The sequence below is a fragment of the Onychomys torridus genome, chromosome 10 (assembly GCF_903995425.1).
Source record: "Onychomys torridus chromosome 10, mOncTor1.1, whole genome shotgun sequence".
Lineage (NCBI taxonomy): Eukaryota > Metazoa > Chordata > Mammalia > Rodentia > Cricetidae > Onychomys > Onychomys torridus.
In genome coordinates, this window is record NC_050452.1 from 70,420,643 (window position 1) to 70,492,731 (window position 72,089).

At 42.1% G+C, this 72,089-nt stretch overlaps 1 protein-coding gene and 1 pseudogene across 1 annotated transcript; both read left to right on the top strand.

Moving 5' to 3' along the window:
• The window catches only part of LOC118592210, a 23,614-nt pseudogene extending 7,837 nt beyond the window's left edge, over positions 1–15,777 (top strand).
• A 6,131-nt stretch (positions 15,778–21,908) lies between these two features.
• Rnf212 (ring finger protein 212) lies at positions 21,909–57,520 on the top strand. The gene is made up of 12 exons (XM_036201021.1): positions 21,909–22,133; positions 26,807–26,868; positions 35,765–35,839; positions 39,024–39,080; positions 40,305–40,363; positions 45,199–45,251; positions 45,360–45,411; positions 46,517–46,559; positions 48,222–48,285; positions 54,709–54,781; positions 56,663–56,826; positions 57,193–57,520. The coding sequence occupies exons 1-12, from the start codon at positions 22,025–22,027 to the stop codon at positions 57,303–57,305; spliced, it is 924 nt and encodes a 307-aa protein (XP_036056914.1). The 5' UTR covers positions 21,909–22,024; the 3' UTR covers positions 57,306–57,520.
• Positions 57,521–72,089: the final 14,569 nt, after the last annotated feature.

Genomic DNA, 72,089 nt, shown 5'->3' on the forward strand with positions numbered 1-72,089 from the left:
TTGCCACATGTTTCATGGCTTTACCTGTGTGCCATTACATGCTGCTCCCTGGATGGCAGACTAGCCTCTCCTGACTCAGCCTTTCTCTTCCCAGAATTCTCCTTGTCTGTTTATCCTGCCTATACTTCCTGCCTGGCTACTGGCCAATCAGCATTTTATTAAACCAGTGTACAAAAGCATTATCCCACAGCAATTATCTGAGATGATTTTGGTTAGAAACAAGCAAGTTAGAACAAAAGAACTCAGAATGTTGTCTTTTGGAGTAATGTTGAAGATATTAGGACTTTAGATGGCAACAGTCATAGAAAGCTGCACACAGAGCTTAGTCAGCTACTCTTGTAGGACTAGGACTATGGGAGTTTTGAAAGTAACAAAGACAGTGGAGATTGAGATCATAGGATTTCAGTGAGAAATAGACTCCATGAAAAATTTAGCTAGGTATTTTTATAATATTTTTGTCCCCATTCATTCTTATTTTCTCCATTCCCTGAGAATTGAGTAAAGCAGAATTAAAAGGTAATGAGCCGCAGGGAGGTGGTGGCGCACGCCTTTAATCCCAGCACTTGGGAGGCAGAGCCAGGTGGATCTCTGTGAGGCCAGCCTGGTCTGCAGAGCGAGATCCAGGAAAAGGCGCAAAGCTACACAGAGAAACAATGTCTCGGAAAAAAAAAACAAACAAAAAAGGTAATTAGCCAGTTTCTTGGACAAAGTAATGATTCTGTTGAATGTTTATTACTGATGATTCAATCAGGTCTACCGTGTAAAAGAAAGAAGTGGTGCAGAAAGAAATAAAAAGTCAGTTTCTTAGAGAAAAACAGCATTAGGTAGTTTCAAATGGGAGTCCTATGGTGAAGCAAAGGCAGGAAATTTCAGTAAGTTTAGCACCATTTAAGAGAAGGCCCTTCTTGGCATGTGAAGCCTAGGAAGGTACCCTAAGTGTAAGACTCCATCCATCTAAGCCTTCAATTTATGGAAGGAATAGGCAACTTGATTTCTTTTCTTTTCTTTTTTTTTTTTTTTAAAGATTTATTTATTTATTATGTATACAGTATTCTGTCTGCATGTGTCCCTTCAGGCCAGAAGAGGGCACCAGACCTCATTATAGATGATTGTGAGCCACCATGTGGTTGCTGGGAATTGAACTCAGGACCTCTGGAAGAGCAACCAGTGCTCTTAACCTCTGAGCCATCTCTCCAGCCCACAACTTGATTTCTAATCCTCAAAATCAACTTCATACAGAACCTGCTGCAACTCTGGTCCAAGTGTGATAGGGTCCATCACAATTTATAAGGCAAATTTGGGGGGGATTAACCCACATTGTACTGGTCCTGGAAACAAGAAAAATGCACAATTTATAGGTCATAGATTCTTCCTCTGTGGTTACAGTTCAGCACTGTTGCATCCATCTATGTTTGGCAGAGTCAGAACCCCAATGAGGAGACTGTGAGAGTTCATTACATGAAGCTGTGAAGAAGAAGCCAGTGTTGTATGTTGAGATGATAGGATATTGAGATACCCAAGCTATGAAACGTCTGCCATGGAGAGCTACATGCAGAGTATGGAAGTAGCAAAGGAGAGACACATGAAAATTTTCAGGGATAGAGTTAAGCCCTTTGAGAATGAAGCCCCACCTGTCTGAGACAGAGCTACAGGATTTGTTGTTTACCTTGCTGAGTTTTAGTCTTGCCTTGGTCCAATCTTTTCTCACTGTGTCCACATTTCTTTCTTTTTTAAAATTTATTCTCTCATTCATTACATCCTGATTGAGTTTCCCCTCCCTCTACTCCTCCAAGTCCTTTACTGCTCCCCTCTTCACCAGATCCACTCCTCCTTCATTTGCATTCAGAATAGAACAGATATCCCAGGGATGTCAACAAAACCCTCCATAACAAGTTACAATAAGACTGGGCACAAATTCTCACATTAAGGCTGGATGAAGTAACCTAGTAGGAGAAAAATGCTTCCATGATCAGGCAAAAGAGTCAGAGATAACCCACACACACACACACACACACACATACACACTCCCACTGTTAGGAGTCCCACAAAAACATCAAGCTACACAACCATAACATATGCAGAGAGCCTGGTGCAGACCCCTCTAGGCTGTTATGCTGTTTCTGTCTCAGCCACTATGATGAGCCTTGCTTAGTTGATTCTGTGGGCTCTGTTCTCCTGTGTCCTTCGTTAAGTTAGGAAAATTTCAACTATCAATTTTTTTGAAAATATTTTTCTTTAAGCTGAGATTATTCTCCTTCTCTTCCTATTATTCTTAGGTTTGGTCTTTTCATAGTGTTCCAGATTTCCTGGATGTTCTCTTTCAGGAAATTTTTAGATTTAACTTTTTCTTTGATTGGCATATCCATTTCTTCTACATATCTTCAAAGCCTGAAATTCTCCGTTCCATTTCTTGCATTCTTTTTGTCAAGCTTGCGTCTGTAGGTCCTGTTCAATTACCTAAATTTTAATTTCCAGAATTCCTTCAGTTTGCATTTTTTAATTGCTGCTATTTACATTTTCAAGTCTTGTACAGATTCATTCATTTCCTCCACTTTTTTTTTTTCTTTAAGGGATTTATTCACTTTCTCCAATATTTAATTTATCCTTTCCCTACTTCCTTTAAAGGATTCATTCACTTCCTCTTTAAGGACCGCTATCGTCTTTATAAAGGTGGTCTTAATGTCTCTTAATTGTGCTTCCACTGTGTTGGAATATTCAGGGCTTGCTGTCGTAGGACAGCTGGGATCTGGTGGTGACATTGCTCTGGCTGTTTTGATTGTATTCTTATGCTGGTGTCCAGGTATCTGGGTTTCAGGTGATTGTGGATCTAGGTGCCAATTTCTCAGCTTGTCTTTGTTGGATGGATGTTTTGTTCCTTGGTTTCTATTTGCTCTCTGGTCTTCTGGTCTATGTGGCCTGTGATTGAACATGGGTTCTCACCCCAAGTTGGGGGACTGGAAATCTTATAGTACATGTGGCCTTTGTTCTAGCAGGTAGTATCTGCCCAATTTGGGGGCTGAAAAGGGGGAAGAGGGGAGGAAGTTTGGGGATAGTGTTGAGGAGGCAATGAGAAAATGTGGGAGGTCTGTGGGCAGGTGGCCTACATGGACTTCTGGCAGATGGTGTGTTGGGTTTGAGCAAGGGGTCTCCACCAAAGTTGGAGTCCACAACACAGAGATGAGGAGGGAAGTGGAATTGGGAGTAGTGTTGGGAGGTTATTGAAAGAATGAAGGAGGTCCACATGTGAACAGCCTATATGGATATCTGATGGCTGGCATGGCCTCTGGTCCAGTAGGGAGTCTTTGCCTCAGTTTGCCTACCTGTTCTTCTGGCTGGTGTGGCCTGCACTTGAGCAGAGACTATCTATCTATTTGATTTGGGGGTATGAACATAGCTTTGGTGTAGGGTTGGTGGGAGGATTATGTCTGTGGGGATGTAGGAAAAGTGGAAGTTTCATAGGCTAGTGGCTTACCTTCCTGTTCCTCTGACTGGTGTGATATTCACATGAGCAGGGGTTGTCTGCCTGAGTTGGGGGCTAGAACACAGTCCTATATCTCTTTTTCTGGATGGGAATATATCCTGTGCCATACTGTTTTGGAAATCCTTAATTTGTTTCTTGATTTTATAAGATGTGACAGTCAAGACATTATCTTGAGTGTCAGAAGAGACTTTGGACATTTGTGCTATTTGGGCTGCTACAGATTATGAGGATCATTGAAGTTAGACTAAATGCATTTTCATTTTTCTTTATATTTATTCTTCACTCATACAATACATCTGACTACAGCCTCCCCTTCCTCCATTCCTTCCAGTTCCCCCCTCAAACCTCCATTTCCCCAGATTCACTGCTACTGTTTCACTTCACAAAAGAGCAGGGCTCCCAGGAATATCTGCCAACACATCATAACAAGGTGCAAACCCTCATATCAAGACTGGACAAGGTAACCCAATAGGAGGAAAAGTGTCTCAAGAGCAGCCAAAAGAGTCAGAGACATCTTAACTCCTATACTTAGAAGTCCCTCAAACACCCCAGGCTAAACAACCGTAGCATGTATGCAGAGGACCTGGCACAGAGCCATGTAGGCTCCATGATTGCCACTTCAGTTTCTCTGAGCCTCTGTGAGCCCTGCTTAGTTGATTCTATGGGCTATAGTCTCCTGGTTTCCTCAACTCCTCTGGCTCCTACAATCCTCACCCCCTCCTTCCACAGGATTCCCAGAGCTCAAGCTAAATGTTTGTATAGAGATCTCTGCATGTGCTCCCATTAGCTGTTGAAAGAAGCCTCTCTAATGACAATTGGGCTAGGCACCAATACATGATTATAGCAGAAAATTGTTACAAATCATTTCATTGACTTTTTTTCTTGGTTAGATGTATTTGGTTCTACCCTGCTTCTCTGAGCCATCCAAGTTCTGGTTCCTGGCTGTCCAGGCAGTGTCAGGCACGGGCTTTCTCTCACAGCGTGGGCTTCATGTTAGACCAGTCATTGGTTGGCTACTACAGAAACTCTGAGCCACCCTTGCCCCAGCACATCTTTCGGGCAGGACAAGTATGAGTTGAATGTTTTGTGGCTTGGTGTCCCAGTCCCATCACTGGGAGCCTTATGTGGTTACAGAAGATGGCTGGTTCAGCCTCCATATTCTTGATTATTAGGAGTCCTCACTAGCGTCACCCTTATAGGTTCTAGCAAGTTTGCACTGCACTGTTTTCATATCCCCTGCTAAAAGTTCCCTATACCAGTCACCCCTCCCTGTATTCTCCCCCTCTGTCCCTTCCTTACCCATCTAATCCCTCTTTTTCCCATCCTCACCTGCCATCAGTACATTCACAAAATCTGTTCCTCTTCCCAGGGAGAGCCATGCATCTCCCCTAGAGATAGTCTTGTTACTTAGCCCCTCTGCATCTGTGGATTGTACTGTGATTACTGTGATTGTTCTTTACTTAATTGCTAATATCCACTTATAAGTGAGTATATTCCATGTTTGTCTATGTGCTTAAGGTTGCCTTACTCAGGATAATAAAGAACTTAGGAAACTAGACAACAACAAACCAAATAATCCAATTATAATGGGGTACACCTCTAAACAGAATTCTCAGTAGAGGAATCTAAAATGGCTGAGAAACACTTGAAGAATGTTCAACATCCTTAGCCATCATGGTTATCAAAACTACTTTGAGATTTCATCTTACACCTGTCAGAATGATTAAGATCAATAATACAAGTGACACCTAATATGTCAAGGACATGGAACAAAGGGATTCATTTCTTTTGCAAGTGCAAACTTGTACAGCCACTGTGGAAATCAATATGCAACGGTCAGAAAATTGGGAGTCAATCTACTTCAAGACCCAGCTATACCACTCCTGGGCATATACCCAAAAGATGCTCCTCCATCCTACCAAAAGAATACTTGTTCAGCTATGTTCATAGGAGTTTTATTCATAATAGCCAGAAACTGCTATGACTGAGAGACTGTGTTGATTGATGATTGATGTGGGAAGGATCCTCCACTGAGGGTGGCAATATTCCTAAGAAAGTGGGCCTGGGCCTAAACAAGGGAGCAATCTGAGCATGAGACAGTGACTAGGCAAGAGAGAAAGCCAGGAAACAATCTTTGCCCATGGATTTTTGCCTTCAGTTGCTAGATTGAGTTTCTGTCCTAAGTTCCCAAAATGGTGGACTGTAACCTAACAGAATTAGCCAAATAATCCTGTTCTTTACTTGAGAATCTTTTGGTTAATGGATTTAATCATAGCAACAGAGAAAAGGTTAGAACAAAAATGGGACACCAAAAGTGATTTTATTGCTAGGTAGAACCTGGGAATGTTGACTTTTGGAAGAATGTGGAAAGTATCAAGACTTTAGGTGGCAAAAACCATAGAAAGTTGTACACAGAACTTAATTGGCTGTTCTTGTAGGACCAGGAAGATGAGGATATTGAGAATAATAGCAGAAAGTGGAGATTGAAATCATAGGATTTCAGTTAGAAATAGACTCCATAAAAATTGAGCTAGAGGTCATTTGTGTGATACTTTGGCTCCAAAATCTTTCTTGTTCTGCCTATGCCCTGGAAATTTAGTAAGGCAAAATTAAAAAATATTGGGAAATTTTTTAAAATGGAATATTGAATCTGTTAGGTGGTTATTACTGATGATTCATTCAGGTCTACAGTGGAAAAAAAAACAAGTGGGACAGAAATAAATGAAAACTAAAAAGTAGTTTCAGATGGCAGTCAAATGCTAAAATAGGCAGAAAATTTCAAGGAGTTTATCATTATTATTGAGAAAACCCTTGTGCTGGAATTGAAGGCTAGCAAGATGCCCAAAGGGTAAGACTCCATCCAGCTAAACCCTCAATTTATGGAAGGAGTAAGCAAAGTGATTTCTAGCCCCAGGAAGCAACTTCATACAAAACCTGCTGTACCTGTGCTCCAAGTGTGTTAGTGTCCATCCCAATTAAGAAGTCAAGCTTTGCAGGATCACCCATCATGTGCTGGTCCTGGAAACAAGAAAGAATCAAAATTTAAAGTCATAGATTCTTAGTCTGTGGTTACAGTTCAGCATTGTTGCAGGCGTCTGTGTTTGATGGAGTCAGAAACCCAGTGAGGAGACTGAAAGTACATTGCATAAAGCTGTAGTGATGCAGCCAGTTTGTTGTTGTTGTTGTTGTTGTTTCTCTTTACTCTTTGGGGGGGGCAACCCAGGTCCCAAATAAATCACACATGTAAGCTTATTCTATCTTAGAAATGCCCAGCCTTAGCTTAGCTTGTTTCTAGCCAGCTTTTCTCAACTTAAATTATCCCATCTATCTTTTGCTTCTGGGCTTTATCTTTTTCTATTCTGTATACCTATCTTCTTACTCTGTGGCTTACTGTGTAGCTGGGTGGCTAGCCCCTGGTGTATTCTCCTTTTATTACTCCTCCTTCCTTTTTTCCCTCCCAGATTTCTCCTCCCATTTATTCTCTCAGCTCTGCCAATCCTTTCCTGTCAAGCTATTGGCCATTCAGCTCTTTATCAGACCAATTAGGAATTTTACAGAGGCAAGGTATCACAGCTTCATAGAGTCAAACAAATGCAACATAAAAGAATGCAACACATCTTTGCATCATTAAAACAAATCTTCCATGGTGGCATATACAAATATAACACATCTTAAAATAATATTCCACATTTTCCCCTTTTTGTCTAAATAAAATAAAAGGTTTTAACTTTAACATAATAAAACTATATGCAACAAAACAGTTATCAAGTAAGAATTACATTTACAATATTTAGACCGTTTGTATTTAGTAAATTCAGAGAAAATACTCCATCATCCATCCCATCTTAGTGGCTCTAAAATTTAATACCTAATTTGCTTTCTATCATAACTATGGAAAACAGAAACTCTAATTATTTGGTCTTTAATTCCATCAAAGAGCCCAGAAGGAATTAATATTACCTAACAACAGAGACATCTGACTGGACAGTCACCCAAATTTCCCCTACAATATTTGGACATCCATCTTCAGCCTACATGCCTTGAGAATCTGGCAGACTTTTCAGAGAAGTGGGAAGTTTGTAGGACGGTCCTGCCTTGTACTGACAAAGTTTCTCAGTCATTTTCCTCTGTGTCCTACAGAATATTTTGACAGACTCTTCAGTGAAACAGGAACTTCAAAGGACTGTCTTGCCTTGTTTTGGCAAAGTTCAGTAGTCAGTTTCCTGTGGGTCCTGCATGTCCAGTCTGCACAGCACACTGTCAAGAAGTCAAGGCAAAAGCAGTTTCTTGCCCAATTGGCTAGTCTTGCCACAATGAAAGCAAACTCCCATGGAGTTTCTTCAATGCCCATCATCCTTTTATGAAGTAAATTGGTACTGCCAGGAGCAGATGTGTCTCATTGTCATGAAAAAAACCTTATGTTAACAAAACATTTTAAATGCCACATTTATAAGTGTTTGAAGTGTTTGAAGACCATTTATCTGTCTAAAATATACCTATTTAACCTTGAAAAGCACTTAATGTGACTACAAGTTTGATTATTATAAATTAACTACTAATCTCATTTCTTAATTATACATTGCATTTGTAAATGAGGTGTAAAGCACAATACCCCAAACAAGAGTACACACATAGCCGGGTGGTGGCAGCGCACACCTTTAATCCCAGCACTCGGGAGGCAGAGCCAGGTGGATCTTTGTGAGTTCGAGGCCAGCCTGGTCTCCAAAGCGAGTTCCAGGAAAGGCGCAAAGCTACACAGAGAAACCCTGTCTCGAAAAACCAAAAGAAAAGAAGTACACACACATATAGAGTGTAACAAAAAATAACTTTAATTTTTTTGTCAATATACCAAAATCCATGCCAATTTAAAATATCTGAGATTAATAGTTGTTGGTTTTTTTTAATCCTATATTCCCCTAAGTAGTAACACACATCCATAACTCACCAAATAACCAAAAGCCTTCTACACCCCTCTTGGGAATGTGGGCATCATGTTCTCCAAACTGCTTCCTGTAGTCTATAGGTGAAGGCACCTTTAGGGTTGCAGAGAGAACATTTGAGATAATGGCCAAGTCCTGGGAAGTCAGGTGATAATCTTTGTTGGTAGATATCACCTGTCAATATTCAGGAGGTGTCCCCTGATAAAATCTGATCCATCTCATTCCTGAAGGGAATCCATAGCCTTTCATCTCCTATGGGAATAAAAGCAAAAACTCTTCTCCAAAGCATTTTTTATTTCCATTTGACACATATATTTTTTTACTTCCATTTTAAAGTTAAGATAGCCTTAAGTGTCTAGTTTTGCAGTCCAGTTTACAATCCCATGTCTGCAAGCAGTTGTTCTTTGCTCATCAACATTCAAAAAATTCAAAATCAACACAATAATATATAGGATCTAGACTCCCTGTGTATTTCCCATGTTTACATGACTTCTCTCTTCTGTATTATTTTTACTGTCTCTTTAAAGCCTACTGTTTTTAATCCATTTATTTCTTTCTATGAGTGTTGTCTATACCCATTTTCTTTTCTCTCGTTGTAAAACATTGGAACCTGGTCGGATTTTTGTTGTTGTTGTTGTTGTTGTTGTTGTTGTTTTCATCTGATCCTCTTTTACTGCATATCACTTAGTCTTTTTTGAGTACATGAGAAAACTTTTAAACTGCTAAGCAATTTCTGGTTCCTCTGCCTGTGGCTTTGGTGACTGGCTCTGTCTGCTTCTCAGGTTGTGAAAGCCAAGCCTAAAGCTTGCAGCCCAATAGGAGGTGCATGACTGAAAACTGTGTTCAACCTTCCTAGCTGTAGAATGCAGATACTTGCACTGCCATGGGCATTTTTTACTTTTTTTTTTCTTTAATTTATTTATTTATTATGTATACAGCATGTATGACCAGAAGAGGGCACCGGATCTCAACACAGATGGCTGTGAGCCACCATGTGGTTGCTGGGAATTGAACTCAGGACCTCTGGAAGAGCAGTTAGTGCTCTCAACCTCTGAGCCATCTCTCCAACCTGGAAGAAACTCTTAAAGGAGCCGTGAAAGTCAAGGCTCACGTTGGTATGCCAGGATGTTGTTGGCTGGTATTATTCTTGCTCTTAGCTCTTTTGTTCTTTATTCCTTTTTTTTGGGGGGTGGGGCACCACACAGCTACCAAATCAATCACACAGAGTTTTAATATTACTTAAAATGTCTGACCTTACCTTGGCTTCTTTCTAGCCAGCATAACTTAAATTATTCCATGTATCTCTTGCCTCTGGGCTTTTATCTTTCTCTGTTCTGTATACCGATCATTAATTCTTACACCATGGCTTGCTGGGTGATTGGCTCCCAGTGTCCACTTCTTGCTTCTCCTTTTTTGTTCCTCCCAGATTCCTCCTCCCATTTATTCTCTCTCTCTCTGACATCCCCACCTATCCTTTCCTGCCAAACTATTTGCTTTTCAGCTCTTTGTTAGACCAATCAGGTATTTTAGACAAGCAAAGTATCACAGCTTCACAGAGTTAAACAAATGCAACATAAAAGAATGCAACACATCTTTGCATCATTAAAACAAATCTTCCACAGCATAAGCAAATATAATACATCTTAAAATAATATTCTATAACAGCCTGGGTTGCATTTTGAGACCACAAGATGTTGAGATACCTAACCTATGAGATATCTTCCAGGGAGAGCTACCTGCATATAGGAAGTCAAAGTAACTGAAGGGAGAGATGTATGAGAAGTTTCGGGGATAGGGCCATCTAAGCCCGTTAAAATTGAAGTTCCATGAATCTGAGACAGAGCTGCAGGATTTGATGTTTGTGCTGCTGTGCTTCAGTCTTACCTTGGTCCAATCTTCTCCCACTATGTCTCTATTTCTGTTTTGGAATGTGAATGGTATTTTGTACCATTGTATGTTTGAAAGATATAACTTGTTTTCTGATTTTACAAGATACCATGGTTAAGAGATTGTCTTGGGTGTCAGAAGAGACTTTGGACATTTGAACAGTATAGGGGTTGATGCAGACTATGAGGATCATTGAAGTGACTAAATGCATTTTCTTCATAGATGACCATGAGCCTATAGTGACCTGGATCAGAATGTAGTTGAATAAAATACCTCCCAGATAGGATGATGTATTTGAATATGTGTTTCTCCTTGGTGACTTTCTATCAATTGTTTTTGGAACCTTTAGTAGAAGGAGCCTTCCTTGATGAAATTCCTCACTGGGGATGTGATATGAGTCTCTATAGACTCAGCCCACTTCCTATCCTTTGGGTCTACTGTGTTGTGTTTGAAACTAATCAGCCAGCTTCCTTCTTCTCCTGTCATTCCTTCACCACCATTATAGACTCTATCCCTAAATCATATAAGATTCAGTAGAAGCAATTGATATTCATTGCTAAGCCTGTTTGCTACCCTTCTGGTTTTTTTTAAATTTGTTTGTTTTTTAAAACAGGGTTTGTCTGTGTAGCTCTGGCTGTCCTGAACATAGCTCTATATACCAGGCTGGCCTCAGACTCAGAGATTCCCCTTGACTCTGGCTCACAAGTGCTAGGATTAAAGGTGGGCCAACATTCTTGGCTTTTTTGTTTTTGTATTATTGTGTGATGGGCCTAGAATGTAGGTTTTTGTCCATGTCAAGTATATGCTATTGTACTGAGCTTTACTCATAACTTAAAATTTAAAATTTGGCAGAGGGTATCATTCTGTTTCCCAGGATGACATGTATTCATGGCATTAATACTGCCTGAGCCTTCTGAGTCATTGTATTGCAGGTACATCACCTTCTTCCTGCCTGTTATGTTTGTTTTGAATTTTTTAATGAAAATGAGTACTTTACTTGTATGCGTGGATATGTACCACATGGTTACCTGGTCCTCACAGTGATCAAAAAATTGTCTCAGAAACCCTGAACTTGGAATAATGGATAGTTGTGATTCCCCCAAGTAAGTACTGGCAATTGACCCCACTTATATGTGAGACCAGCAAGAGCTCTTTACTACTGAGCCATCTCTTCTGCCCTGTGTTATGATCAACATTTTTATTGCTAATGCTTTCATCTGTACATTTGTAACTGTTTCATCATGCAGTGCCTTTTAGTAAAATATTATTGATGTTACAGTTTAAATTGAGGCACTTCAGGTTTGTGGAAGGTGAATACAGAAGTGGAGTGAATGTGTAACTCTTTATAAGAACTCTAGTTAAAAAAAAAAAACCTCTAAGTTCTATCTTTTTTGTTTGTTTGACTGATTTTTGCACAGGAGACAGGGTCTTAATAGGTACCTCTGGTGTCCTGTAACTGATTACATAGACTAGGCTGGCATTCAACTCTGAGACAGATACACCCACCTCTGACTTCTGAGTGCAGGGGTTAAAGGTATGAACCAATACACCCAGCTTCTCCATCTTATTTTTCTTTTTTGCAGTTAGTAATTATTCATATAATTTCTCTCATGTGTACTCTGTATTGTTGACCTGTTTATTTGTCTATGTTTAATAGGCATTTTCTCTTGCAAGTTGATATTTCATTCACAGGGTACAGGAATGACGTGAACCTCCTATTCAGTTTCCTTCTAAAATGACATGGTGATTACATTATAATGTCTATGTCATGGAATAAGTGTGAGGAACACCAGAATTATATGACTGTACTATCAAAGAAGTATACATTTACAATGTTGTCAGTATCATGCTTTCTGTTGTATACATGTCTGGGATATTTTAGAATGCAGTGACCTATGATGATGTGCATGTCAACTTCACTTGGGAAGAGTGGACTTTGCTGGATCCTTCCCAGAAGAATCTCTACAAAGATGTGATGCTGGAGACCTACTGGAACCTCACTACTATAGGTAAGATTGAATTTTCCTTCCAAGTTTTAAAATAAGGAGACAATTATTCCTTGTTTTTTATGTTCTTCTGTAATTTGGTTAAGAAGAGTGAGGTGAATAAATCAGGCATGGTTCTAAGGTACCCTGAAGACAGTAACTTAAATTTTGCAGTTTTCAATAGCATAACCTACATTTTCTGGTACTATATTTTAGGATACAGTTGGGAAGACCATAATATTGAAGAACATTGTCAAAGTTCTAGAAGACATGAAAGGTAATTTTCATGTGCAAGCTCATATCAATGTGCCTCTGAAGAAATTTTAATGTGTCCTGGAAGTTTTAAGCAAAAGCAACAGTATAAATGAGCACAGCTTAATGTGCATTGTGCATTGATAATTATTAAATTCTCATAAAACCATATACCTCAATTTCAGGTAGGTGAATTGCATTTGCAAGGCATTATTTTAAGACAGAAGACAAGGAAACTATGCCTTAACAGATATCACCATTTGAATCATAACACCATGGGAGCTAGGCTGTAGAACTGCCAGTCTACTTAGTTTCATACCACTCATATTACAGAAGCTATACATGTTGAAGAGGTGATGAGTATATCTCCAAAACCTTCTAATAAGCAAATAGTCCATAGAAAAGCTAGTGTAATTCATGTACTTGTTGTGACTGTGCTAAGTTTAGTGAGAGAGGCAGTTAGAGTCAAGAGTCAAGGGAAAGTTGTTGTGGAGAAACCTTAATACCTACATCACATTTCTAGAGGAACAGAAAGTCAAACTGTAAATTCAATGTAGAAACCTTTTTATTCACTATTTTCCCTTTACTAGGTATATGATATGTCACTCTGGATAAAAGCCATATGAGCATAGGGATATGGAAAAATTTAACATACCTCTCTCTAAGAACAATTAGAAAATGTATAACAGTCCCCACTTTGAGTATACATGTTGAATTTGATTCAAATATACAAGTAATTGGTTTTCCAGTTTCATTGTTAATACATCAACAAACTCACACTGCAAAAAAGCCCTATGAATACTAGGACTATGTAAACACTTTTGTTTGTCCTAGTTCACTTTGCAAATGTAGTATGACTCACATTATAGGAAAGTTTATGAATACAATAAGGGTGGTAAAGCTCTGAGTTTTTCCAATTCTCTTCAAATATGTGAAAAATTTCATACAGAAAAAAGATTCTGTAAATGTAAACCATGAAATAAAGGATCTTACCATCACAGGTATCTTCAAAGATACAAAACAACCCTTAGTGAAGGGTAACAACATGAGTGTAAACACAATAATAAAACCTTCAGATCTGATTCCTTTTTACAATTGAACCAAATAGTGAAATTAATTCAGTTATAAAGATTCTACAGTGTATTGAATGTGGTAATGCTTTCACATGTGCCAATTATCCTTGCAGGCATGAAAGAAGTAGTAGTGGAGAGAAGCCTTCTGTATATACTCAATGTGTTAAAGCCTTTGCATTTGACAGTCATCTTCAAAGGCATGAAAAAACACATACTGGAGAGAAACCCTATGAATGTAATCAATGTGGTAAAGCCTTTGCACATAAAAGGAATCTCGGCATACATAAAAAAATACATACTGGAGAGAAACCCTATGCATGTAATCAATGTGGTAAAGCCTTTGCACAACACAATCAACTTCGAATACATAAAAGAACACATACTGGAGAGAAACCCTATGTATGTAATCAGTGTGGTAAAGCCTTCGCTTATTATGTTAATCTTCAAGTGCATGAAAGAACACATACTGGAGAAAAACCCTATGAATGTAATCAATGTGGCAAAGCCTTTGCACATAACAGGAATCTCAGAATACATAAAAGAACACATACTGGAGAGAAACCCTATGAATGTAATCAATGTGGTAAAGCCTTTGCACAACACAGTCAACTTCATATACATAAAAGAACACATTCTGGAATGAAACCCTATGAATGTAATCAGTGTGGTAAAGCCTTTGCTCATCAAGCTAATCTTCAAGTGCATAAAAGAACACATACTGGAGAGAAACCCTATGAATGTAATCAATGTGGTAAAGCCTTTGTACAACACAATCAACTTCAAGTGCATAAAAGAACACATACTGGAGAGAAACCCTATGGATGTAACCAATGTGGTAAAGCCTTTGTTCATCATAGTACTCTTCAAAGGCATAGAATAACACATACTGGAGAGAAACCCTATGAATGTAGTCAATGTGGTAAAGCCTTTGCACATAACAAGAATCTCAGAGTACATAAAAGAACACATACTGGAGAGAAGCCCTATGAATGTAATCAGTGTGGCAAAGCCTTTGCACAGCACTGTACTCTTCAAATGCATAAAAGAATACATACTGGAGAGAAACCCTATGAATGTAATCAGTGTGGTAAAGCCTTTATATGTCACAGTCATCTTCAAAGGCATGAAAGAACACATACTGGAGAAAAACCCTACGAATGTAATCAGTGTGGTAAAGCCTTTGCACAACACTGTACTCTTCAAATGCATAAAAGAACACATACTGGAGACAAACCCTATGTATGTAATCAGTGTGGTAAAGCCTTTGCATGTATTAGTAGTCTTCGAAATCATGAGAAAATGACATTTTGCAGAGAAACCCTGTAAATGTAGTCAGTGTGGTAAAGTTCTGCAGTTTATACAGGAGTAAAGTTTTTTTGTGTGACATCATTCTGTTAAAGCCATACGTATTACAATAGTCTTTGAGTACCTGAAAAAAAAAACATGAAAGCTTCTTATTATTTGGGAAAATTTTTATCCAACACACTTGCATTCAGTTACACAACAGTATTTTGTAGAAAAGAAAATTGATGTCAACAATCTGTTCAAACATTATTATATCCATTTTTATATTATTTGTACCTGCAAACTTACAGAAAAATGAATTTATGAAGCCCTACATGTAGGGTAAAAGGGCCAGCCAAAGAAACACACTCTGACCCTGAAACCAGAGCCAAAGAAGAATACTTTGTCCCTGAAACCAGAGACAAAAGGTTAAAAAAGGCCAGTGAATGAAACACTTTGGCTCTGAAAACAGAGACAAAGACACACACTCTACCCCTGACCAACTGAGCACGAAACCAACCAATCCCTGAGCAGGAATTCTGGATCTAGGCATCCAAACCCCCCATAAACCTAAGCTGAAACAACCCTACTGGACCTGACAACCAGCCAGTCACCAGAACCCTTGGCCATTCAGACTGAAAGGCAATAAAGGAAACAGAAAATAAAGGAACAAAAGATCCATCCAACAGAGACATCACAAGAAGCAACACCTGTACGTATAATTATCCCAAACCGAGATGGGTAAATGACAGTGTAAGAATACATTCAACAACACAGAAGGCAATATGGCATCACTGGAATCTAGTGGTCCTACCACCCCAACACAGATGAAGTAGAAGAAAAAAAACTGTAAAAATAACTTTATGAAGATGATAGAGGCCCTTAAAGAGGAAATGAAAAATTCCCTTAAAGAAATTGAGGAAACAATAAAGAAAAAAATTGGAAGAAATAAATCCCTTAAAGAAAACCAAGAAGAAGCAATCTAACAGGTGATGGAAACAGTTCAAGACCTGAAAATTGAAATAGAAGCAATGAAGAAGACACAAACTGAGGGAATGCTGGAAATGGAAAATCTGAGTAAACAAACAGGAGCTACAGATGCAAGCATAACCAACAGAATACAAGAGATTTCCAGAGAATCTCAGGACTGGAGGATATCAATAGAAGAAACAGATTCATCAGTCAAAGAAAATACTAAAGCCAAAAGAGTCATAATACAAAATGTCCAGGAAATCTGGGAAACCATGAAAAGATCAAACATAAGAATAATAGGGATAGAAGAATACCAGCTTGAAGGCATAGAAAATATATTCAACAAAAATCCTAGAAGACAACTTCCCAACCTAAAGAAGGAAATGCCTATGAAGATACAAGAAGCTTTCAAAGCACCAAATAGACTAGACCCACCAAAAAAGTCCTCTTGCTACATAATATTCAAACCACTAAACATACAGAATAAAGAAAAAGTATTAAGAGCAGTAAAGGAAAAAAGGCCAAGTGATTTGTCACCTGACTTGTCAATGGAGACTCTGAAAGCCAGACGGTCCTAGACAGATGTTGGATGGATGTCAACCCAGACTACTAGACCAAGCAAAACTTTCAATCACCATATATGGAGTAAACAAGATATTCCATGACAAAACCAGATTTAAACAACACCTAACCACAAATCCAGCCCTACAGAAAGCACTAGAAGGAAAACCACAATCTAAGGAAGTTAGATGCACCCAGGACAACACAGGCAATAAATAATCCCTCAGCAGCAAACCACCAATAATAATATAATAATAACAAGAATTAAAAATCACTGGTCATTAATATCCCTTAATGGACTCAATTTGCCTATAAGAAGACACAGGCTAATGGGATGGATATGAAAACAGGATCCATCCTTCTGTTGCATATAAGAAACACCTCAACTTCAAAGACAGACACTATCTCAGAGCAAAAGGTTGGTAAAATACTTTACCATCAAATGTACCGAAGAAACAAGCTGGTATAGCTATCCTAATATCTAACAAAATAGACTATAAACTAAACTCTATCAAAAAATATTGGGAAGGACATTACATATTCATCACAGGAAAAATCTATCAAGATAAAGTCTCAATTTTGAACAGTTAGGCCCCAAATACAAGGGCACCCACAAAACCACACACACTAGTAGTGGGAGACTTGAACATCCTATTGCTAGACAGAAACTTAACAGAGAAATAAGGGATCTAACAGATGTTATGACTCAAATGGACTTAATAGATATCTACAGAACATTCCACTCTAACACAAAAGAATATACTTAATTCTTAGCACCTCATGGAACTTTCTTTAAAATTGACCACATACTAGGTCACAAAGCAAATCTCAACAGATACAAATAAATTGGAATAACCTGTATTTTATCAGACCACCATGGCTTAAAGTTAGATTTCAACAACAACAAAAATTACTTAACAGAATCACCAATGGGTCAAGGAAGAAATAAAGAAATTAAAGACTTCCTAGAATTCAATGAAACTTTACAACATACCCAAATTTATGGGACACTATGAAAGCAGTGCTAAGAGGAAACTTCATAGCACTAAATGCCTACATAAAGATGCTGGGGAAATCTCACACCAGTGACTTAACAGCACACCTGAAACCTCTACAACAAAAGGAAGCAAGCCTACCCAAGAGGAGTAAATGGCAGGAGATAATCAAGCTGAGGGCTGAAATCAATAAAATAGAAATAAAGAACAATACAGAGGATCAATGAGACAAAGAGTTGGTTCCTTGAGAACACCAACAAGACAAACCCTTATCCAAACTAACCAAAAAGCAGAGAGAGAACGTTCAAATTAACAAAATGAGAAATGAAAAGGGAGACATAACAGCAGACAATGGGGAAATTCAGAGAATCATCAGGTCATTTTTCAAAAACTTGTACTACACAAAATTGGAAAATCTGAAAGAAATGGACAATTTTCTTTTTCTTCTTTTTTTGTTTTTTTGAGACAAGGTTTCTCTGTAGCTTTGGAGCCTGTCCTGGACTAGCTCTGTAGACCAGGCTGGCCTCGAATTCACAGAGATCCACCTGCCTCTGCCTCCCGAGTACTGGGATTGCAGGCATGTGCCACCACAGCCTGGTATTGGCATAAAAACTGACACATGGACCAACAGAATCAAACTGAAGACCCTGACATTAATCCACACACCTATGAATATCTGATTTTTTGACAAAGAAGCCAAAACTGGACAATTGAATAAAGAAAGCATTTCAACAAATGGTGCTTGAATAACTGAATGTCAACATGTAGAAGATTGCAAATAGATCCATATTCATCATCATGCACATAACTCAAGTCAAAATGTATCAAAGACCTCAAAATAAATCCAGTTACACTGAACCTGATGAAAGAGAAAGTAGGAAGTAGTCTTGAACACATTGGCACAAGAGACCACTTCCTAAATATAACACCAGTATCACAGATACTGAGAGCAACAATTAATAAATAGGACCTCTTGAAACTGAGAAGCTTCTGTAAGGCAAAGAACACAGTAAATAAGACAAAATGACAGCATACAGAATGGGAAAAGCTCTTCATCAACCCCACATCTGACAGAGGGCTGATCTCCAAAATTTATAAAGAATTTAATAAACTAGACATTAAAATACCAAACAATACAATTTAAAAATGGGCTACAAAGCTAAACAGAGAATTCTCAACAGAAGAATCTCAAATGGCTGAAAGATATTTAAGGAATCACTCAGCATCTTTAGTCATCAGGGAAATGCAAATCAAAATGACTCTGAGATACCATCTAAGATACCTGTCAGAATGGCTAAGATCAAAAACACTGAAGAGAGGATGTGGAGCAAGGAGAACACACTCCTCCACTGTTGGTGGGAGTGCAACCTTGTATAACCACTTTGGACATCAGTATGGCAGTTTCTCAAAAATTCATACTCGATCTACCTCAAGACCCAATGATAACACTCCTGGGCATATCAGTGTTCAATCATAGCACAAGGACATTGGCTCATCTATGTTCACAGTGTCAATATTCTTAATAGCTAGAACTTGGAACAACCTAGATGTCCCTCAACCAAAGAATGAATAAAAAAAAAATGTGGTACATATACATAGTGGAGTATTACTCAGCTGTAAAAAACAATGGCATCATGAAATTTGCAGGCAAATGGATGGAACTAGAAAGTATTCTGAATGAGGTAACCCAGACTCAGAAAGACAAACATGGTATGTTCTCACTCATAAGTGAATACTAGATGTAAAGCAAAAGATAACCAGACTACACTCACAGCTCCAGAGAAGCTAGGAAATGTGAACCCTAAGAGGGACAACAGATGAGACCTCCATGAAGCCTTCATCCAGTAACTGATGGAAGCAGATGTAGAGATCCATAGCCAGGCACCAGGCCAAGCTCCAGTGGAAGAAAGGGAAGAGGGAGTATATGAGCGAGGGGGGTCAAGATCATGATGAGGATATCTAAAGAGACAACTGAACCAAGTTCATATGAACTCACAAACTTTAGACCCACAGGTGTGGAACCTACATGGGACCAGTCTAGGCCCTCTGCATACCAGAGACGGTTGTGTAGCTTGGTCTGTTTGAGAGGCCCCTGGCAGTGGGATCAGGCTCTATCCCTCGTGTATGAACTGGCTTTCTAGAGCCCATTACTTATCATGGGATGCCTTGCTCAGCCTTGACGAAGTGGGGAGGGGCTTGGTCCTGCCTCAACTGTATGTACCAGGCTTTGCTGACTTCCCACTGGAACCCTTACCCTTTTAGAGGAGGGGATGGGGGGTGGGCTGGGGAGGTGAAGGCTGGGGGCAATGGAAGAAGTGACGAGAGGCGGATCTGCAGTTAGTATGTAAAATGAATTTAAAAAATTCTTTAAAAAAAGAAAAATATATTACTTTAAGTAATACTTGTTTTGCCTGATGGTAAAAAATGTATAAAGTAAATAGATCATGTAAATTGCTGTCTTGCACTTGATTAAATAATAAGTTACAGCTTAGAAAATAATAAACTTTTTATATTAACTTGATAATATTAAATACTAAGAACACATACAGAAACTTTTCCCTCAAAAATCACACACAAAGCACCTTAGCAAACTAATGCTATTTGTTTCTTTTCTAAATAGGACTGTGTGAAATATTTCTGTATGACCAGTGAAGATGCATATTGAAATGTTTTATGGTGGGCTTTTGCACAAATATTAATCTTTTCTCAATTGGAATTTTTCAAATGACATACTGTAAAGATTCTTCATAGCTAAGAAGCCTGTTTAAAATATAAGTGAAAGCAAATAATTTGCACAATGTTTGAATCAATAAACCAAAATATATGCATATATGTGTCTTATTTTATGCTTTAAAAGACATCAAAGGTTGAAGTTAATATTACAGAATGGCATTCCTGGTAAAATATTACTTTAATAATGTAACAAAATAAACACATCATTTTATTTTAAGCTTCATATAAATCAGCAACAACCAATGAGCTACAGATGCCATTTTAAGTTATCTGGTCAGAACTTAAAAAGGATTTTACAAAAGGGTACAATTTTAACCCTTATGGTATATGTTTAACCTAACATCAAAATACTATCAGGGCATGTGGCATGGGCCTCAAATGCTAGTTCCTAAGGAGGCTGAAACAGGAGGATCCCTAGAGCCCCCAAGTAGAGATCAGCCTGACAGGAGCCTGTCTCACTCACTGTTCTGTTGTTGTGAAGAGACACTATGAACAAGGCACTCCTATGAAAGAGCATTTAATTAGTATTTTCCTTATAGTTTCAGGGGTTTAGTATATTGACCAATGGGAACCATGGTGGCATGCAGGCAGGTGCTGGAGCAGTAGCTATGAGCTACATCCTGACCAATAGTTCAAGGAGAGATCAATAGAGCAGAGAGAGAAAGACACCAGGCGTGGCATGGGCTTTTGAAACCTCAAAGCCCATCTCTAGTAACACACTATCCCCAACAAGGCCACACCTCCTAATCATTATAATCCTTTCAAATAGTGCCTCTCCCTGGTGACTAAGTATTCAAATATATGAGCCTATGGAAGCCATTCTTATTCAAACCACCACAGGGACCTTATCTCACACACATGACAGTATAACACAAAGAAACAAAAATACTTTTAATTTTAATGTACACTCAATGCCAAACGATATTTTATATCTTTTTATTCATACTGAGTTTGTAAACCTGGGTTCTATATTAGGCTATCAGGGTAATTTCAACCAGCCATATTTTAAGAGCTTGATGAAACAAAAACAGTTCTGCACAGATCACATGCATCTTTTTTCATCTTTTTCCTAATTCCTTGAAAGACAGTAAACTTTTCTCCATACGTGTAAATAGCCCAGGGACTTTCTCATGCCGCTTCTACCAATCCTTGCAGACTTATGAAATGGGAAGCAAAGGTATCCAGAATTATGTAAGAAACACAACTATTAAAGAATTTTTAATTTTGAAATAATTTTTAATATCGTCAGAATTAGCCCCTTCCACTGTCTTTTGTTTCGAAGATAAAATGCTCTTCCTTGAATTAAGCCCTTTCTTGTGTACGTGTTGGTGGCAAGCAGGGGTTCCTGTCCTGCCCTGATAGACTTCTGTCGATGGCCCCAGCGCAATCTCTCAACCATTGTTCCCTCAGTACTTCCGGCCCTGCTAGGCTGTCCCTCAGTACTTCCGGCCCTGCTAGGACACTATGTTCTCTGGTTTCAGTGGTTCCGCGTTTTCCCTCGCCTTCATTATGGCAAGTACAGATGTCCCTGGGCCTATCTCTACCCTGAGGCCCGACCCACCCAAGTCTCCCTTGATGTCCCGTTTCACCAACTTCCTCGTGAGGTACCAGAAATCACTGTCCTGGCCCACACTGCCAGGCTTCCCTCCGTCACCAAGAAGGCGGCCTTTCCTTGCCTCCGTGCTCTTGGTACTGGCTTCCTCGGGAAACCCGGGATCGGCTCCAAGGTTGGTTCCGTATCTGCGCGGGCAGTCACGCCCTAACACGCATGCGCTGAAATTAGCGCAGGCGCAGAGCTGTCTTTCCAGAAGTGCGTCCCGGCCTGGCCGGCCTCGCGAGGGACTCACGTGGCCCTGCGGCCATGGCCAGCTGGGTGTTCTGTAATCGCTGTTTCCAGCCGCCGCACAGGAAGTCGTCCTTCAGCCTGACCAGCTGCGGGCACGTGTACTGCGACGCTTGCCTCCGCAAAGGTCCGCGTGCTCGCGCGGGCAGAGGAACCGGGCGAAGGAGGGTCGCTGGCCGTGGGTCACAGCGTGGGTTTCCTCCCGCGGGCGGGGCAGAGGCGAGAGACCTCTATGGGCCTGCAGGACTGCAGGACCACCGAACCCCCGCTGGGATGCGGAGCTGGAACTGCAGAAAGCCAGCCGCTGCATACCTGGAAGCTGGTTTGCAGTGGCCAGTTGGTCAGATGTGAATGTGTTTGTTGTTGAAGTGCAGCTTCTGCGGCGGGAGGGTGGGGAGTGAGAGGGTGGAGGGGTGCAGAAGCAGTGGGTTTTCACAAAGTGACCGACATGTTTAACTTGGCAAGTAAAGGAACAGTACACCACCAATCCACGGAAGATTCTCGGAAACTTCGGGTTCATTTTGTTTCCCAGCCTTACCTTAATTGTCTAGGAATTTACACACAGTTTTTTGTGTGAGCATTGTACATATAGGTGTCACAGTCATGGAACTCTGCTGTGTGGTCACACTCCAAATTATTCATTAGTTGAACTAACATAGTGGTTTCCAGATGTGTAAGTGGCAGATGATGCTACTGTGAAAATTCTGGCTCGTGTATTTGTAGGTACATGTATGCAACCAGGGGTAGAATTCCTGGTTTTCTGGTTTATGCTCTAAGAGGGAGCCTGGTGTGAAAAGTAGTCTGTAATGAGAGGAATTCAGTAGAAACTGTGCAGTGAGACTTGTGAGAAGCAATGTGATGAACAAGATGTAGCCCTGGGATCAGGAGAAATGGGTTTGGGGGATGCTAAGCAGATTCAACAGACTTAATTCAAGAAAGTAAGGAGCTGAACCCTTGCTGGTGGATACTGGACAGGGAACAAACAGCAGAATGGAGGGCAAAGCTGGTAAGCTCACCTTAGAACAGTGGTTCTCAGCCTTCCCAATGCTGCGATCCTTTAATACAGCTGAAGTTGTGGTAACCCCTCCCCTCAACCGTAAAATAATTATGTTCATTGCTACTTCATAACTAATTTTGCTACTGTTATGAATCGTAATGTAAATATGTTTTCCAATGGTCTTAGGCGACCCCTGTGAAAGGGGCCTTTGACCCACAGGTTGAGAACTGCTGCTTTAGACCCTATCTTGTGGGAGCTGGCTAGGGAGGAGACAGGAGGCAGTCCTGGTTGGGAATCTGGAATTCATAAGAGGCAGGAATGTTAATGGTTAGTCAGTAACATGGAAGTAAGTGCCAAAGGATAAGGCAGGTGGAAAATACTACCACCTTGGGAAGTATAGTTTATAGGTGGTAAGTAGAAACAGAAGAAAGATGTTAGGTAAAGAAGAAAGTAGAGGTGTGTAGATGTCCTAGATTTTCCCCTGAAGTCAAAGAATCAGTGTTTGAAAATATCTACTGGGTCAGTGGTAGAAGTCACCAATGATTTGAAATAAAGTTAAAACAATTTAGCACATAACCTAAAGACATTTATGTGCCTTCATGATGTTGCAAATTACAAGGCCCCACACAACACTGGTGTGGGTTATTAGTTTAGGGTCTTGGATGTGGGCACATCAAGGTATTTCTGGCTCTTGAATCATGAAGCCTACATAGGTTCCAATACCCAAAGTTGGAGGAAAAGGAGAGGGGCTTCTGGACAGAGTCTTAACTTAGCTAGTTCTAGTGATTCATGTTCATACACTCTTGTTAAAATCAGATATTCCTCCCAGACGTTTTCAGGTAATATAATTTTTTAATTTTTTTACTTATTTTTATATGTATGTGTGTTTTGCCTACATGTATGTCTGTGCACCATGTTTGTGCCTGGTATCTGCAAGGTCATTGACTCTTCTAGAACGGGAGTTAGAGACGTTTGTGAGACACCATGTGCGAGAATTGAGCTTAGGTCCTTTAGAAGACCAGCTAGTGTTAGTAACTGCTGAGTCATCTATCCAGCCCTTGATGGAAATTTTGCACGCACACACACTGTGGGGTGAATATCAAAGGACTATAGGTGTTGTTTCTCTCCACCATGTGGATTACACTTTGTAGCAAGTGTTTTTACTCAAGTTGAACTAGTTTGTTGGCCATGGTATTTCAGATTTTTAAAACACATGATATAGTATATATACTATTTAGTAAACTGCTTTTATTGCTCACTAGGGCACAGATTGCCTTCATTGTTAAAATTAGTCTGTTTGAGTCAGGCAGTGATGGAGCATGCCTTTAATCTCAACACTCAGGAGGCAGAGACAAGTGGATCTCTGAGTTCTAGATCAGACTGGTTTACAGAGAGAGTTCTAGGATAGCCACGGCTACACATGTCGAGAAATCATATCTTGAAAAAAACAAAACACACACACACACACACACACACACACACACACACGCTAGTCTGGGTTTTGTTTTGGTTTTGTTTGTTTTGGTTTTTGGTTTTTTTGAGACAGAGTTTCTTTGTGTAGCTTTGCACCTTTCCTGGAACTCACTTGGTAGCCCAGGCTGGCCTCGAACTCACAGAGATCCGCCTGGCTCTGCCTCCCGAGTGCTGGGATTAAAGGCGTGCGCCACCCCCCCCCAGCATTTGTTTTATTTTTAAGGTTGTAAATATCCTCAGTTACTATACTATAAGTTATTCCCTACCAAAAGACATTTATGTTTTATGTCATTTGACTATTAAAACAGTTTTCCACTTAGGGGTAGAACTGCTAACACATGGATGTGCACATTAAAGTAGGCCAAATTGCTGTCCAGAGAGGCAGTGCCCATCTAGATTCCCGCTTTGATGTGCCCAGCTCACTTGTGTGTTTTTCCTGAGTGGCCAAAGTTTCCTTATACACTTACTGGCTCTTTTTGCTGATTGCTCATTCAGGTCCTATAACAGCCTTTTAGTGTAATATTTATTTTTAGTTGACAGTATATATTAAATATCAGCCACTTTGTCAGTGAGCTGCAAGGGATTTCCTCTGTGCCCCTCTCAATCCCCCTTCCCCAGCACAAGGCTTGTGAGTCTGTTCTGTAAACACTTACAGTGCCGCGCCTACAAGAGAGCGTAATAGAACACAAAGAGAGAGAATAGAAACACATGGAAAGTGGATGCTAGGGGTGGGGAAAGGTGACTTGAAGGCCTTTATAAGAAGAGAGGAGGGGCTGGTAAAGATATATCAGCAGTTAACCATACTTGCTGTAAAGCCTGATTATTTGAGTTCAATCAGTAGAACATACTGTAGGAGATAAGTGACTCTTGGAAATTGCCCTCTGACCTTGATGTGCTTGCATTTGCTCACCCTCAACACCCCCTACTGTGTGTGGGGTGTGTGTGAGAGACAGAGACAGAGACAGAGAGACAGAGAGAGAATATACAATTATCTCAACACAGGGAGTTTAATTATAAGAAATTCCGTGGCAAGTCTGCATTTTTACATAGGGTACTAAGGAGGTCCAGGACTTGGTAGCCACAGAGATGCTGATAAGTGGCCCAGAGTATGTCTGTGAGAATGGATGAAATAACAAGGCTGGTGTTGAGAGCTAGCCATGGAGTTCAGATTCAAGCCAAGATAGAGGTCAGTTTTATAGAGAAGAGGATAGTGAAGTATGGACAGAATCCCCCTAGGTGGTCAGCAAAGAACTAGAGCGTGAGCTGGTGAATTAGTTACATGCTTAGTAAACAGGTGTATAAACCTTTTGTGCTTCAGCTGAGACTGGTTCTTAGGTAGCAGGAACACAGTGGTGATGTAATGGTGACCTTGAGAGGTATTATAGAGGCTTAAAGGAGTTATTTTCATTTTAAATTGTTAAAATTTTTATATTAAAATCACTAAACCAGCCGGGTGGTGGCGGCACACACCTTTAATCCCAGCACTCGGGAGGCAGAGCCAGGCGGATCTTTGCGAGTTCGAGTTCAAGGCCAGCCTGAGCTACCGAATGAGTTCCAGGAAAGGCACAAAGCTACACAGAGAAACCCTGTCTCAAAAAACCAAAAAAAAAAAAAAATCACTAAACCAGGTGGCAGTGTTTGCCTTGTTCTAGTTAAGAGGTAGAAGCAACAGGATTGGAGGTTCAAAGCCTGTTTGGGCAACTTAGCAAGACCCAGTCTCAAAAAGTTTTGGGTTTTTTGTTTTGTTTTGTTTTGTTTTGTTTTGTTTTGTTTGTTTCGGTTTTGTTTTATTTGTTTGTTTCGGTTTTGTTTTGTTTTGTTTTGTTTTGTTGAGACAAGGTATCTATGTAGGCTTGGCTATCCTCGAGTTCACTGGGTAGACCAATATCTCACAGAGCTCCTTCTGCCTCTGTCTCCTGGCATTGAAGGTGTATGCCATCATGCCCAGCCCTAAAAAGAAAATTTTAAAAGGGCTGGTGCTAAAATTTAATAGTAGAACATTATGTGTATGTGAGTTCCTGCATGAAACACACACACACACACACACACACACACACACACACACACACACAAGTGCACTGGGTGTGGGGAGAGAGAGGATACCACTGTAAAATCCAATTTAACTTAATGGTCACTGTTGTGGGGGCACATTTACAAAGCAGAAAAGTAAATGACTGTATAAAGTGTTTCACTGAATCCACAGCCTCATCACATAAGAAGGTAAAAACATTTAGACATTGTAATCCTGCATTCTAACTCAGCCCATGTTCACACATATTTCAAAGCACTGTCCAGTATAATGTAATTAAACATTCGTTTTTCTTTGATAGGTAAAAAGGATGAATGCTTCATCTGTCAAGTTCCTTGTCATACAGTTTTACTTTCGAAACATGTAAGTTGAAATCTCTAGAATTTGAATATTCAATATAGTATTTTTCCTTTTAACTTGAGTTTAAACTTTTAATAACTAGTATCTAAAATTTTTATTCATTTTGCTAGATTAATGAGATTTGTGAGTAGTAAAGCATAATAGGATTTGGTTTTGCTGTTTGTTCTGTGATTCAGTTTTACTGCTGATTGGTTTTGGTTGATTGATGTTTGTTTTTAATTTTCTTTATTTTTGTTTAGTTTTGCTAAGTAAAATGTGTTTGTTATGTGTTTGTCACTGTGTCATCCAGGATGTCCTTAAACACAATATCCTTCTGCCTTAGCTTACTAAGTGCTGACATTACAGACATGAGCCTCCATATCAATCAAGATTTGGTTTTAAAACCTCATTATGCTTTCCTTCTTACCCACAGGTTGGCCGTATTCACAGTTTATTAGATTGTGCTATGTTCTTAGAAATGAAAATGGGTTAAATTTTCTTTATACAACACTGGCTTCTTAATTGGGCAAGTTTGGTTTTTCATAAAAGATACAATGAATAATTAAGAGCATTGTTCATAATGTAAGTTAAAGTCAATTATTTGCTCTATTGTCTTAAACCAGTGCATTTAGTTCTATCTATAAAATATGTCAGATTAATTTATTCTTTGGTATAAACTTCTTATCAAATGATTTGTCTCTTCTATGCCTGTTCTCCAAATGTATATTTGAACTGCTATTTTTAAACATCACAATTTTTATAACAAATACAGAGTTACCCAACAACTCAGACACTATAGAAAGTCATAATAGAGAATGTAGCCATCCCCAGATCCTGTTCAAAAGATGACAGCATCCAGGAGTGGCACCTAGTCCATGTGTCTTATGACTTTTCTTTTCACAGAATGTTCTCTAAATGATACCATGTTTGGAGTACATTCTTTTGACATGACTGCATAATATCTTACTGTTTTCCTTTTAAACAACCTGTTTTATCGTGGGTTTTTTTTTTTTTTTGGTTTTTTTGTTTGTTTGTTTGTTTTTTGTCTGTTTTGCCTTACACTCATCATTTTTTACCAATTTCTGTCCAAAATTGCTAGAGTATTTATATGGCATAAATTCCTAGAAGTAGAAAAAAGGAAAAATATTTGACTTTTGATAGAAAGTACCTTATTTTTCTCTAAACATTTAACAGTTTGAATTCCATTGTTTACGTAGCTCTGCAGTACCCCTTTTCTTCCATAAGGCCAGGGTCAGTCTGGAAAAAGAACCTCTGACCTTGACCCTTCTCCAGCTTCCTGGGTTGACTATTTAGGCCATTTGTTTCCCTTGTTTGTTTGTTTGTTTGTTTGTTTCTTTCTTTCTTTCTTTCTTTCTTTCTTTCTCTCTCTCTCTCTCTCCCTTCCTTCCTTCCTTCTTTCTTTCCTTCCTTCCTTCCTTTCTTTTCCTTTCCTTTTTTTTTTTTTTTTTTTTTTTTTGGTGACAGTGTTTCTCTGTAGCCCAGAACTACCCTGGAACCAGATCAGTAGACCAGGCTAGCCTCAAACTCACAGAAATCTGCCTGTCTTTGCCTCCAGAGTTCTGGGATTAAAGAGGTGCACCACCAATGCCCAGCCCCTTCTTGTTTCTTAATTTTGCTGGTTAGTTTTATGTCAACTTGACCCAAGTTAGCATCATCCGAGAAGAGGGAACCCAACTGAGAAAATGCCTTCATAGGATCAGGCTGTGAGAAAACCTGTAGGACATTTCCTTAATTAGCAATTGATAGAGAGGACACAGCCCCTGGGCTAATGGTCCTGAGTTGTATAAGAAAGCAGGCTGAGCCAGGAAGTGTTGGCGCATGCCTTTAATCCCAGTACTTGGGAGGCAGAGGTAGGCAGATCTCTGTGAGTTCAAGGCCAGCCTGGTGGCACCAAAACTACCCAGAGAAACCCTGTCTCGAAAAACAAAAACAAAAAAATAAAATAAATGAATGAATAAAAAAATAAAAAGAAAGAAAGAAAGCAAACAAGCAGGCCACAATGAGCAAGCCAATAAGCAGCACCCTCCATGGCCTCTGCATCAGCTCCTGCCTATAGGTCCCTGACTGATTGAGTTCCTGCCCTGACTTCCCTCAATGATGGACTGTAATCTGGAAGTATATGCAAAATAAACCCTTTTTCCCTAAATTGCTTTTTTGGTCATGGTGTTTCATCACAGCAATAGTAATCCTATCTGGGACATTAATAAATGTATTTAATCTGTCCATTTCCTTCCATGTACTATATGTCTGTATTGTCTTGAGGACTGCTTTCCTGGAATCATTTGAAAGTTTATACCAACAAATAAGTTAATCTGATGTATTTTATGAATAGAACTAAAGTGGATATGCCTGGATGTCAGTTGTATCAAATCTTCCTGATTCTTGAATAAGCTATATGTTCTTTTTATGAATGTGCATGTTTGATGTGCGTGTGGGTAGTGCATGTGTATGTGCATGCATGCATATGGAGGCCCAAGGTTGACATTAGGAGTCCTCATCAACCACTTAACACCTTGTTCACTGAAGCAGGTCTCTGAGTTGAACTCAGAGCTCATCAATATGGCTAGTGTGGCTAGCCAGCTGCTGTGTGGATCTTCTGTCTTTGCCTCCTACGTGCTAGAATTACAGGTGGATTATCAGGCTCGCTTGGCATTTCGTGGGTTCTGAGGATCTGTTCTCTGATCCTCATCCTTTAACCACTGAGATAGCTCCACAGTCTATAATTTGCTCTTCTTCCTTCTTTCATTTTTCTTTCTTTTCTTTTCTTTTCTTTCCTTTTCTTTTGATACAGGATCTCTCTGTGTAGACCATGCTAGCCTTGAGCTCACAGAGATCTGCCTGCCTCTTCCTCTAGAACTGAGCATGGTGACATATGCCAAACATCCTAACACTGAGGGCTGAGGCAGGAAGATTGCTGTGAGTTCACAGTCAGCTTGAGCTACAGTGAAAGGAAGGAAGAAATGGGGCAGGGAGAAAGGAGAAGAAAGGTAGGAACATCTTTATTTTCTAAATAGTTAGACTTCAGCTCCACTATCACCTTTGTGCTGAAACTTTATTTTGTAGTCTGTGACCAGAGATTGGGGCTTTAAGGTATTTTCTTTTTCAGTTAATCAGGATTTTCACTGTGTTTTTTAAATTTTTTTTAATTTTTTTTTTTTTTTTAGTTTTATGTGTATGGTTGTTTGGCTTGCATTTTATGTCTGTGTACCACATATGTACCTGGTATCCACAGAAGCCAGGAGATGGTGTCAGATCTCTTGAAACTGGAGTTAGAGTTATGAGCCACCATGGAGGTGCCAGGAATCGAACCTGGGTCCTCTGGAAGATCAGCCAGTGTTCTAAACCACTGAGCCATCTCTCCAGCCCCTTTTATTATGTTTTAATGTATGGTAGTTATGGCTGTTCTGTGGCTGCTTGTAAAAAGCATATCTTCTTTGTTCCGTGTATGAGAGAGCAAGCAAATGAGCCTGCTGAAAACATTGAGGCCATTCCTTCTGCTCTTGCTGCCACATTATATCCTAAGCCATCAACACATGGTAGGCTTCTCCTTCAGCAGTCTCTTGGGAACCCATGTCTTCCTTCCCTACTGCTGTACCCTACCACACGTGCCAATCCTTCCTGCTTTTCATCCTGTAGCCAGTGAATCTACTTGTATGTAGGGCATATCCCACTTTTATGAGTCTCACTGCTTAGGAAAAAGTCAAAGGGCTCTTGTGGCCTGGCCGCTGGGGGCCTCCTGGTCTCCAGGTCAGCAATTCCAACCTGGTGCTACTTCTGCAGCAGGCTGACTCCATCTCATGCCTGGTCTTTCTGCTCTTTCTGCCCGGAATATTTTCTCAGATGGCCATAGTCTGTCCCCCACAGCATTCAAGTTAGGTCTCTGTAACTGTCTATATAACATGCCCCGCTGCACACCTTCTGGATTTCTCTCACCCCAGACTACTTTTCGCTCAACCACCAGAATTTCTTTTTGAACATACTCCAGAAACCCAGCAATTCCACCCCTGGTTGAACATGTGTATATATGTTCAACAAATGTATGACCTGCAATAGGAAGGCTTCTGTAATGTGCTCAGTGTGTATCGTCTGTACCTGTGCTTAAGTCTAGGAAGTAAGTTTTAGGGACGTGCCCTCTGGTGGTTTCTAGTTTGATCTATTCCTTCAAATTTGTTATATAAGCAGATTTTCTCAGCAATGTCCCAGACTATTCTAAAGGTGCGACTGGACAGATACTCTTACAGGAGACATATCTGTGTATTGATTTGTTTGTCATTAAAATGGGCCACTACTGGTTCACACATGAAATACAATACCAGTGCAGTAAATCAGATACCTGCAAGATGCAGGGGGCAACTTGGGCCTCTGGAAGGAAAGCCTCTCGTGACCTCAGAGCAAAGCAGAAGGATGTATTATTTGGAATTTGCCTCCCTAAGCTTAGGACCACAAGGAAGAATGAGTCCAAGGGAAGTGTAACTGGCTTTCAATTAGAGGTAGAAAAGAATAGATAACGTTAAGGAGACAGATGCTTAATGAGATTGGAAAATCTCTGGCTTTTAGACTCCAAGTAATATAGTCATGTTTGTAATAATAAAGACCAGTCTGGGTAAGGGAAACTCCTTGTGCCGTCCAACTCTGGTGCTGTAGTCCTGGAAGCTTCCTGAGGAGCTGCTGTTCTATGCAGGAACCCTGAAAAACCTGGTTCTGATACTGGTGAAAGAATGTCTTAGCAGCAGGGTAGATGAACTTGCCAGGAGGCAAAAAGCAAAGTTTCCTTCTTCTATGTTCTTTTATATAGACTGCCATTAGAGGATGTGGTCCATATTTAGGGTAGGTCTTCCTACTTCAAATAATCTGATTATGAAAATGCCTCTCCTTCTCCTTCCCCCTCCCTCATTGACATTTTTATTTTATACTTATTAAGGTACGATTGACATCTACCCAGTAATGGCTCCTTTAGCTCGTGAATGTAGGGTGTGTTTTGTTGAGGTGCTCTCTCACCTCTCAGTAAATTACAAATGCTTCTCCTTGGAGGCCTGCAAACTGTAGTATGCCCATCCTTAGGTGTTGGCTGCTTTAAAGAGCTACCATAGCAGCTTTGAAAATATCATCTCCTAAGCATTCATTATTAGTATGTAAAAATTAGTTGTGTTTCCGCCTTCATTGCTGGTGTGAATGCAAACTTGTACAGCCACTTTGGAAGTCAGTATGGTGGTTTCTTAGAAAATGGGAAATCAATCTACCTCAAGACCCAGCTATACTATTCTTGGATGTATACCCAAAGGATGCTCAATCATAACACAAGGAAACTTGCTCAACTATGTTCATAGCAGCTTGATTTGTAATAGTCAGAACCTGGAAACAAAACCCTCAACCAAAGAATGGATAAAGAAAATGTGGTACACTTACACAGTGAAGTATTACTTAGCTGTTAAAAACAATAACATCAGGAAATTAAAAGGCAAATGGATGGAACTAGAAAAAAAAAATCATCCTGAGTGAGGTAACCCAGATCCAGAAAGACAAACATGGTATGTACTCACTCATAAGTAGATATTAGCTGTAAAGTTAAGAATACCCATGCTACAATCCACAGACCCAGAGAGGCTAGGTAACAAGGCGGGCCCAAGGTAGGGGGGTGCATGGATTTCCCTGGGAAGGGGAATAGAAGATATCTCCTGGGTGGACTGGGGGCAGGTGGGGATAAGAACTTGAGGGATCAGGTTTGGGGTGGTTGGAGTGGGAGAGCACTAAAAGAGATGACTGGAAAGGGGATGCATTTCAGGGTTAGGTAGAAACCTGATGCAAGGAAAATACCCATGAATCTACAGGGATGACCCCAGCTAAGATTCCTAGCAATAGGGTATACATAGCCTCAACTGGCCATGGCCTATTATCAGATTGGCGACTACCCCCAATTATCATCAGAGAGTCTTCATCCAGTAATTGATGAAAAAGAAACCCACAGTAGCCAAACATTAGACTGAGCTCAGGAACTCCTGATGAACAAAGGGAGGAAGGATTGTAGGAGCCAGAGGGGTCAAGGACATCACAAGAAAATGCACAGAAACAACTAACCTGGTTCATAGGAACTTAAGAGTCTGAACCAATAACCTGGGAGCCTGCATAGGACTGACATAGGCCCCTTACATGTATGTGACAGTTGTGTAGCTTGGTCTCCTTGTGGGACTCCTAACAGTGGGAGCAGAGGCTGTCCCTAATGTTTTTGCTGGCTCCTGGAAACCTATTCCTCATACTGGGTTGCCTTGCCCAGCCTTAATACAAGGAGAGGTGCTTAGTCTTACGGCAACTTGATATGCCATGCTTTGTTGATACCCATGGGCAGCCTGCCCCTTTCTGAACAGAAACAAAAAAGGAATGGATTGAGAGGGGTAGGGGGAGGTGGAAGGGAGGGAACTGGAGGAGAGGAGGGAGGGGAAACTGATCAGTATGGAAAAAATAATAAATTTTTTTGAAATGTGTAACACCAGTGACTTTGCTATTCACTAGGTCCTGTTCTAGAATATTTGTATATGCAGTAGTGTCTGGAGTCATTGGCAGGAACTCCTGTGTGGTGCTGTGTAGAAATGCTGACTACAGCAAGCACCCTTGTCTCTCTTAACTTCATGGTCAGTGTTTTAGTAGTTCACCAAGCATGTGTATACTAGTTTGCTAAAGGTATTTTTATTTTATTTTACTTTTTGCTAAAGATATTTTTAAAATCATGAATGATATATAATCAATATAACTATATTTATTACTTTTCTGTAACTCTTGATAATATTCTGTTTTACCATATTTTGTTTCTGGGATGGAGAATACATTTACTTTTTAAAAAAAAAATACATTTATTTTCTAAAAAATTATGTGTCTGTATATGGTATGTGCACATGAGTGCCATGCCCACAGAGGCCAGAGATATTAGATTCCCTGGAATTACAGTTACAGGCAGTTGTGTACCACCCAACATGGGTTCTAGGAACCACTGAGCCAACTCTCCAACCCCTTCATTTACTTTCAAAATTAAAAAACCCATGTAAGATTCTAGGAATAGAGTCAACTTGTGATGACATACTTCAGCTTTTACAGATAGATTCAATTTGCTATTATTTCACTTGGAATTTCTTGCACCCATGTTCATATACAAGCTGTAGTTGAAAGTTTCCTTTCCTGCATTATATATTCAAGTTTAATGAATCATAGTTAATAACTTCATAAAATTTCATAGAGTAGGGAGCAGTAGCACATGCCTTTAATTCCAGCACTTAGGAGGCAGAGACTGGAGTTCTAGGCCAGGCTGGTCTACATAACAAGTTTAAGACCAGCTTGGATGTGTATGTGTGTATGTATTTATGTACATATGTATGTATGTATGTATGTATGTATGTATAAGTTTATTGTAATGAACTCACAAATAGAAACACTACATGGCTAGAGTAACATAGCCACTCAAACCCATCCCCAGACTATACAGCTCAATGATTTTCTGTAAAGTTAAAATTCTGGGGGTTGGGGATTTAGCTCAATGGTAGAGTGCTTGCTTAGCAAGAACAAGGCCGTGAGTTCGATCCTCAGCTACACACACACACACACACACACAAAATCTGAAGCCATGGAGATTCACTTAGAGTTTTATACTTTCAGTATCAGATACATTTTTATGTACTTACTTACCTCAAAACATGTCCATAATGTCTAGAATGGTGTTCTTTTATTTTGCTTATTTATTTACTTTGGATTTTTTTTAAAGTTTCTTTTTTTTTTATTTATTTTTATTTTATTTGCATTGGTGCTTTTGCCTGCATGTATGTCTATGTGAAGGTGTTAGATCTTGAAATTACAGATAGTTGTCAGCTGCCATGTGGTGCTGGAAATTGAACCCGTGTCCTCTGGAAGAGCAGTCAGTGCTCTTAACCACTGAGCCATCTCTCCAGCCTACTTTGGATTTTTGAGACAGAGTCTTTCTATGTAGTCTTGACTATCCTGAAATTCGCTATGTAGATCAGGCTGGCTTCAATCTTAGAGGTCTGCCTGCCTTTTCCTCCAAAGTGCTGGGATTAAAGTCATGTGTCTCCCTCCACATATGGCTCCCCCCCACAATTTTGATTGACTATTATGAGTCCTTTTTTCTTGAGCAACCTTGAAAAATGTGTATTAAGTACTATGAACTCATTTCAGCATGTTCAGAAAGCTAACTTTTGACTCCGTTGATCTCACATGAACATACCTACACATAGACACACAAGTTATACACATTATTAAAATAAAAATAAAATCTTTTTTTAAAGATTCATCTAAGTTAGATTTTCCTGACCATGCAAGGACTTCAGGTAGTTTCAGTCCATGATCTTTCTACCATCCTCCCCCTTCTCAGATGGAATATTGGCTCTTAATTTGTGCTAAATTGACAACTCAGCACTACCACACATGGCTAATTGGTTGAATTTCCCTGTACTCCCTCTTCTCTTGCTCTTTGCTGCCTCCCAAACTCTGTGGTCTATCAATGATCATTTTCTACCCACAGGGAATTCCTTTATTTTTACTTTTAGTATTGATCTATTGATGACAAAGCTTCTTGGGTTTTTGTTTGTTTGGTTGGTTGGTTGGTTGGTTTTGCTTTTGTTGTTGTTGCTGCTGCGGCGGCGGCAGCGGCGGTGGCGGTGGTGGTGGTCTGGAAAAAAGTCACCCCTTTTACCTTCATTTTGAAGCACATTTTTAATAGATATAAAGGGGCATATGGTCCAGAGGGACTACCACAGCCCTGCATGCTCCTTAGAGGTGTGGTTACCTTCACATGGGTGAATTGCTGTTTGTGTTATGTATAGTTAATTGTAGATCTTGAAAGACAATTTTTTTAACTAGTGGCCAGAAGTTTATACATTGTCATTTGCTTTCTCTTCAGACTAACTCCAATATCCAGACATTCTTTCTGGGCATAGATGGTCTGTGTAAGAAGTATTCTCAGGAGACCTCTCAGGTGAGTTGTGAGCTTGAGGCTTAACTTGGTGATGCCCAGAGCACATTACCTCAGAGACCCTGTAATGTAAGTGCTCTGGAAGCCAGTCTCTTGCAGAGGTGAGTGTGAAAATATCTTCTTCTCTGAGTTTTCTTTTAAAACCATCTCACTTGTAAAATAATTGAACATAAAAGTTTCAGTGCTGACATTACCTGCCTGATCTATGTTGGTGTGTGTGTGTGTGTGTGTGTGTGTGTGTGTGTGTGCTTTTGTGTGACATTGGGACATGTGTGAGCTCAACTTAATTTAGATCTACCCTTCTTTAGACATTATTCCCCCCACAGATACCAGCTATATTTCTAATAATCTCAGTTGGAACACCAGTTTCCACCTAGGTGGAGCTCTGTTAAGTTCAGTCAGTAGATTTCTTCTTGATACTATCCTTTGTGGGTAGTCATCCAGGGCTGCACATCCCTGCTTTGTCCCTGTTAAAATGGCATATAGCTCCGTGGATCCTTTTCCTGGTTCTTATGACACTTGCCTCTCTATCAGTTCCTGCCCTTCTCTCCATTGACATACTGGCTATATGCTACTTCCTGTAGTCAGTGACACTCTCGCTAGGCCTCTGTCCCTAACATCATGTGTCAGTGTCCTCTATGCTGAGCTAACGTTCCGTGTCATTTAGCTGGCTTTCCTAAACAACCTGTAGTATGCTAATCTTCAGAGGGAGCCGTCCTTCCCTGCCCCTCAGCCCACCCTCTTGTTTTCTCTTTCTTAGCTGTGCTGCTCTTGTCTCTGAAACAGACCTGGTCCAATGGGGCTTCCTCAGCCTCGGGGTTGGCCTTTTCCACTGTCTCAACCCATATAATTCCTTTGTGTTCTCTGTCTCTCTGTCTCTGCCTCTGTCTCTCTCTCTCAACAGGGAGTCATTATAAATTAGCATAGAAGTTGCTATACAGTCTAGGCTAGTTTTAAACTCATAATTCTCCTACCTCATGCTCCCAGATGCTGGAGTACAGTTGTATGCTACCACTCCCAGGTTTCACAGTGCTTTTTCACTTTGTTTTACTAATGAAGTCTCCTTTGTGAGGCCATTGCTAGCACTCCAGTCTCTAGAGCACAAGCCAGAACTCCTAGACAACCTGAGATTACAGACCTGGGAAAGTCCAGGCAGACAAAAGATTCAGTGACATAAATGCTTGGGGTCTTGCCTGCTCCCATCATCATAAGAGGCTCTCTGGACTAGTATTATCTACAACGCAAGCCTGTCTCTCTAAGAAGCCTTAGCCCATTACCATGACAAGATTCGGGGTTCCAGTGCTGCTTTCCATTTGGCTCTATCCTAGGGGCGAGCTGTGTCTGCCAAATCTACAACTGTGGACACTGGATAATCATCCATAGGCCTGAAAGCTGCTCTTACCAGGATCCTTATACAAAAATCACCATGCCTTGGCAAGGGGAGCATTTCCATCAACAGGCTTTGCCAGGCTCCAGTGTTCACTCCACTGGGAGCCTACATTCTGATTGGCTGACACATGCTACAGAAATGTGGGTCCCTGAGAGAGTGGCTTAGCAAATTAAGTTTTCTCTCTTGTTACCAGTGTGGGATATACTGAGGAAGAGGACAGAAGACAGGCAGCTGGTGGGTTTTTGGTTACTAACAGAAACTGGAGACATCAGTCTGCTGCCAGAACAATTCCCAGCTCCACCTGGCCCCTAGGTCAAATCTAGAGCATGGATAATGTCATGTGCCTTAACAAGTATGAAGGGGAAAATGAAGGAAAAGAAAATCTCCCAGACACTGCCTTACCTGTTCAAACATGACACCAGTGGACTTCCACAGTCAGGGAAGGAAGATCTACCACTAATCTACCATGTGTTAAGAGCTGGAAGATCAGGGCTACTCCTGCAGGTAAAGAGGGGGTTCATGACAAGGCCCTTACATTTGGGCTTTGAGGGACAAGAGTTGCTTGCACGGTTGAGGAAGATGCTCAAGGAAATTGACTGTTACTCCAGTGAGGATTCCTACAGGGATGGCCTCAGAGGAGTCCATACTTACCCTTATGAGCAGTAGTCATTCGACTGTCCCTAGCTTGTTTCAAAAGCTGTGATTCTATTGGGGACTCAAAGACTTAAGCCACATGAAAAATGTAGAGCCAGAGCTCAGGTATAGGGATGATATTATCACTGCTGACCTGAAGGTTCATGCCCGATATAGTCCCATCTCTAGGAGCAGGCTCTCATAGAGGATGAGTTGCATACTCTGTGGAGTTGTTGCTTTCCACAACACACTATACTGGAAGGTATATAGAAGCTGATGCTACTATGATCCAAGGGAAGCCAAGTGTGGTGAATGAAGACCATCCTTGTGTCTGCTATTATTACCCAGAGGGGTGTATGGAACCTTAAAGTATCAATGTTACCTATAATCACCCTGTACCTGTGGCAGAATTAGATTAAAGGAGTGACAGTTTAGTGTCGCAGCTAAATGGTTGACACTGTTTACTCAAACCATCAACAAGCTTTCTTTCTTTGAGTGATCCTCAGACCACTGCTCACTTGATCACACTGTCATTTCTCACAAGCCCAGTTACATAGGATACATGAGGTTTCCTGTGAGTGTGAAGACAAGGACAGTGCTGGCTTCAGATGTAGATGGCTCTAACAGTCCATACAAGGTTACCTGGGTATCTACCAGCTCTACTCACCATGCTGAGCTTCCTTGTTTCAGCTCTTTCCACCTCTCTAACACTCTAGACCATGTATTAGGGTCACTCACTGGACAGAAGGCCTTCCTTGGGTAATCACTACAATCAAAATGGGACCATGTGTTCTGTCTTACTTACCACAAGAGTAAGCATACCACTAGAGCATCTTAAACAGGAAGGCTGCTGGAGAGACAAAGAGCCTTATTGTTTAGAGTTCATATTGGATAAGCTTTCCTGCCTTTGCATTTTATAGCCTTCTGGCACTCTGTCCCTCCTGAAATATCTAAGCTATCTGTCCACTCTGGTCAGACATTAACTACAAGCAAATCCAAGGAATCTGTGACTGTCCCTGTGGAAGGAAATGCAAGTATATGGGACGAGTACATGTAAAATAACATGCTGCAACCCACACTTAAAGTTCCTACCAACCTTCTACTCCCACAAGAGATATGCCATGAGTTTGTGCCCTCAACAGCTAAAATGTGTTGTCTTACCAGATTTCAGAATTTCAAGAAAAACACAGGAGGAGACTGGTGGCCTTCTATCGAGAAAAGGTAAATGAGATCAAGCTCTTGCTTCTTGAATTGTTTGACCTTGTAATTTCAATGTCATATCGTGATAGTTCAAGTTCTCTCTCTCTCTCACTCGCTCGCTCACTCACTTTCTCTCTCCTTCTCTCAAGGTCTCACTATATAGACCAGCCTGGCCTCAAACTCATGGGGATCCACCTGCCTCTGCCTCCTGAATGCAGAGATTAAAGGCATGTGCCACTATACCCAACTTTGAGTCCAGGCTCTGAATAGGGTTCACTAGCACGTATGAGATTTGTTTTCCTTTGCATTTCCAGTTAAGGAGGTAGTTACTTCTTATGACCATTAGTCTGTTTGCCTGACCTACCTAGGAGCCCCTCTGCTCTGGGCAGCCTACACAGAGCTACCTATTCTATCCACCTGGGCTCCCTCAGCTAGACTGGCCAATACTAGGACCTCAGAAGCATGAGAGCAGCACAGAGGCTTCTCTTCTCATCCCTCTTGTTTTTTACATAAAAGTCCTTTTAAAAAAAAAAAAAACTCCAAAGGTTATATAATAAATGAAGTGAGGATCCTAGGTATGAAGCCATAGAGTCCTAAGAACCTGTTAAGTCTAGAAGGCATTTCCTAGTCCACTGCCTTGGTACACAAATGGGACAGGCAGGCAAGGCTTCAGGTTCTGTGCACAGTTCATTGTCCTCACTCTGTTATCCACTGCTCTATCTACAGCACTCCTACATCATTCCCTAGCAGCTGTCCGGAATCCAGCCTAGAGGCTTCTTCCAGGCTCGTCTTGGTTACTCATTTGATGTGTATTAACCTTTGTAAACCTCTCAGCAAACAAGAGGTTTTACATACACCACTATAAATTAGTAGACTTTAAATTTACCCCTTGACATTTCCTAGTGCCTTGTGAGAAAGCAAGATCTAAACCCTAACATATTGTAGGCTGCATTCTGAAATGCAAGATCACCTGTGTAGAGGAGGACATGTCTCAGACTTGACATTAGATTCTCTAAAGAGTACCTAGCAGGGCTTCATGCTCTGGGCCCCTACTGGCTAGTTCAGATCCACTGCCTTGTAGAGACTGAGCTGGGTGTCTCTAGAGCTCTGACCTGACCTAGCTCTGTACAAAGGTCCTGATGAGCCAGGCTTGCTGAAATGTCGCATTTGTAGACAAACCAAGTGTGTTACCTGAACTGCTTCTTGGAATAGTCTGTCTAATAATGAGGTCATATTTATATTCAGATTTCTCAGTTGGAGGAGTCCCTCCGAAAGTCAGTGCTACAAATCAAGCGACTACAAAGGTAAGCATGACTTATGGGGACAGTCATCTAGCTCCATATAACTGAAATGGACAAAAACAGATGGAGGAGACGAAGGGTCCCCATATAGGCTTACAAATGATTCCCAAGGCATTGTTAAGGGGCCAGGAATTACAGTGACCATAATGCAAAGGGTGGTTACCTGCAGTCTCTTGTGCATGACATGGTGGCCAGCTGAGGGAGAGCTTGGCATGGCACGTGTTCTTCAAGGCACTTATATTGAGTAAGTCATTGTATTAGTTAATTTTTCTCATTTCTGCAACAAAAGTAACTTGAGGAAGGAGGGATTTATTTTGTCTCACAGTTTGAGGGTACAGTAGTACATCATGGTGGAAGAGGCATGGTAGCAGTAGCTTGAGGCAGCTGGCCATATCATATCTACATTCAGAAAGCAGAGAAAGATGACTTCTGGTGCTCAGCTCACTTTCTCCTTTTTATTAAGTCCAAGACCTCAGCTCGTGGAATGGTGCTACCCAAATTTAGGGTGGGTCTTCCTACCTCATTTAATTCAACCTATAAATTCTCTCACAGATATGCCCAAAAGTTTGTTTCCTATGAAATTTTAGATTCTGTAAAGTTGATATTAGTCATCACCAGTCTACCCTTTGTCAACTTCATACCTGCACAGTGTTTTAAAGCCATAACTTTCCACCATGACCATCTCATAATGAAAAATGCTGTCCAACTTTAAAAGTCCACATAATCTTTAATAGTTCCAAAACTGCTCAAAAGTATAAATGTAGAGTCCCTTATGAGACACAGTCTGTATCTTAACTGTGAGATCCTATAAAATAAAGTTATGCACTTCTAATGTACAGTGACACAAATTAAACATTTGTATTCCGGAAGGAAATAATAGGGGAAAAGCAAAGTTAGACAAGACTAATACCAAGAAAGGAAAACATCAAATTGTATTGGTCCATGTCTAGCACCCAAGGGTCTTGCTAGAATCATTTCAGCTCCAAAGGACTTGGGTACCCATCACTCCAATGCATAAAGCTCTTCTTTTGGGATGGCCCTACTCCATGCCTACAGCTTTCCTTGCTAATGTAACATGATCCTGGCATCTCCAGCACTCTGGGGTCTCCACTGGGCTTCAGCTTCCCATCTTCATACAGTAGTTCCTCAGGACCCCCTTGCATAGAATCCAACTATACCACACATTGCTTGGTCTCAGTGGCCTTCTGTAATCTTAATTCAAGCCTCCATGATTTCCTTATTCTTTCATCTTCCATTCCTTAGAACCAACACCACATGGACAAGGCTACCAAATTAGGCTGCCAGCTTGAGCCTAGCCCCTAGGACCATAGTCACATCAGCCTGTGTGTACCTTCCACGCTGATCCCAAGGAAACCTTTCCCTAGGCTGTGGTTGTCAGTCATTCTCAGTTTAGACTCTTTCCTTTCAAACGAATTTGGCTTTCGCAATATGCAGCCTTTAATGGCTAGAGTCTTGTCTAGAGCTCTTGTTCTATTTTCCCAGTGCAGAGTTTAACAAATACAGCTGTTTTCTCATCACCCACTTTGTCTATCTAAAACTTTAAACTATGTCCTTTCCCTGCTAAGGGGCAATTTACTTACTTATTCACTCTACTGTTGCTTTCTTCCTGCAGACCTGGATAAGAGGTAAGAGTAGTGAGCAGTAACCATGGCACAGCCTGGGTACTATCCTATCTTAGAATTTGCTCCACAGTCAAATTAGTCTATTTCTTTTTAATTCAGCCTCACTTAAGTTCTCAGAACATGAGTAGAATGCAGCCACTTATTTGCCAGAACATAACACAAATGGCCTCTAGCCCAATACCTGATAGAATCCTTCCCCTCTGAAACCTCATGAGCTAAGCCTCCACTGTCTACATTTCTGTCAGCAGTTTATTGTGGTGGTATTGTGTTCCCCAAAACATTGTGCACCCTAATATTTATCTGGGGTCAGAGAACAGACAGCCACCAGATACAGAGGCTAGAAAATGGCGGCACTCACGCCTTTAATCCTAGCATTCCAGAGACAGAAATCCCTCTGGATCTCTGTGAGTTCAAGGCCACATTGGAAACAGCCAGGCATGGTGACACACACCTTTAATCTCAAGAAGTGAGCCTTTAATCCCAGGGAGTGATGGCAAAAACAGAATGATATATAAGGCGTGAAGACCAGAAACTAGAAGCATTTGGCTGGTTAAGCATTTGGCTGGTTAAGCATTTAGGCTCTGGAGCAGCAGTTCAGCTGAAACCCATTCAGATAAGGACACAGAGGCTTCCAGTCTGAGGAAATAGGATCAGCTGAGAAGTTGGCCAGGTGAGGTAGCTGTGGTTTGTTCTCTCTGATCTTCCAGCATTCACCCCAATAACTAGCCTCAGGTTTTATTTTATTGATAAAAATTTTTAAGATTCATGCTACACTTTATTCTTCCAAACCCCCACCAGACTGGCCCATTACGCTCTGCTTATGGTATTTATATCTAAGAATTTTCTAACGTGAAGTTCTGAACTATTCCACATTCTCCCTGAAAACTGGTTTCCAGGGCCTAAGAACCATGTGATCAGCATTGTCACAGTAACAGTCCCACTTCTCAGTACCAATTTTCTATATTAATTATTTTTCTCATGACCATGACAAAAGCATATACTTATTAAGGAAATAAGTTTATTTTTATCCACATTTTGAAGTGGCAGCCCCTTGTGATAGGAAGGCATGGAGGTAGTAGCAATGAGGCACTTGGTCATATGGCTTCTACAGTCAAGAATCAGACAAAACCTGGTGGCCAGCTTATTTTCTCCTTTTTATTCCTAGACCCTCTTAGCCCATTGGATGGTAATGTTTCTGGATCCCAGCAGCTCCCTCGGGGGAGGGGGTAAGAAGGAGCAACAGACACTGGGAGTCAGCTGAAGGCAAACAGCAGACTCGTTTATTCAATAATGGGGAAGGCCTTATATACCTTCCTCCCAGCACCCAAGCTGTGTCCCAATCTGGTGGCATTGCATGGTCATCCCTCATTGGCTGGGCATGACCAGGAACTCTGACAGTGCCTGTTGCTAGGCCCTCAGGCAGACTCCAGGTTGGCTCATAAAGAAGTACATTATATGCATGCATTGGCAACTAGTTTGACCAATTTCCTTGACCCTATGGGTCTGTCCTACTACATGGTACTTCACCCACATTTAGAATGAGTTGTGTCAACTCAATTAACTCAGTCTAGAAACTTGTACACTAATATGACAAAGGTTTAAGCAATTCTAAATCCTACCAAGTTAGCAAATTAATATGAGCCACATAGTCATGCATTATAATGAGGCACATCTCAAAGTGCTATAAATAATCAGAAGTATGTTACATTTCACTATCTGGAAAATAACAAACATTAAAATTCTTATTTCTCATCTGTTTTGGACAAACCATGCTGCAACTGTGAAGCTCTTTATTTGCAGATATATGTCCATGAAATATGGACTCCATGACACACCATAGTTTGGACAACACAGTGATATAAGACATGATTTATATTTTGTTCAATGGTGGCTGTCTTTTTCTGAGATAGTGGTACAATTTCCTGTGAAGCTTTTATGTGTGAAATGGTCAGTTTGGCTTTTTAACCTGAGTCGCATGGACACCTACTGGCCTGACTAACCAAGCACTTAAAGGTGTCATGGCCGTATTGGGCCTGGGAACTTGACTGAGAGGCAGGTGTGAGTACCTGTTATAGCTCCTGACTAACCTCTTCTTTGCCTCCATCTTGAAGAAAAGGACCTCTTTTCTCTATCCTTTTTCTCAAAAAAAACGAGGAGCTGGAGAAACGGCTCAGCAGTTAAGGACATTTGCTGCTGTTGTAGTGGCTCATGGTTCGGTCCCCAGCACCCACATGAGGTGGCTTACAGCTGCCTATAACTCTAGTCCTGGGAAATTCAGTGCCTTCTTCAGGCCTCCATGGGCACCTGAGAGGCACCATTCTTGACTTCAGATGTTCATGTGAGCCAAGCATGTCAACTGCTTGTGCTCAGATGCTTCTGTTTGAAGGAGGGCAATAAATTAACTTATATATCAGACAGGGAAATGTGCTGTTATGAGAAATGGTACTGAGGAGAGAAATGAATACTGTGGACAGCTCCAGGAAGTGACCTTATAACAGAGGTCCAAGTCACAATTGTTGATGAATGTCTATCTTAGCTTATTTGGTCTGACTGGGCTGATTGCAAGCACAGACTGTTTTAACATTCAGACTAGGCTGCAGTATCTCACCTGCATTTTTCATACATGTTTTGTAAGTCTGTGGAAACAGACATGCTTTCCCCTGCATTCACATAAACCTTCCATATCTACTAAGCTAGGCCAGGCAGACAGAGGGGCCCAGGGTACATCCTACTGTGAACAGATTGCTTAGCATGCAGCAGACATTGAGTAGGATTATTAGGTATCAGACCTCAGGCAAGGTTGTCTCTTCTGCCTTTTGTCACAGAAATCCAGGCTTGCTTTGCTAGGGAAAAAAACAGAACCTTCATCTACTTGTCTCCATTTCTCCTGTTAGCCATTAAATCTGATTAGCCATTAGTATCTCTTATTGTTGCATTTGAATTTCATACATTTAAAACATAACTTGCCAATGACCCATCATTATAATAGTTGTAACTACAAATATCAGTTATGTGCACATGGTGGCCAGTGTGGCTTTCTTTGCTTTCTAGTTGTGAAGGAATAAAGCAATAGGCCAAGAGAATGTGTAGAAATTCATGCAGTTAACTATTTCCAAGCCTTTTTATACTTTGTGATGAATGAGGGAAAAATCAATTTCATTAATTAATCCAATACCTTTACTCCATCTATTTTAGTATGAGGTCATCACAACAAGCAGCTTTCAACACAATTAAAACTTCCGTTTCAAGTAAGTGAAGTAATATCATAAAGGAAAATACGAAGATACCTGCTGCTGAGCCATAAAAAGTAGGCACTAATATAAAGACTAATTTTTTTTTAATCATTGTTCCTTCAGCAAAGCCAAATGGATATCTCTTGCTGCCACCCAGCTCTTCACTTCCTGACAGGTGTGTGGGGCCTGGTGGGATGGTGTAAGAATTTGTGAAAACTGGGTAACCCATAGTCATATCTATGGGCACGTCTACATTTTCTTCCTATCTGGTTCTCCCTCCAAGTCTCCAAATCCCACCCATTAATCAATAGCATAGACAGTTCACTGGATGTCCCAACTACTCTAAGTACTTAGCTTTCATTAGTGTGAAGCTTGGGTCCCAGAGTCAAAACTTAGATCCTCACTGGACAACCTGGCTCTGCCTCCTGAGTGCTGGGATTAAAGGCGTGTGCCACCGTCACCCGGCTGGGCATGTTCCTTTAATGGGCCCAGGATGTTCTCTAAACAGGATTTTTCTGTGGGTTTAGTTGATGGGTCTGCAGCAAGCAGGTGTGAGTTCCAGGAGACTATCCTATGATTGAGAAGTAGTCACTGTAGAACATCTGTGCCTTCTTGTGGATAGTAAAGATATCAGGCCAGTCAAGCAGTCTGTCTCTAGCTTTAGTCACCTAGAGAATATTATGAAGAACATATATCTGGATTGAAGACACTGCAGACAAAGAGGAAGGTAGGAATCTGGAAAACTCTTGAGGTGACACCCCTGTCCAGGAAAATTAAATGTAAAATAGATGTTGGAGCAACTCTGTATATAGGCTGAGCTAATGAGCCATCCTGGGATTGCTGTTGGAGTAGTTAAGAAAGGGTATCTCTTTCCTCTGAGGTCACTACCATCATGTATCCAGGCCAGGGAAGGGCCAAATTGAAAATAAAGCCAGCTGATGTTTCCCTGTCTACTTTTTGACTAATGAATGTGGTAACGTGTGGGCTAGCCACATGTGTTAATAGCAGTAAATGAATGTTCCTGCTAGTCTAGTCAGTGATACTGGGCAACAGTTGAAGAACTAAAAAATAGATGTGGAGAACTTATGCCTAATTTACAGTCAATGAACAGCTAGTATGATACACAGGAAGTAGCAGACTTATATCTGACCACACCCTGACAACCCCGTGAAAGGGCTGGGAAATTCACTCTTTACCTATTACATGCAAGGCTATTTAAATTGATGTTTTTAAATTATAGTAAATCTTTAGTCTCATTAGCATTTTTCATTGTTTAACAGAATAGAATCAATGGAAATTGACCTGACTCCTCCAGCAAGAAAGGTAAGTATGCCTCCTAGGCTGCCATATTTGCTCAAGGCACCTGGTGGTCTCTAGCAGAGCTCTTTACTATGTTGACACCAGAGTTAATGGGTGGGTTATGATCAGAAACAAGAACATTCCTTTCTGTCCTTATGACTAGGCCTATGGTAAGGGCAGCAGGGTCCCATGCATTGTTAGTAAAAGTGGCAGGGCTCATAGCCCTGTGTTTCACCTGCCCTTGGCCATAATCTAAAAAGAATGAAGTACTTATTATAAACTGAACCCTATCAGCCCATATAAATAAATGGGCCAGAAATGTGAGACCCAAAAAAACAAAACCATAACTGTTAATTGGAGAGAAACAAAAACGGAGGAAATGAAACCAAACCTAGTAATGTACCAAGAGGGTCACCTTCCCAGTTCAGGCGGAACTGGATTCTGTACATGCTGTATTGTTCAAACATGAGACCCTTGGAATTGTTTCACAAAGCTAGGGTATCACCAGGTGGGCTGTAACCTGTAGGATGCAGCAGAGAGAGACTGTATACACTCTAATGACACTATTTCTTACTGTGTGTTGCTTCAAGGGCCTTTAATAGAGCTGCCTACCTGCTAGCACTGTTGTAAGTGCTTTGTAAATGAGGACCATTCTCCTAATAACCCTCCAAGGTAGACACCAGTGTGTAGACTTGTTCATCAGAAGTCATGTCCATTTCTAAGAGAATCTCTTGAACCTGCTCATAAAGGAATCTAGATTTCAGAGTAGCTAGGTAAGACTTCAGCAGGGAATGAGAAGTTACTCGTGCCTTGAGGAGGAGATACTTCAGGGCCTTGGCAGTTGGCACAAAGACAGACTGCCCCTCCCTGCTCAGCTGACCTCTTGTACATGCTCACTTCCTCCAGTGTATGCCCACTGTACCCTGGGAACCTCCACCTCCCTTGCTCCCTACCTTAGACTTCCCAGACATTCACAGATTCCCTGCTACATATCTCAGCTCCTTGGAGGCTAGACACCTGCTTCCACCTTTCTACCTGAGAACTTGTGTACTTATGGTTCTCCAGACCACCATTTTAATGGTGGAGAGGGACCCTTATTGGGGGGGTGGTCAGGTCATTCAGCTTCAGGTTTCCTTAGCACCCAAGCAGTTAGGGTGAGCTAGAGATACTGAAGATAACAAGCACAGTTGATACATTGCAGCTGGAAAAAACAGAATTCAGTGAGTGAAACTCCAAAGTGAAGTGTCAGACCACACATAGGCAGACATCTGGAAAGGGGGCAGTTAGTAAACATTTTAAACTTTGCAAGGCAGACGTCTTCTCAGAGTCAAGCAAGGATAGTAACGTTACCTGCGCTCCTAGTGTCTCTGGGAAAAGGGGGCCTAAGCAGGGTTCAGTGAGGCAGCGCCAACCAGATCACTTGAGATCTTACTTGTCCTTTACTCTCCTGATATTCCTGAAGGAATCTAATGGGGGTCCTGCATCATTTACTATTTCAGAGCCAGAGAGAACAGAGTCCTGCTCTGTCTCAGCCTATGAGGCTACCATCCAGTGAGCAGGTGGTTTTGTCAGAGGTGACAGGACTGCAGAGCTTGAGCTTCAGGACATGGGTCCTGATGAACAAAATTGGACTCTCAAAAGTGGCAGTTTGGAAATTTCACTGGCTGTTTTCTTTTGCATATGTAGCCTGAAATGGCAGCAGGCCCTTCAAGAATCTCTCTGATTAGTCCACCTCAGGATGGACGCATGGGTAAGTAAAATCTCCTATGATCTTACTTCAGATCCATGCACAAACTAGGATATTTTCCCTGAAAGCCATATTTCACCAAAGTTGTCCATTCTTACCTACTTAAGGGTTGCCCTCCACTAGCTGGCTGGGAAATTTTGGATTCACCACAATAGAGATATTGTGAACCATTTTAGGAGAAGCTCTTGGGATCATGCACCATGGGAAAAAACTGATCTTGTTTTACTGTCTCCTTGTAGTTTAATCAAAAGTTGTTTTGCCTCTTTATTGGTAATTGCCTTGGGTTGCTGGTTCATTGCCCTGGTGGCTCTTGTCCAATGATCCTTCCAGACCCTGATTCTTCTCATGTGGGCTTCCTAATACCCACAGCCCTCCTGCTCTGGCTGTGGGAGCTCTTGTTACCCAACAGATCAAATTCCCAAAGCTATAGTCTTTCCTCGCAGTTCTAGGAAGTGTGGAGCCCATAGCCATTCCCCTGCTCTGTCCTGGTCACAGGCAGAGAAAAAGCTCAGTGAATAAAGCACTTGCTGTGAAAGCATAAGGATCCATGTAAAAACCAGGTGCAACAATGCACATACAGTGCTGAGAGAGCAGAACGAGATGGATCCCTGGAGTTCACTAGCCAGCCAGGCCAGCTAAATTGGCCAGTTTCAGATTTGGCATTTGTCAAGATTCATATCTCAAAGTGATAGAGGAAAATACCTAACATTAACCCCTTGGCTCTAGGTAGGTGTGTGTGTGTGTGTGTGTGTGTGTGTGTGTGTGTGTGTGTGTGTGTGATCTCAAAGTGATAGAGGAAAATACCTAACATTAACCCCTTGGCTCTAGGTAGGTGTGTGTGTGTGTGTGTGTGTGTGTGTGTGTGTGTGTGTGTGTGTGTGTCCCCAGTTGAAATGGCTCATAAAATGTTACCAGCCACTGTTTGGTGTCCTTTGCTCTACCTGGTTAGGAATGGTGAGTAAGTGAGGAAGTGTGTGTGTGTGTGTGTGTGTGTGTGTGTGTGTGTGTGTGTCCCCAGTTGAAATGGCTCATAAAATGTTACCAGCCACTGTTTGGTGTCCTTTGCTCTACCTGGTTAGGAATGGTGAGTAAGTGAGGAAAAGCTCTGCCAGTGCTGAGCTTTGTCAGCTTTTATAACCCTTGATTTCTTCAGCCAGGCTGCAGGCAGGAGCAGGTGGCATTCTATACTATCATGGTTTATGTGCAGGCCTCACTAGTACCCTCAGTGTTCGGTAACAAGTATTATAGTGATTATTGTAGGCCTAGAAAGCTAGGATTCCACAGCTTTTGACAGCGACTAGCCTTAGTCTAAGACATCATGACTCCCCAGATTTCAGGCCTAGGATGTCTGAGACCCTTGGCTTTAGGGCTTGGCCAATCTCCACAACACTTCAGTTGCCTCTCATTGCTGTTGCCACTGTCACTGCCACCACTAGACACTAGGTGTCGCAAGGCTAAGTTCTCAGAGCAGAGTGACAATCATGTAGCAAAAGTGGATTACTTGTCGGACATGAACCACAGGGTGTAGTCAGTAGTAACATTTCCCATCTGAGAAATCTGTGGTTCCAGATCAGACAACTATGCATCAATGGTACACCAGGTAGAAGGGCCATCACGATGCCTACAGCCACCAGCTCCTTTAGTTTTGAGCAGGGCAGGGCTTCCTGGAAAGCCCGTAGACACCAGTTGCTGGCACTTCTGCTGTTGCCTACTGTTTGAATCAGAGTTACTGCTGTGGCTCTCGCCAAGATCACCACTGTAGCTGTCACTGTTGCTATGACTCAGCTGCTGCTGTGGTTCCCACTGAAGTTGCTTCCACAATTGTTGTTCCTACCACTGCTGCCACTTCCTTCCTAATGTTAACCAGCTCATCCTGCTATATGAATTATGAAAATCTAAAGTAGGCAAGAAAAATACTTGAGAGAGGACTTTTATTGGGCCTAATGTTTCAATACCCAGATACAGCGTAAGAACATATCACCAAGCTAGCTTCAAAAGTGAGTTGAACAGCCTGCTTATACAACCACAAAGAGGTTTGCGACAATAACAGCCACTATCATGTAAATGGCCTGCTGCATTCACCAGTTATGGCATTGTCCATTTATACAGTTATCTAACAATCCCTCTGTTAGATCAACTGGGGACATGCTTCCCTCTGGCCTGGGTGAAAACTTCACTGAAATTTGTGATAGCAGAGTCTAGTAGCTGTTTGAAATCATTGTGGCCTGGCATGCATGCCTTCAAGAGCTAGATCTATGCTTCAGCAGCAAGCACTCTAGTTGTCATGTAGCTACCACAAGGCATCCATGGGGATTTAGGACGTCAGTGCTCACATAAGGGTAGTCCAACTGCCTGCTTGACTGCTGACAGTCCTTAATTCAAGGCAGCCATACCAGGAAGAAATCTTTTTTTTTTTTAATTCTTCTCTCATACATTACATCCCAACCACAGTTTCCCCTCCCTCCACTCCTTCCAGTTCCCCCCTCCACACCAACTCCCCTTTCTCCCTGATCTACTCCTCTGATTCCCTTCAGAAAAAAAAAAAAAAAAAAAAGACAGATCAGGCCTCCCAGGGATATCAGCTGAACATTGCATAACAAGTAACAATAAGTCTAAACACAAACCTTTAATGTTGGATGAGGCAACCCAGTAGGAAGCAAGGGTTCTAAGAACACAAGAACACCCAGCTACACAACCATAGCATATATGCAGAGGACCTAGCTCAGACCCACACAGGTTCCAGGATTGTTGCTTCAGTCTCTGTGTCCCCTGCTTAGTTGATTCTGTGGGCCGTGTTCTCATGGTGTCCTCAACCCCTCTGGCTCCTACAATCCTTTGTTTGGCTGTGGGTCACTGCATCTGCTCCCATCAGTTGCTGGATGATACCCAGTTAGACCAGCACCATTTGTTGAAGATGTTTTCTTTTTTCTATTGTATATTTCTTTCTGGCTTTTTTTTATCAAAAATCAGGTGTCCATAGGTGTGTGAATTTAAGTCTGGGTCTTTGGTTGGATTCCATTGACCAACCTGTCTGTTTTTATGCCTATACTATGAAGTTTTTATAACTATAGCTCTGTAGTACAGCTTGAAATCAGGGCTGGTGATACCTCTGTGAGTTCTTTTATTGTACAGGATTGTTTTAGCTATCCTGGGATTTTTGTTTTTCCGTATGAAGTTGAATATTGTCCTTTCAAGGTCTGTAAAGAATTGTGTTGGGATTTTGATGGGGATTGCATTGAAAACTGTAGATTGTTTTTGGTAGGATGGTCATTTTTAACTATGTTAATCATAGTGATCCATGAGCATGGGAAATCTTACCATCTTCTGATATCTTCTTCAATTTCTTTCTTCAAAGACTTAAAGTTTTTGTCATACAAAACTTGCTTAGTTAGAGTTACCTCAAGATATTTTATATTATTTGTGGATGTTATGAAGGGTGTTGTTTCCCTGATTTCTTTCTCAACCCATTTGCCATTTGTGGATAGGAAGTCTACTGATATTTTTTTTAGTTAATCTTGTGTCCAGCCACTTCACTAAAGGTGTTTATCAGTTGTAGGAATTCCCTGGTAGAATTTTCGGGGTCTGTCATATCATCTGCAAATAATAATGCTTTGACTTCTTCCACTCCAGTTTGTATCCTCCTAATCTCCTTCAGTTGTCTTATTGCTCCAGCTACAACTTCAAATACTATATTGAGTAGAGATGGAGAGAGTGGACAGCCTTGTCTTGTACCTGATTTTAGTGAAATTGCTTTGAGTTTCTCTCAATTTAATTTGATGTTTGCTATCAGCTTGCTATAAATTGCCTTTATTATGTTTAGTTTGTTCCTTTTATGCCTAATCTCTCTTAGACATTTATCATAAAGAGGTGTTGGATAGGGTTGGGGGTTGGGGATTTAGCTCAGTGGTAGAGCGCTTGAGGCCCTGGGTTCAATCCTCAGCTAAAAAAAATAAATAAATAAAAAGAGGTGTTGGATATTGTCAAAGGCTTTTTCAGCATCTAATGAAGTGATCACATAGATTTTTACATCTATGTTCATGAGAGAAATTGGTCTGTAATTCTTTTTCTTTGTAGAATCTTTGTGTGGTTTGGGTATCAAGATAACTGTGGCCTCATAAAATAAATTTAACATTGTTCCTTCTGTGAAATAATCTGAGGAGTTTTAGCATTAGCTCTTTGAAAATCTGGTAGAATTCTGTGCTAAAACCATCTGGCCTGGGCTTTTTTGGTTGGGAGACTTTTAATGACTCCTTCTGTTTCCCTAGGGGTAATAGTTCTATTTAAATTGTTTATCTGTTCTTGATTTAACTTTGGTAAGTGGTATCTATCAAGAAAATTATCCATTTCTTTTAGATTTTCCAGTTTTGTGGAGAAGAGATTTTTAAAGTATGACCTGAAGATTCTTTGGATTTCCTTAGTGTCTGATGTGTGCCCCACTTTTCCTTTCTGATTTTGTTGATTTGGATATTCTCTCTCTGCCTTTTAGTTAGTTTGGATAAGGGTTTGTCTGTCTTGTTGGTGTTCTCAAAGAACCAACTCTTTGTCTCATTGATTCTTTGTATTGTTCTCTTTGTTTCTATTTTATTGATTTCAGCCCTCAGCTTGATTATCTCCTGCCATCTACTCCTCTTGGGTAGGCTTGCTTCCATTTGTTCTAGAGGTTTCAGGTGTGCTGTTAAGTCACTAGTGTGAGATTTCTTCAACTTTTTTATGTGGGCATTTAGTGTTATGAAGTTTCCTCTTAGCACTGCTTTCATAGTGTCCCATAAATTTGGGTATGTTGTACAGTTTCATTGAATTCTAGGAAGACTTTGATTTCTTTCTTTATTTCTTCCTTGACCCATTGGTGATTCAGTTGAGTAATTTTTGTTGTTGTTGAAATCTAACTTTAAGCCATGGTGGTCTGATAAAATACAGGAGGTTATTCCAATTTATTTGTATCTGTTGAGATTTGCTTTGTGACCTACTAGTATGTGGTCAATTTTAAAGAAAGTTCCATGAGGTGCTGAGAAGAAAGTATATTCTTTTGCTTTAGGGTGGAATATTCTGTAGATATCTATTAAGTTCATTTGAGTCATAACATTTGTTAGTTTCAGTATGTCTCTGTTTAGTTTCTGTATGAATGCTTTGTCCATTAGTGAAAGTGGGGTGTTGAAGTCTCCCAGTATCAATGTGTGAGGGTCGACCCCGATCCAACTACATCAAAAGTTACCTTAAGTGGAATGGACTAAATGCTCCAACAAAAAAGCAGAGATTGTCAGACTGGCATAAAAATTCTACCTACATTCTGTCTATAAGAAGTATACTCAATTCAAAGGCACAAGTAGGCAAAGGAAAACCTACAGAGCAGATATCATGCAAACAGCAACCAGAAAGGAACTAGAGTGACTTTTATTCATAATAGACAAAGTAAAATTTAAGATAACAATATTACTAGTAACATAGAGACATTTTATGATGCCAAATGTTTACTATACAAGAAGCTAAAACAATTCCTGTGTATAGACAACAAACCCAAATATATGATGAGTTAAAAAGAAATCCAAAGACTATAGTTTCGGTATTTCAATATCCAAATCCCTATAATTGATAAACCACTGAATATGTAATTGCTAAGAAGTTAGAAGACTCAAAGGAATTTAGCCAAATTAACTTATGTAAAAAAAAAAAGCATATACAGACATCACCTGACAATAGCAGAATGAACATTCTTTTTAAATATAAATGAGGCATTCTCCTGGAGATGCTTTCCAGGCCTTCATATGTGGCTACTGGTATTCACTGAGCACTTGTGTACTAGGCATGTATGTCTGGCCCTTGCTGACTAACTACTGGCCATCAGAGAAGTCTCCATGGCTCAGGAGCAACTTTTTTTTTTTTTTTTTAAGATTTATTTATTTATTATGTATACAGTGTTCTGCCTGCACATACATCCACAGGCCAGAAGAGGGCACCAGATCTTATTATAGATGGTTGTGAGCCACCATGTGGTTGCTGGAAATTGAACTCAGGACCTCTGGAAGAGCAGTCAGTGCTCTTAACCTCTGAGCCATCTCTCCAGCCCCAGGAGCAACTTTTTGAGGCTGAAATTCAACTGGCTTGGTTGATTCTGGTCCCAGCCACTGACATCAAGCTGCCAATTTATTTGAATTGTTCACATTATCTCCAAGTTTAAAAGGGGCATAGGTGAAAATAGAAGACAGGACACATGTTTCTTGTGTGGTGATAGGAAAGATTTGGAGTGCATGGTGGGTCAGTAGTCACACTCAGAGAACTTCCTAGAGTCAGAGATGACCTCTGGGTATCATGCCACCTGATACTGGTCTCATAATGGAGACATGACCATACCTGCAGAGAAGCAGCAGCAGGTATGATCTGGCACTGTGGCACACAAATATCACACAGTGTGTTTCATTCCCTCCACAGGCAGTGTCTCCTGCCGGGGATCCCAGCATCTCAGCTTGACACCCAGCCATGCAAGCATGACAAAGGCTATCAGGTAGGTCCTTGTTAGGGTAAAACATAAGCCAGACAAAACCTTCAGCCAGGGTTGAAGCTGACAGGTTGCCTCTTGATCCTATGTGTCCATGTTTGGAGAATGTTGTATTATATGTTTCGTTTTATAGCTAGAGTTTTTTAATCCAAGGTATGACTTAGAGACCTCAAAAAGAACTACTTAATGGCTACACAGTAACTGCTTAAAGGAGTAAGCTGGGGTTACAGATGTTTTCTGTAAAAGCCAAGAGGGAAATATTCTTGCTTTTCATGCAGCTCCTCAGCTCTGCCTTTGTATGAGGAGTGTGGCTGGAGGAGAAGAGGCTTGCAGGCTGACTGTGCCCCATAAGATACTTCACAGAAGCAGAGACAGGCTGGCTCAGCCTGTAGCTATAGTATGCCAACTCTAAGACATACCTTTCACTCAGCCACACCTTTCTCCATGGACAGGTAGGCGGCTCCCAGTGTCTCTTACACACATTCTGAGCACTCAAAGGCTAGTCTCCAGAAGGCAAGCCCTGAACTTTCAGCTGCTTCCCTTGAACATCCTACAATGCTATAATCCAGTCTGCATGTTACTGCCTACCTCCAGCTAACCGAGTTGCAGTAAGCACATGGCCTATGTAGCCATGTCTGCCTCTTGGGTCCTGAGGTTATGTGCATTTGTCTGTTGGTTGAAGAACCTGACAAGAGGTTTTTGCCCATCCTGGAGACTTTATCCCCCCTTCCTTGACGCTGGCTCCTCCTGAAGCACCAACCTTACCTCATTCTCTACTGGCTTTTGATTCCCCTGTTTGGTGGTATATATTGTGTTATTACTGCAACCCCAGCCTCCATTTTTGACTCCTCCAAACTGCATGGTTATACACACAGGGTAAGTATGTTGCTGAGTACCCTGGCTCTGTTTGAATTATCTGTGGTAAGAAGGCAACAGATATGACTATCTAGAGATTGTTGCAGAAAGGGTAGGGAAAAGTGAACATAAACTTGTTCTGTGCTTTCTGTGGAAGGCAAGAAGTGTTAATTGTTTATTCTGGATAACTCTGTAGATCCTAGGCTCACTGGCAGTCCCTGCTCATCCAGAACATATAGGCAAGAGAAAGGTTGGTGTGTGTGGATTTGAAAAAGGAAGATAGGGGTATAGGCAAGTAGGTTTGCTTGTGAGAAGTGTGCCCACAGGCAAGCTGTTCATGAGTTACAGAAGTTAGCTGCCCCAGGATGAGCAGTGTCCCCAAGAACTACAAGGTTCCAGGATTTCCAAAACCTGTAAAATCTAGAAAAAGTAGTAATTAGCAAAGAAGGAGAATTCAGTCAGCTGATGATAACAGCATACAGTCTGTAAGGTGAGCCCTTCAGAGTTCTGAGGATGGAACCTGGAGCCCTTGGTGACTAAAAGATGAGAGGATGAGCTAGAGGCTGGCCTGAAGAGGCAAGATGGCACCACATGGTGAGAAGGTGCTAGAACTGCCTAGAGTTTCTGGAAGGGATTGGGAAAGGTGGAGTGAGTGGCTTCTAGGAACAGGTAGATACGGGCTGAAGCTGGCTGTGGTGACAGAGCAGATCATGAAGTTTTAAAGACCCTAGCTCCCTTTGTTCCTGCTCAGCTACTCATTGTCATGGACCCTAGGGAAAGTGCAGACGCCTCTTGACTTTGGTCAGCATCTGTACAGCAAGTCCCTAGAACAGCAGACAGAACATGGACAGCCTTCTGAATGGTTGTCACCACCTTCTCAGCCTAGAACAGGCCTTACTCATCCAAAGTCTTCAGAGCAAGGTTTTTATCAACAGATGATCTTTAAGGCCACACCGTAGTCAGTGAGTAGATGACCATGTTACTAGAAGTATGAAGACCATTTGTGAACGTTTTTGTTTAATTTATTGTTAGAGTCCCACCATTGCAGATGCCCTACAAGGAACTGTCACCAGCTCCAGCATCACAGCTATCCAGCAGAGCAGCACAAGGGCCTTCCCCCAGCCTTGGTAGTTCATGGACTGGACTACCCCGACAGCCCATCAGCATCTCGGGCCTGCTGCAGAGGCAGTGTACAGGCAAGTGCTCAGCCAGCTTTTTGGCACCAAGGCTGCTCTCAGAAGAGTACATACGTGAGATGTTTGTGCAGATACATGAGGTGTGGGCAAACACAAAACCTCACACTCCTCAGTTTCTTGGCAGTAGTTCAGAAGCCCATTAGTGCTGGTTCCAGTCTCCATGACAAGTTTTTACATTGGTCATCAGTACTCCGAGAGAACTAACCTGACATGAAATTTTAAAAACATATTTAAGCCAGTAAACCCTTCTGTTTTTTTCAGCTTATTTTTCTTATTTGACATTTGCATTCACTCTCTTCAGCAGTATAGAATTAAGAAGTCATTTCAAAGCTCACAGCTCCTTACATCTCTTAATGCTTCCTATAGGGTCAGCATCTCCTGGGGGGATGGACAGTGAAAAGATGAGCCCATTCCTGCCTTCCACACCTGCAAATCTACGCTCTGCAGCCAGCCCCTGGCATGTGTGTGTTCCTCGATAAATATCACTGTACAGTTCATTCTTGAGAGATGGTGTAACTAAATAAAGTAGCTTTCTGATGGAGTAGTGTCTGGACAGCCTTGTGGGATTTTTGGCAGCTATATTCTTCCTGACACTGTAGACTCCTAAATGTGGCTGTTGGAGGCAACGTGAGCATCCACCTGGGGCCTACTGTCAGGGATCCCCAGCTGCAGCTCACTGGGATTCAGGTGTGCCAGGCTTGTGCCACAACATAATATATGTGCACAGAACATCCCCCATGGGAAGCCAACAGTTCAGGGTGATTTCATTTCCTGCATGTGTTGTGGGTTTCCAGTGGCATAGTTCTGTTATGCAGGACCTGTGCCAGCCAGTGTGTGGGGCTGTGTACCATGGACAGATCTCTGCAGAGCCCTTGCAGGTAAGGTCTAAGGGCATAAAACCCGTTGCTTTGTGGACAGTGGACCCTTCCTGTGGGAGACATCTGGCACTCATAGGTAAGTGTCATGTGCCTCAGTGCCATTCCCTGTGTCTCTCATAATTAAACACCCTAAGAGCTGGGAAAGGGGCGAATCCTTTATTTTCTATTTGCCTATAATTTGTCAGAGAACTTATCTGGTTCTGTAGAAGACATTAACAGCAGAAAGAAGTAAGTGCCCACTCTACAGATGGGCTGAGATGCAGGCAGACTGCACACTGGATTATTCCAGGGGTGTGTGACCTCTGTAAATGCTGTTACCAGTGTTGCACCTCCCCAGTCATCAGGAAATGATGCTTGGACTGCTGAGCAGAAATAGCCTTTCTCTGCTGTGCAAGAAGGCTATGTGACCCAGGTATGGCTTTCTCCCAGGAGTGTGCTTGATCCTAAAAATATGTGATGGGTGTTCAGAATCTTGTAATAATATACCTGTGTTAAGTTGCTTCCATTCCCAGAATTTGTTTGTAAAAATATTTTTATAAATTCTTGGTGAATTTCATGCAATGAAATGCACCACTTACTCTTACTCTTTAAAAATATTTACATTATTTTATTTTATGTATATGTGTCTGAGTGAGTATCTGTACATGTGAGGGAGCAGGGCTCTGCCAAGTCCCGAAGAGGGCATTGGATCCCTTGGAGCTGGAGTTATAGACAATAGTGAGCCACCTAACATGGGTGCTGGCATCTGACTGAACTCTAGTCCTCAAGATTGAGCAGCAAACATTCTTTTTCTTGTTGATATTTGGTATAGTTTGGGTAGGGGCAGGGTGTTTTAGTGTTTTTTGGTTTTGTTTTTGTTTTTTTAAGACAGGGTCTCGCCGGGCGGTGGTGGCACACACCTTTAATCCCAGCACTCGGGAGGCAGAGGCAGGCGGATCTCTATGAGTTCGAGGCCAGCCTGGGCTACCAAGTGAGTTCCAGGAAAAAGGCGCAAAGCTACACAGAGAAACCCTGTCTCGAAATAAATATAAAAAAAAAAAAAAAGACAGGGTCTCTCCCATAACCCTGACTGTCCTGGAACTCACTATATAAACCAAGCTGGTGCCAGGAGGTGGTGGCGCACGCCTTTAATCCCAGCACTTGGGAGGCAGAGGCAGGTGGATCTCTGTGAGTTCGAGGCCAGCCTGGTCTACAGAGCAAGATCCAGGAAAGGCACAAAGCTACACAGAGAAACCTTATCTCGAAGAAAAAAAAAAAAACCAGAAAGTAAATCTTGGGGGCTGGAGAGATGGCTCAGAGGTTAAGAGCACTGCTTGTTCTTCCAAAGGTCCTGAGTTCAATTCCCAGCAACCACATGGTGGCTCACAACCATCTGTAATGAGATCTGGCGCCCTCTTCTGGCCTGCAGGGATATGTACAGACAGGACCCTGTATACATAATAAATAAATAAATCTTTTTAAAAAGCCAAGCTGGCCTGGAACTCACAGAGATCTACCTATCTCCCCCCGCTCCAGTGCTGAGATTAAAAGCATGCACAACTACACCCAACTAGCAAGCACTCTTAATTCCTGAGCCAGCTCTACACCTCCAATTCCCATAACTTTATAAAATGTTATAAAATCCATATTTTTGATAGAAATGTCATATAAGGAAAACATGATTACTTAATGCTAAGATGTCAGATAAATGTGAAATATAAATGACCTCCTGTGATTATGATACCTCAAGGTGAGCCTTGAGCCTAACCCTAACCCACGGGTCAGGTGCAAAGGGGCACAGTAGATTGAGCTCCATATTCATGGCTGTGGTGTTGCTCAGGGAAATAATGTTGAAAACAGTGCTGAAGAATCCAGCAGGTGCATTTCACCCCACTACATTCTTCCCTCAGAGGGGCTCTAGATCACAGGGTCTGATAGTTCCGATATAATCTTAAATTTTGACACTTTCTTCCACTGCTTTATATTACATTCTACACATAAATTTTGATAGCATGATATTTAGCTTTGCACACTATTTTTATTAAGTTACAACTAAGCTTTAGGGAGCCATTTAGTTCCAGGCCCATTAGTTGAGTAGAGATGTTTACCCTTGTCGGCCTTTCATGAGCACTTATCACTAACCCAGTCCATCTGTTCTTTTTTCTAATAATCTCCACTTAAGTAAACATGTAGGTAGTTGCCCAAATCCTGCTACTTACATAGGTGGTAGCATTCCAAGATGGGGCTCTTGGGTGTCACCAGTCAATACTGGAAGCCCGCATTCATCCCCCAACAGCAGCATAAAAGTGTGAATTATTCAGAGGCAAGGCGTGTGGAAGTCAAGGGCCAGCAGCGGGTGGTGTGAGCAGCAGAGCAGTAAGACGGGGGCGGGTGAGGAGGAAGTACCCTGCCCACCTACCCTGACCCGGAAGAGCAGTACCTTTCCTGCTTGCCACAGTCCCACCACAGTTCCTCAGCAGCTGAGCTCTGCCGTGGCCTTGACATGCCACGGTAGCTAACAGAACAGCTTTGGCTCAGTGGCATGATGTGTCTGTCAGGTGGTCACATGTTGTCCACCACATGGACTTTTATTTCCTCAAGGCACAATGTAGCAGAGTTCAGAAGTCATCTTTGGCTCCTCCCTAACTGTACAGATTCATAGGCCTCTTTTCCCGATGCGCATCCTCTCAGCCAACAAGAAAAGCCTCCTAAGGGACACAGGGAAGCTGTGAGTGCTTCACAGTCTCAGTGTAGGTCACACATGACCAGGGAGTGGACACACTTGTCATTTTTCTTTTGCTAAGTTTCTGAGTTTTGACGGGGGGAGGAAATCTTTACAACTAAAAAATAATAACAGAAAATGTCATTGCCATGTGAAATTCTGAGGGAATACTCTAGAAGGAAGTGACCAAGAGGAATTAAATCTGAAGAGCTTTTTTATTTTACTATATTTTTATTTATGTGTATATGCATGCATATAGGCCAGAAGAGAGCTTGCAAGAGTTAGTATTCTCCTACCTTGTGAGTTCTAGGGTTCAAACTCAGTCATCAGGCTTGTCAGCAACCGTCTTGCTGAGCCATCTCACCATCACCTGATTGTTCACTGGAGCCAGAATGAGTAAGCTAGTGGAGTGTTCTTTAGGATAATGACATAATTCTAGTTCAGACTGGACAAGCCATTTCCTTTCAGATGTTTGCTGTTACTGGTGATATTGTATGAAAATGATGTCTGTCATTTTAAGTGTGGTGTAAGAAAGTTTGGGTAACTAACTAGTGGGGCAGTGCCTTCTTGGGGAGAACATGGCTCTGCCACAGTACCATCTGGTACACTAGGGGGCGCTGGACCTTGCTAGCTGGAGTTGCTCTGAGTCCTGTAGGATTCATTTCATAGAAAAACAAGCTGTCGATTCATTGTAGCATTGTAAAAAGTTTAGGCAACTGAAGAAACTCACAAAGGGAAAAATGGGATGATGAGGTCAGATGCAGAAGTTCCCTGGCTCCTTTCTAGTGTGTGTGCCTCACGGTCTAACTAAACCAAGTTTATCAATGACACCAGGGAGACACACCGGGAGCCACCGCGTGTCCCTAAAAGCTAGGGTATCTTAGGAGTGTTTTTTGTAGAACAGCAGGACATGAGCCCAAAAGTAGAGACTATCACCAAACATTCAAGAATGGAACAGAGGCCAACAGCCTTAGGTTACTCCACACTAGATTCGTATTTAATAGATATCAGTCTTATAATGACATTGTTTCTCATATCTAATCTCCTTAACCGTAGCACACCCAATAGGTACTGAGTAAATATTTTACCCTTACCCACTGTAACTATCTGTCTTCTGTTCTTCATTGTCCTCCTTCTTCTTGAGTGCACACTCCACATCACCACCAACCCCAGCTGTTTGTTATTTAAGACAGGATCTTGCTGTGTGTACCACCACATCCTTATCTAACTTTTATTACAAGATAGCACCTTATAGCCCATCTTTTATTACCTCATTGCACATACAAGAGCAAGGGACCAAGAGTGCAGGAGGCACAGCTGAACCCCTCAAGTCACAAGCATAAGTCCTTTTAAGACTCTGCCCAGAGTTTTTGGCCACAGTTAAAAGCACTTGTTGTTCTTGCAGAGGACCCAAGTTTGGTTTCCAGCACCAATATGGTAGATCACAATAGTCTGTAACTCCAGTTCCAAGGGATCCAACAACCCCCCTCCTCTGGTTCTGATGGAACTACATGCATGTGGTACACAGATACACGCAGGCAAAACACCCATACATATAAAATAATAATACGTAATGTGTTTTTCGAGACAGAGTCTCTCTGTGTAGTTTTGGTACCTGTCCTAGATCTCGCTCTGTAGACCAGGCTGTCCTTGAACTCACAGAAATCTGCCTGGCTCTGCCTCCCAAGTGCTGGGAGGGATTAAAGGCATGCACCACCACCACCACCACCACCCAGCTATAAATCTTTTTTTTTTTTAATCTGTTTCAATCCATCTTGGTGGCACATTGCCTTAATCCCAGCACTGAGGCAGTAAGATTTAGAGGTCTATGTTATACATGTGCGCGCGCGCATGCGCGCGCGCACACACACACACACACACACACACACACACACACACACACACACACACGGTAGACAGGCCCAGAAGATGGGAAGGATTTCATAGGTATATAGGGAACAAGAGGGCTCAGGGCTCTCACAATGGCCCTCTAACACAGGACAGGATGGGGTGACCCAGCTGAGGGCTCCGGTAGAGATAGAGGTCTCTGTCACGTCTTTGCACAGTGGAAACAGAGCTAACAGTGAGTAGCGAAAGAAGTCCTGAGTGTGGAGGAGGGTCAGAGATTCACACACGTGCTGCTGGCTGGACTGGGAGGCTGTGGTGACTGTCCCTAGCAGTGTGCAGGAACTCCAAGGGGGCGTAAGCAATGTCCCACCCTGACAAGATCGGCTCAGGGAGGCAAGAGTGGCCGCAGTGCTGTGGGCTGAGTGCGCTGCTCGAAAGGAGGCTCAGAGGAAGGGTGGCAGTCTGCTGACTTAATGGTCTTATTAAAAGCTGTGGCCAGGCTTAGTGAAGAAAAGCCCTACTACAAAACAGTTCATATCTACATCTAGGACTCAGCTCAGAGTCCAAGCCCAGTGAGTGGATGATGGTTACATCTTTGCTCTCTTCGCACACCAGCAGCTTTCTCTAGGTACCCTTGTAGGAGAGCTTATATAGATAAAGCTCCAGGTGAACAAGCAGCAGCACTATGCCTTTTGCTCATTTTAAGAATTGTTTCTCTATCTCAGTGTGCTCACAATTCCATATACATGCATGGTTGTGAAGTCAGATCTACCTACTAAAAATTTTCAAGACCTCTAACCCCTACTTTGGTCTTCATTGGTGTATCTCTCTCTGTCTGTCTCTCTCTCTCTCTCTCTCTCTCTCTCTCTCTCTCTCTCTCTCTCTCTCTCTCTCTCAGTCTAACTTGTTCTCTATGGTTTGTTCTTCCATCTTTACCAGTTGTCTGTTCACATTCCCATTTTCTGTCTCAATATAAGGCTCTTGAGAGGATGCAGCACTTGTCTACATTGACCACAACCAGAATCGAAGTATATCCTTTGCAAACAGCACATACTGTGCCTCATTCACATTTCCCTGAGCAGTAAATACTTCTAAACTTAGTTGTATATCCTCTGCTCTTTCCCACTTTCTTCCCCAAATATATCTATCTATCTATCTATCTATCTATCTATCTATCTATCTATCTCCATCCTGGAACTCACTCTGTAGACCAGGCTGGCTTTGAACTCACAGAGATCCACCTGCCTCTGCTTCTCTTGTGCTGGGATTAAGGGCGTGTGCTACCACTGCCCGGCTCCCAAACATATCTCAAAGGCATCCTAATGCTGCTTGGAGAAACATTCTTTCCCAACATAAACTCCATGGTTCCCATATCAGAACCCTACTTTCCCAGTGGTTCCAGCACGGCCCTCTCATGTGCCTTTGCTGACCAGATCCCAAGTTCAACCTCAACTTCTGCCTTTCTTGATTTTCCATCTCTAAGACTCAACATTCCCTGACTTCTGGCAGAGATTGCATTTTTGGCTTTAAATTTTTCATGGATAAAGACTGTGAAGTTAGAAATTACCTCACAATATACTTTTCAAAAATGAGTGGTACTTCTGAGCACTGTTTCCCAGTGTCAAACAGAATCTACTACTGTAGTGCAAATTCTAATTGGTCTTAATAAAAACCCAGAGTCAGATATCGGGGTAAATGCTGAAAGATCAGAGAAGTAAAGGAACCAGCCACTAGAGAGACTTCTGACCTTTAGGAGTCCTCAGACTGAAAAGGGCCAAGCTCCTGTCTCCTCCTGCCTTATATTCCTCTCTCTGCCCAGCATAATCACTTCCTGTCTCCACCTCCCTAATGCTGGGATTCAAGGTGTGAGTTTCTACTGCCTGGCTCTGTTTCTCTTTTAGACTGGATCAATCTCATGTAGTCCAGGGTAACCTTGAACTCCTGATCTTCCTGCTTCTTCCTCCCAATGCTGGGATTAAAGGTGTGTGCCACCACTACCTGGCCTCTATGGTTAAACCTAGTGGCTAGCTCTGCACTCTAATCTCCAGACAAGCTTTATTTGTTAGAGCACAAACAAAATATCACCACTACCACTACCACATACTACTGTTGGCATGCTTCTGGAGAGACCAGAGTGCTTAGCCTCAGCTAAACTTGTGCCTTTCCTGACCATAGCATCCAGGCAGTTGTTGGTGTAGGCCTATCATTGAGAACCTAGAAATCATAAGGTGGGACTGGGAAGAATAACAGTGTGGGGACCCCTGCATCACTCCCATCCAACAGAGCACTTTATTAGAAAGAACAATCCAGAAGCCCCAAGACATACAGGAAGACCTACGACCCAGCTCAGGAAGTAGACCAACATGCAGGAGATGGGTCTAGCCAAATGGCCCAAAGCCCTCTGCTGACCTGTCACCACAAGACACTCTACCTTGAGCCTGAATCACCTTTAGTTGGCCCTCCAAGCAGTAGTGTTCCTCCTGGCCAGGCCCAGAGGAACCCTGGGCTCCTAGCCAGCTCCCTAAGATGGCACCATGATACTGACCCAGCCTGAACACCAAATGGAGTGAAGCACAGCTAGACAGCCTGAATCCTGATCCTCATAAACACAAACTCTTAAGAAGCCATGGCTTCTCTGCACAGGACGAAAATTCAAAACCCAAGCAATTGTAAATACAAAGGGATGCTTTGAGCAAGTTTTCAGACAAGGAGGAAATTCCTAAAATTCTTATGTGGTAAATTCAAGCCTTCACACCGACTTCATTGGTACTGAGCATTCTGTTGGGTAGAAATGGCACCAGAGGAAGGAGAGCCTGGGAGTAAGTGAGGCCTGCAACCTGTTATCCATAAAGTTCTACCTTGCCCTGGCACCCATCTTACTCCTACCAAGCCTTACTCCAGGTCTTCCTATGTCAGTGCAAATTGGTCTACAAAGCCCAAAAGATACCCTACATCCCCAGAGAGGAATGCCCACTGAGGAACTGGGCAAAGTATACTGGACACATCACAGTGGCAGAAAATTTACAATATTATAGATGTGGATACAAAAAAAAAAAAAAAAAAAAAAACCAGCTTTTGACACCCCACTGAGTATATATTTGTATATGCACATGTGATGTTCAGTACACACACTCCTGCATATACTCAAATATGCTTGCTCTTGTCTGCCCACATTTACATGTATACACAATTTTATTGTGAACTATTTGATAGTTGCAGGTTTCATGTACTACTGTGTGTTTCCTATAGGTAACCTTGAGGTCAGCCGCAAACTAGTTTCTTCCCAGGACTATGTTCCAGCTTGCCCAGTCTGGTACATCTGGATCAAGGCTAGTCTGGAACTTGTGCTGCATAAAGTGCCTTGTTGGTGAATTTGAATCTGGAACATTTCCACAAATTTGCCTTTATTTTATGACATTGACTATTTTAGACAAAAGCCTGATTTTTTTTTTCCATGAATGTCCTCCTTTGGTGAACACAGAGATTCAGCCCCTTCTACTGGTGATTTTTTTTCTAAGCACAACATTTACAAATACATGCATGAGAGTGTAATCCTAGAGGGACTAGCAGATCTGATTCTGCTTCTTTAAGCTAGTTGCTGGGCTTCAATTTTAATGTGGCGAACTCTCACGGGTGTTAGCCAGTTAACCTAGAACACTTCTCAGGACTCACAGCAGCCACAGGAAGAATGCCCAAGACTCTGATAACCATTAGTCTCAAGGCAATAACCACCTGCTAGCCCCAGATGAATGTGCACCAGCCTACCTTCTGAAAAAAGTTTTTGCTCTAGACTGTCACAAAGTGATACTTAGATAAGCCGGCCACATATTCCCTGGCTTCATACTCTCTTGACCCACATGTGTTTTCCGCAGGCCTGTGCACGTCTGTCTTTTTCTTTCCTATCTTAAAACTTGTTAGTGGGGGAAAAAAGTGATACTTAGGTAAAATATAGTTGAAAACTTTACTAAACAAATCTTGTAAGATACAGAGTACAGGCCCATTTCTTTTTAGCAATGGTTACCTCAGTTTCTTTACTAGATTCAGTTAATGTAAAACTGTGGGCAGGTTTGAGCTATAGAATGTTCTAAAGTGAATATCCATGCTGTGCATGTTCCCACCTGCTGTGCAGAGCTGAGCAGCATCTGGGCTGTGTGCCAAAAGACAGTCTTGAAGAAACCTAGTTTGGCTTCAGGGCCTGATGGAAGACTTTCTCCATCCAATGTACTTTGCATCAGTATCTCTACTTACAACCTTCACTGAACCAACCAGGACTATGAGAAAACCTCCTTGTGGAGGTTGGGCCAAGAATCCGGAGCTGGGTCTGTGTCCATTGCAGGTTAACTCCCTTGGGCTATGAGGGATAGCCCCTCACCTGAAGCCACCCTGTCCCCACCATACTAGTTGGTGATTCTGGACACACAAGTGTCTTGGGAACACTGGCAACAGAGCTGGAAAGGCACAAGGTGGCATCTGCACCAAAGACAACCCAGAGTGTCCACAGACAGGCACACCAGAGACTGGCTTTACATATGCAAAAGTTCTAAATATCCTTGAGTTAGACGTAAATGCACCAACAAGACTAAGCCTCAAAAGTAGTGCTGTGGAGAAAGACAAGTCTGCAGTAGGTATATGAAATCCCATCAGCATATACACCTCTGCCTATCAGGATTTACTCTCATTGTTTGCCTCATTTGGCAAACAAGGCTTTCCCTATCAATTGGCACTTGCGTAATTCCCCTCAGTGAACATATGTGTAGTTTCCTGTCAGGGGACACTTACGTGGTTCCTTTATTTGGCACAAATGTAGTCCTTCAGTGGGCACTCATATGGTTCTCCCTCAGGTACACAAATGGTTTCCATCACTAGACACATATACAGCTCCTCATCAGTGTACACATATGGTTTCCCATCAGTGTATATACATATGGTTTCCCATCAGTGGACACACATATTGTTTCCCATCAGTGTGTATATATATATGGTTTCCCATCAATGTGTATACATATGGTTTCCCATCAGTGGACACATACACAGGAGTCACCTGGGAAGACTTTGTTGCACCCAGAACTCTTACTTCTTCAGGAAAAATGCCAACTCTGATAATAGGTAGGCCCAGAAAAACCAGGATACACAGAGCTTTGGTTTGGCTGGCCTACCAGTCACCCAGCTACAAGGCCAAAGAAGGGACAGATGGTACCACAATAGTGGTACAGGTAGAGTGCAGCTGTGGACAGCTGTGGTCTTGTGGGCTTTGGAAAGTGCTGGTCAACCTACACAAGAGACAGTGAAGTACATATTTTTGAGCCTCTCAGGAGTGTGGCATGATTCAACCTAAGGCATAGATGCCAGGACCCATGATCTTAACCTTGGCTATACACTGTCACTAATAGAGGTGTGTCCTTATGCAGTCACTTATGGGAAACACAGAGTGAACTGTCTTGGTGTGTCAGGGGACACTGCTTCTGTTGCCTGCTTTAATGCATTCTCCCATAATTCCTGTTTCTCTTTTCAAAAATTAAACTATTGGGGACAGCTGGGGAGGTGGTTCAATGGGTAAAGTGCCTGCCACACAAGCATGAGGATGTGAGTTCAGATTCCCAGCACCCATATAAGACAGGAATGGTGGTGCGTATCTGTAACTCTGGCTCTAAAGGGGTGGGTTAACTGAAGCTCATTGGCCAGCCAGCATAGCTGAATCAACGAACTTCAGGTTCAGTGAAAAACTCTTTTTTGTTGGTGATGGTTTGTGAAACAGGGTTTCTCTGTTAGCCCTGGCTATCCTAGAACTCACTCTGTAGACCAGGCTGGCCTCAAACTTAAAAATCTGCCTGCCTCGGCCTCCCAAGTGCTGGGATTAAAGTTGTGTGCTACCACCTCCCAGCCTGAAAAGCAGTATCTTAAAAAATAAAAGTGGAGAGAGTGGTAGTTTAAGATACCTAATATTGGCTTCTGACCTTCATATGCAACGTGTTCACATCCATGTGCACTGCGCATGCACAGGTGCACATACACAAGTACATACATCATATACAAAACCAATCTATTGGAATTGGGTATAGCTATAGCCCAGTGATAAAGCATGTGCAACAGCTTGGGCTCATTGCTCAGCACCACATTCAGTTTTCGTTTTAATTTTGTATGACATAGTCTTTATTCACTATATGGGTCTGTGAGTACATGTGCCACACACTGTGTGTTATAGAGATCACAGAACAGCTTGCAGAAGTGGGTTCTTCCTTCCACGATGTGAGTCTCAGGGGATCAAATTCAGGTCATGAGGCTTGGCAGCAAATGCCTTTACCTGCTGAACTATTTTGCTGGCCCTCAAATTTTTTAAATCTAAAAAAATTAAGCCGGGCAGTGGTGGCGCACGTCTTTAATCCCAGTACTCGGGAGGCAGAGCCAGGTGGATCTCTGTGAGTTCGAGGCCAGCCTGGGCTACAGAGTGAGATCCAGGAAAGGTGCAAAGCTACACAGAGAAACCCTGTCTCGAAAAAAAAAAAAAAAAAATTAAAATATTATACTAGGCATAGCAATGAGCAACTTAGGCCTGTGCTAGAAGGCCCTTAATCATAAGATCTGCTCTGTTCCTGGCCTGTCTGTGGGCATGTCAGCTTCTATTGCTGCTGTCAGGACAGGAGTATTACCCGCCACAGATATGAGCATCTACCAATTCTCACCTTTTCTTCTCACCCAGGATCAACTGGGCCCTGCCATGCAATTTAACCTCAGGGAAATTGATAGACTAGCAAAGAACTTTAAGAGCAGATAGGAGTTTACCTGCACAAGGCCAGATACCAGAGGTCTGTGAGAGTCTGAAGTTTCCCACAGTCAGAGTGTGAGGACTGATTAGGCCAACAGAAATGGGGTACAACTTCGATGGGGGGAAGCAGAGGCTCTTGGAGTTGCCTGACTAGGTGAGCTTCAACCCCAGATCAACACTATGTGAGGAGCATAAGGCTTTGGGTAGCTGTTCACATATCCACCACCATGGACAGTAGCTGCAGGTTCAGCATGATCAGGATGGGCATGAATTGGTGAACATCCATGAATAGGACTAGGTAAGTCCAAAGATTTCCTGAAAAACTGCTGATAAAATGGCTGGTTTGTGGGATAATGTCACCTCATTTTCTGAAAGCAATAGGTCATTTGTTGTTACATTTATTCAGAAAGCTTCCTCCAAAAGAGCTCCTCTGACCACACAGTATAGAACACAGTGTAACAGGATTCTCCTTCAAAGGGTGCCATCTGAGCAGAGCATACCAGTCTTGGTGTCATGTCAGCCCACAGAGCACACTAGGGCCTCAGAGCCTTGTGTCCAGCCAGCAACTCAAACTTTCCTCCCCACGACCCCAGCGCTGCCCCTATATCCGCTGCCTGAGGTGTATTCTCTATGATGTAGGGCACTGTGTGCCTCTCAGAGAAGGAGGAGGAAGGAATTTGGTAACTGGAGCTAGGGCCGTTTAGAAACCTCAGGAATCTCTTTTCAGGAAGTACCTCTTCTCCCACCATAGGAACACTGAGAAATATGACCTTGCACTCCTGTGAGCCTTCCCTGGCTCTTCCTGAACTGAGCATGGGAAAGGCCTAGACTCAGGGCCCTGATAGGTGAGGTGTTGGGGGATGTCCAGGGTCTGACAGTAATAGAAGGGTGCCCAAGGGGATTGCCAGACACCAGGAAGGGAAGGTCGAGGTTTGACCAAGCCTGACAGCCACTGGGGAGGACAGCAGAGGAGGTGACTTAGGGTGAGGGCTGGGAAGAACCAAAAGGCGTAGGGATAAGACTCAGGCACCTAGGTAGATTGTCTTCTCACCATCTCTACCTCTGCTCCTCCTGTATCCCCTCCCCATGGGCTCTGCTGTTTTGCCTAACTATAGCTCAGGCTCTGGGGCCAAGGGCTGGATGGGGTGGAGTGAGACAATACACTGATCACACAGGTTTGCATCATTCCATAACCCTCACCCCTTTGTGAGGGGCTGGGCTGGACAGGAGCCACCCCACCCTCCCCCCACGCTGACATGGGGGCAAGTAAAAGGCATGAGAACCCCGAATCCAGATCTGGGGGTGTCAGAGTTGGTGACCCAAAGGCACAACTATGTCTGGGTTTGGGCTCCAGAGTTAGGGAAATTGAAGCTTTGCCTTACGTACAGCCTGTAGGCCATCCCCCATGGCCTGTCTCTCCCAAGGAGGGTCCCTCCAGCTCCCGTTGCTGCACATGTGCTGACCCCACAGAACGTGGCCTGGAATGTTTTTATACCACCACTTACACTGGGACCCGAGGCCCTGTGGGAGCACCCTGCACACTGACTTTGTCCTGGCATCTAGTGTCCAGTGGTGTGCAAAGAGAGATGAACTCTGTTTGAGGATCACCCACTCTCAAAACAAGGAGGATGTGAAAAATACAACTGGCCCCAGACCAAGAGGCCATGTTTTTTGCTGCTTAGCTCTTTCTGGCCCTGGGAAATTTGGTCCTTACACCAGGTCCCAGGCTACAGGAAGGGAAGACACTGCAGTTCCCCTAGGGACTGGCTAAATGCTTCCAGTGAGGTGCATGTAGGAAGGCTGCTGCTGGCCTGGCCACAGACATGTCTCAGACCCGCTTCCTGCTGAGACGACCCTCCCATCCTGCTTAGTTTTAATGCTTCTGGTTTCTCTGTTTTTACATCTCAGACTGACACTTGGCAGAAAACTGATTCGCGGCAGGAGTTTTCTGAGCCAAGACCTCTGTGAGGACAGACTGGCTAATGATTTGAGTACACGGCCCTGGAGCACTAGAGAAGGCCCTTCTGTTAAAGTTTGTTTTTTCTGCAAAGTTGAGCTGTAGAATCCACCCAGGCCCTTCTTGTTGTCTGTGATTGGGGCAGCGGGAGCAGAGGTAGCCCTGGTGTGCATTTGCACACATTCACTGCAGGAAACATGAGAAGAGGCATCAAGTTCTCCTGTTGTGAAGAAGCACAAAAGCTTTGCCCACAGGAGGCCCTGTTCACACGACCCCTGGGGCTGATGATCCAAGAGGCCCCTTACTCTCTTCCCCCTGCCCACTCTCATACAGCAGAATCCCATACTCCGAGAATAGGGCAGGATACACTGTGACTTCTAGAATTCTCTGCATCACCACCTTTACCCATCTCGATCTCCTGCATGCTGGACTGGTTTTCCCTGAGTTGCCAGACATGAACTGAAGGGCCTGCTGGCCATCTGTCTGACCACAGGGTAGTAGGCAGGCTGGTTGGTTCTGAGCTACTCAAAAAGCCTTATTTGTGTGTATATCTGTGTGCATGTGTGTGTTTCTACATGCTCATTCATATGCAGGTACATATGTATGTGTGTGGGTGCACATATATGGATGTGCATGTGCACATGGAGGCCAAAGATGTCATTCCTTGGGTGCTATTGACTTTGGGGAGGGGGGAAAACAGTCTCTCACTGGCCTAGAATTCATCAATAGGCTAGGCTGCCTGGCCAGTGAGCCCCAGGGATCCCCTGCCTTCCCAACACTGGGATTACAAGCTCATGCTGCCATGCCCAGCTTCTTTCATGCAGGTGTTGAGGTCAAATTCATCTCTTTGTTCTTGCAGAGCATTTTACCACGTGCCACTCAAGAGACTCCTGCTACCTCAGCTCTGAGAGCTCTTAGCCTGTGGTCCTCCTTGGGTACCAGGACTTTTGAGTAGAAAGAGCATGACTCTGGTCCCTGGAGCTTCTAGATGTTTTGCGTGAGAGCAGAATGATCCTCCTATACACCTGAGGGTCCAGCCTACTCAGGTTCTAGGGCCTCCAGTTTACCCAGTGGGTCCTTTTGTAGCTTGACGTATCAACCATACTGCACCAAAGA

Coding starts and splice junctions, on each gene's coding strand:
- Rnf212 (XM_036201021.1), top strand. CDS start 22,025: ATGGCCAGCTGGGTGTTCTGTAATCGCTGTTTCCAGCCGCCGCACAGG. Junction 45,412..46,516: donor AGCTCTTCACTTCCTGACAG/GTGTGTGGGGCC, acceptor ATTGTTTAACAG/AATAGAATCAATGGAAATTG. Junction 46,560..48,221: donor TGACTCCTCCAGCAAGAAAG/GTAAGTATGCCT, acceptor TTGCATATGTAG/CCTGAAATGGCAGCAGGCCC.